Here is a 72,089-nt window from a genome sequence, read left to right on the forward strand (position 1 = left end):
CCGGTGGATTGAAAACCCGAAAAGGGGGCGATCCAGGCAAAAGTTAGGGAATAAGCGAATGACTGTGATCTGAGTTCTTTAGTGTTATATCACCGTTTCATTCAATCCGGCAATCTTCGAAGGTTAAAGATCGACTAATCATCCATTTCATAAAGCAAGATGAGAAGAGCGTCTTGAGGACATACGAGCCATAGCAGAGTCGAAACTCGGTGGGACCCCGTATCCCCATTGCCATTAGGATAGTTCTCTTTTTATAGCGATCACCTCTTTTCAGGGATCAGCTTCCTGATACCCTCGCCTATTCCTGGCACAAATTTTCTCCCCAGTAAGAGTCGAATAATTTAGTTAAAGAGCCTCTTTATTTTTCATTTATCAGTTTGTTTGCAAAAATGTCCGAATTTTTTATAAAACATATTGCATATGAACATAATGGTGGCTTTTGCAGATGATTTGCACAGGAAAACATTTAAAATTGCTTTGAATGTGCTTAATCCCGGACGGTGAATTCAAACCAAGTAATTCCCCCGAGGCATACGTGTATTTTTGGTTGCAGGTCACAGGAACCGGATGCCAAGTCATGAATCCTCATCCCCAAGCGGTTGACAAAGTCTCTCCTCAGCAGAGCATGTTCCCCAGCAGAGTTGACAGTATCCAGACTATATATCCCCAGCGGAGTTGACAGTGTCAGACTGTATCTTCCTAGCAACAGCGGAGTGGTTGCATAACCAACAGATGAGAGGGTGGTGTTCCCAGTGTTCATCTCATTCCCCAGCAAATTATTTTTAACAGATTTGTTAATCCCCAGCTTGAGGGCGATTAGCAAGTTCATATCCCCAACAAAGGTCGTTTCCTACGACATTTCCCCAGGAAGTGTTTTCCCCACAGACTCTCCTCACAGAGCCTCGCCGAACAAAGTTTCCATAGTTGATACTCCCCCCGCAAGGTCAACTTTTCAAGCAGCCAATTTATTTTTGGTGGCTCATTGGTCCCGGCAGACGGATCATTCCCCACAGAGCATTCAAGGATTGATACAGCGATCTGTTCCCTACCGGAGTTTGCTTCCCCAAGCAGATTTCTTTTTACACCATGCATAACATTTGCATTTGCATGCATATCATATCAAGCATACACATAAGCTGATAAACAGGTTCTTCCAAGCAGACTGAAGAATTACTTTACAACCAAGGTCATGAGATCCAGCCAGAGGATCAAGCGTGAGTGATCCAGCCTGAGGGTCGTTTCGAAGATTCAACCTGAGAATCGTTTTCCAGTGATCCGGCCTGAGGTTCATTTTGAAGATTCAGCCTGAGAATCGTGTTCCAGTGATCCAGCCTGAGGGTCATTTCGAAGATTCAGCCTGAGAATCGTGTTCCAGTGTTCCAGCCTGAGGGTCATTTCGAAGATTCAGCCTGAGAATCGTGTTCCATTAAGCCAGCCTAAGGCTCAATTTGAAGATTCCCCAGTGAAGTCGCCTACACAAGCTTTATTTCCCCGGCAAGCCCAAGTCTAATTGAGGAGTCGTTACAACATGTTCTAGCCCGAAGAATATGTACGAAGCCCAAAAGTGGAATATTCTCGAAGCTGCATATCTAATATGAAGGTTGGGTGTAGATTTCAAAAGAGGGTCAACCAGCGCATGCCTCAGATGCGGGATCCTAATGATGGGAATTTATCATCAAAACAATCCAGATCTAGCCAGAAGATCGAAGTAGATTCAGCCAGAGAATCGAAACAAAGAAGATCTAGCCAGAAGATCGAAAATCGCAACAATTCAGATCTAGCCAGAAGATCGAAGTAGATTCAGCCAGAGAATCAAAGGAAATAGATTCAGCCAGAGAATCGAAACGAAGGAGATCTAGCCAGAAGATCGAAGAAGATCTAGCCAGAAGATCAAAATCATATCCAGCCCGAGGATCAAAATTAATATCCAACCAGAGGACTAAATTGAGTATAGGTTCAGCCAGAGGATCGAAACTCCAGATTAAGCCAGAAGACTGATTCAGATCCAGCCAGAGGATCGGAAGAAAAATAAACAGCGCGGTGTATTTCCGCGTTTTTGTGGTGTTCTCGGAGCGCAAATTTTCGGTTTGTCTTTGGTATTCAATCACAGCTCACCCCGTTTGTCTGATAAGCTGTTCGCTTTCATCCTACTCGGGTTAGCTGATGATTGAATAGGGGCAGCTGTAACACCCCAAAATTTGTCCTCCTCATTCATGCATTCATTTAGCATTTCATATTGCATTTCATCATGTCAATCAGAATTAGATCCAAGAAACTTTTTAAAATAAAAATAAAAATAAATAATTAAATAAATAAATAAAATAAAATAAAAATAATAATAAAAAAATAAATAAAATATAATAGAAAAAACTTGGACTTGGACCTCTCTCATTTGAGCCCACAAAGCCATGAAAATCAGGTTATAAAAGAGGGAGATCAGACAGAAAAAGGAAGAGAAGCAAAATACTTTGAGGTTTCCTTGGAACAAAACCCTGGACAAAACCTGAAGAGAAACCTGACAGAGAACTCAAAGCAACCCCCAGGCAGCTCTGAAAAATTCAATCTGACTCACACACTTTCATCTCACGCAAACCCTAACATTGCCTTGCAAACCCAGCCGTGCCATTTGATTTCAACCGGTCTCTCCCATCAGACTCTTGCAGAGATGGTTTGCGTGGTTTTCCCACTTTATTTGTGGGATACCCCCTGGAGGTTCATTCCGATTACCTGTACTGACTCACCTTTCTTTGATGGCATTAGCTTGGGAGATCCCTGGGTTTCTTACTCCTTTAATTGTTGTGACTTCGGATCTTTATCCGTGTGGTACTTTTACCTCTTTTCCGCATTTTATCGCTTTCTTAGCTGGAAGACCTCGATAGGAGGCATTTGTTTTCTTTTGTTTATTTACTTCTGAGCCCCTTGTTGGCACATTTACTTTATACATGTTTATTTTGTATGTGTTCGTATCCCTGCAGGTAGCGCGGTTCCTTCATCAAGGACTGCCTTTTTGCCCTTGAGCATCCCAAACACTAAAACCCAAAGCAACACGTTAACTCCTTCTACTACAGGCGAGTAAGTCTCCAAAGGTCGAGCATCCGGTAGATTGCGTAGTGACGTCATTCGTCCAAAACCCAATCCATAACCCCATAGTTAGCCGAACTACGTTTTGCTCTAATTCTCAGGCCATATGAGATACGTAGGCATAAGACGCGATGTCTTAGCGAGCACACATCCCCCCAACCCATAGGTCAGCCGAGCTACGAAGACTCTGATTCTCATATTCAGATAAGATACGTATGCAGTGGATGCGACATCCGCGCGAGTCATTTTCATTTAACCCTTTTTTTTTGGTAAACAGCACAAGATAAACTCACACCCTTTAGACAAGAACTACAAAAGTGGATCCCGTAGAGTACTATGGATGCGTAGGGGTGCTAATACCTTCCCTTCGCATAACCGACTCCCGAACCCAAGATTTGGTTGCAAGACCCCGTCTTGTCCTTTCCTTTTTCAGGTTTACTTCGAGCGTTTCCTTTCCCTCCTTTGGGATGAATAACGCACGGTGGCGACTCTTCTGTCATTTTCTTTCGCCGGTTGTTTTTTCGCGCACTGTATTTTTCAGGTTGCGACAGCATGTCCGGCTAAGTATTTTAGATATCGGTATGTAAAGTAAGCGGAATGAAGGAATCAAAACTAAGTTGGTTTAATTTTATTTAAAAATAAAGTCACTCTTTTTATGGCCTCAATTTACAGCATTAATCCCAAATTTTTGTACGAGAGTAAAAGACATAAAGAAGTTAAAATCAATAGAACGAAAGTTTGAGTTTTTAACTGGACAGTGTAAATTGGACATTAATTCTAAATCAGGGCGAAAGCAATTTTTAGAGTTAATTAAATTCTAATCTTTTTCAAAAAGTATTTTTAAAGGTTGAATGTGAGGACGAGAGTTAAGCATTTAAGTTTAATTATATAATCTAAGTCAATAGAGCGAGAGTTTGAGACGAGGGTGTTTAAACGGTTAGTATTTTCTTAAAAAAGAGTTTCTATAAATTCTGTTGTTTTCAAAAAGTGATTTTGGACTTAACTAATAAGTGACAGCTACGTTAATATAAAGTCATGGTCTATTCAACAGAGCGAGAGTTTGAGAAAAGGCTTTTAATCAATAGTGTCTACTGAAAAGATTTATTTTAAAACCAAGAAACCAACAAAGATTTGATTCCCTAATTACGACGAACTACATACCGATATCCGCTTAATTGATATTTAATCTAGATCTTATTTTAGTTTTACTTTTCCCCCGAACAATCAAAGTATCATCTGCCTTAGCTTTACGAAGTAACCTTAGAAAACGGTATATCGATTCATAAGTCCCTGTGGGATCGATATCTTTTAAAACTACGCGATAGAGCTGTGCACTTGCAGTTAGTACCCCATTCGACTCATAAAGTCGCGATCACATTCTCGCTGCTCAATCCGAGGACCCCGAGACTGGGAACTTGCTTTAGGATGTCCTGTTGAGGGGAGTCACTGGAGGTCTTTTATCCCGTAATAATGCCAAACCTTCAGTGGTAAACATATTATTCTCGACTGAAGGGCTGAAGCTGACGAACTTCTGTTCTTAGAACCTACCAGTGAGGGGCGGGCTAAATTCAGGAAACCTTAACCTTCAACCAACCCGGTTTTATGGAGCAGAGCTTTGATCTTGTATTATATTCTTCAGTGGGTTTCTCTTCAGACAGTGCAACCCGACAGATGTTCAAGCAGATGCAGCAATCTTGATTCCCATGTCACTGCATTACATCACATCATTTTGCATTCGTTCTGCATTGCATCACATCATGTTGCATTCATATCATTTTTCAGGTTCATCCATGATAAAACATAGCATACGCATCATACACATATCATTCTTGCATCATTATAGGTTTATTCAGGAGTACTTTCACTAGTGCTGGATTGATGAATCACGGGGATGTCTTTGCAACAGACAATGAAGATGGTGACAGTGATTGTGATATGGATAATTGGGTGCGCCCGTGTGCTCCGAGGGAGATGATCAACAACTGGACTACTGAAGAAATAGTCCAAGTTACTCTTCAGACAGAGTAATTTTCTTATGTTTTTCATTTTGCATGAAATCCCTACGCTCTGCCCAGGGCGTAGTGGTTCATTGTAGGGCCACATCATGTTTTAAATTTTCAATGATTATCATCAATAAAGGACGTTTTGCAATCAAATTTATGCTCACTGTTTTTATTACTTTCATTTTCAAAACAATAAAAATGGCAATGTTTTTTCTCTTTTGTGACTTCCTTGAACTCTTTTCTAAAATAAAGCATGAAACATCGTTCGTGCAGAATTGATCTTGCGGATTCCATTAAAAACAGTTCTGTTATGGCTTAGTATGACTTCGATAATCCCATTTACCAAGCCGAAGAGGAGAGTGAAGAAGATTGTGAACTCCCCAAAGAATTGGCCAGACTATTGAAACAGGAGGAAAGGGTCATTCAACCTCATCAGGAAGAGTTGGAAGTCATTAACCTTGGTACTGAGGACGCAAAGAAAGAGATCAAGATAGGGGCTGCTTTAGAGGAAAAGGTCAAGAGAGGGATGATTGAAATGCTACAAGAATATGTGGACGTATTCGCATGGTCGTATCAAGATATTCCTGGTTTGGATACAGATATTGTGGTGCACATGCTACCTCTCATAGAAGATTGTCCTTCGGTAAAGTAGAAGCTTCGCAGAACTAGTCCTGATATGGCTGTCAAGATCAAAGAGGAGGTTCAGAAACAGTTGGATGCAGGTTTTCTAGCGGTTACCAACTGTCCCCCTTGGGTGGCCAACATCGTACCCGTGCCGAAGAAGGATGGTAAAGTCAGGATGTGTGTCGATTACCGAGATTTAAACAAAGCCAGTCTGAAAGATGACTTCCCATTAGCTCACATTGATGTATTGGTCGATAACACTGCTCAGTCCTCGGTTTTCTCTTTCATGGACGGATTTTCTGGCTATAATCAGATCAAGATGGCGCCAGAAGACATGGAGAAGACGACGTTCATTACACCTTGGGGCATGTTCTGTTATACGGTAATTCCATTTGGGTTGAAGAACGCCGGTGCTACCTACCAAAGAGCTATGACGACTCTCTTTCATGACATGATGCACAAAGAAATTGAAGTGTACGTGGATGATATGATTGTGAAGTCTTAGACAGAAGAGGAGCACTTGGTAAACTTGCAAAAGTTGTTTGAAAGATTGAGAAAGTTCAAACTGAGGCTGAATCCAAACAAGTGTACATTTGGAGTGAGATCCGGAAAGCTGTTAGGTTTCAATGTCAGTGAGAAAGGGATTGAGGTTGATCCAGCGAAAGTAAAAGCTATTCAAGAAATGCCTGAACCAAGAACGGAAAAGCAGGTTCGTGGGTTTTTAGGGAGGCTGAACTACATTGCGCGGTTCATATCCCACCTAACAGCTACGTGCGAACCGATATTTAAATTGCTAAGAAAAGATCAAGCAATCAGGTGGAACAATGATTGTCAAAAAGCTTTTGATAAGATAAAAGAATATTTGCAGAAACCTCCAGTTCCTGGGAGGCCTCTGATAATGTACCTTTCAGTAACAGAGAATTCGATGGGGTGTGTATTGGGACATCATGACGAGTCTAGTCGAAAAGGGCATGCAATATACTACCTTAGCAAAAAGTTTACCGACTGTGAAACAAGATATTCGCTGCTCGAGAAAACTTGCTGCGCTTTGGCATGGGCTACTCGCCGACTAAGACAGTATATGTTGAATCATACTACCTTGTTGATTTCCAAGATGGACCCAGTAAAGTATATCTTTGAAAAGCCGACTCTTACCGGACGAGTGGCTCGTTGGCAGATGATTTTGACAGAGTATGATATCCAGTACACGTCGCAAAAGGCCATCAAGGGTAGTATTCTGTCTGATTACCTTACCGAGCAACCAATTGATGACTATCAGCCGATGATGTTTGAATTCCCCGATGAAGATGTCATGTACTTAAAGATGAAAGATTGTGAAGAGCCTCTTGTCGAGGAAGGATCGGATCCCGATGACAAGTGGACACTGATGTTTGATGGGGCGGTAAATGTGAATGGAAATGGTGTTGGGGCAGTACTCATTAATCCTAAAGGTGCACACATACCTTTTTCCGCCAGATTGACTTTTGAAGTAACCAACAACGAAGCCGAGTACGAGGCCTGTATCATGGGGATTGAGGAAGCCATCGATCTAAGGATCAAAACTATGGACATTTATGGAGATTCTGCTCTAGTGATTAACCAAGTCAATGGAGACTGGAATACTCATCAGCCGCATTTGATTCCTAATAGAGATTACACCAGAAGGATCTTGACTTTCTTCAAGACAGTAAAGTTGTATCATGTACCCCGAGATGAGAATCAAATGGCTGATGCCTTAGCCACATTGTCTTCCATGATTAAAGTTCATTGGCAGAATCATGTGCCACACGTTGCTGTGAATCGACTCGAGAGGCCTGCGTATGTGTTTGCAGCCGAGTTTTTTATTGATGAGAAGCCGTGGTTTTATGATATTAAGAATTTCCTCAAAAGCCAAGAGTATCCTGAAGGAGCGTCAAAGAATGACAAGAAGACACTGAGAAGGCTAGCTGGAAGCTTTTACTTGAACAAGGATGATGTGTTGTACAAGAGGAACCTTGACATGGTTCTGCTCAGATGCGTGGTTAGACACGAAGCAGACATGTTAATGCAGGAAGTACACGAGGGATCTTTCGGTACCCATGCTGGTGGTCATGTAATGGCCAAGAAGTTGTTAAGAGCCGGTTATTACTGGATAACCATGGAATCTGATTGTTTCAAATATGCTCGGAAGTGCCACAAATGTCAGATCTATGCAGATAAAGTGCATGTACCACCAAACCCTCTGAATATTATGAATTCTCCTTGGCCATTCGTGATGTGGGGCATCAATATGATTGGCAAGATTGAACCTACTGCTTCTAATGGACACCGCTTCATCCTAGTCGCAATTGATTACTTTACCAAGTGGGTGGAAGCAGCTTCCTATGCCAATGTTACCAGACAAGTGGTTACTCGATTCATTAAGAAAGAAATCATCTGTCGTTATGGGGTTCCTGAGAGAATCATCACTAATAATGGTTCGAATCTCAATAACAAGATGATGAAAGAGCTTTGCAAAGACTTTAAGATCGAACACCATAATTCTTCTCCTTACAGACCAAAGATGAATGGTGCTGTAGAGGATGCAAACAAGAACATTAAGAAGATTGTGCAAAAGATGGTTGTGACGTACAAGGATTGGCATGAGATGTTGCCTTTCGCTTTGCATGGGTATCGTACCTCAGTGCGTACGTCAACCGGGGCAACTCCGTTTTCACTTGTGTATGGCATGGAGGCAGTCTTGCCAGTAGAAGTTGAAATCCCTTCTTTGAGGGTGATGATGGATATAAAACTCGACGAGGCTGAGTGGGCTCAAGCCAGGTTTGATGAGTTAAGTTTAATTGAGGAAAAACGATTAGCAGCTGTGTGCCATGGACAACTATATCAGAGAAGGATGAAGAAGGCCTTTGATCAGAAAGTGCGTCTGCGAATCTATCAAATAGGTGACTTAGTTTTGAAGAGGATCCTTCCTCCCGGTACAGATAACAAGGGCAAGTGGACTCCGAATTATGAAGGTCCATATGTTGTTAGAAAGGTCTTTTCTGGTGGAGCCTTGATGCTTACAACTATGGATGGTGAAGATTTTCCGTCTCCTGTGAACTCAGATGTAGTCAAAAAATACTTCGCATAAACTGACCCGCTGGACAAAGAAAGAAAGTCCAGGCAAAAAAGGGCATCCCGGCGAACCAAGAGAAAAAGGAAAGAAAAAGGTTCGGGCAAAAGTTAGGGATAAAGAATAAAAAAAATGTACACCCGGTAAGTCGAAAACCTGAAAAGGCGGCTTAGGCAAAAATGGGTATCCCGGTGGATTGAAAACCCGAAAAGGGCGATCCAGGCAAAAGTTAGGGATTAAAGCGAAGACTACAGTCTGAGTTATCTGTACTTCATCGCGTTTCAGTGTCTACCATCTTGAAGGATATGATCAGTCCAACCATTCTGCTCAGAAAGCAAAGAATTTGGGGGAAATTGAAGATCTATGAGTCCTAACAGAATTGGAAAATAGTGGAATGCCGTGTTCACATTGCCAATAGGATAGTTTATTCTCTCTTTTGGCGCAATTACCTCTTCCTAGGAATTGCTTCCTGATGTATTTGCCTTTATAGGCCATTTTCAAACAATAAAAGTCGTTATTCAGTCAAATTTCTCTCTTGTTTTTTATTTTTACTGTTTTGTTTGCAAAAAAAAAACGTCCGAATTTTTTATAAACATTGCATCTAAAAACATGAAGGCTAGACAATGATGTGCGGAAAGATAAAACATCTGAAAATCATTTTGAATGTTGAGTACACTTGAGTATATCTTGTCCATACGATCCCCTGGGGCATGTATGTCCTGCCGTTTTGCAGGTTACTATCTTTGATTGATGGCTAAAGCAGATAAGCCAAAGTTTATTCGAAGGAAGACCCTGTTGTTTCAACACTGTCCAGTCGTGTAAGAAGTTGGGTCGTCTAAGTCAGGTTCAGAATTTGTTTCCCCGGCATGGTCGAGAGGTTGGTGTTTTCCCAACAGGTGACTCCCCAGTTGGGTTGGTTTCTCTACCGTTCCGAGAATGGTATCCTCAGCAGAATTGTTGTATATCCCCACAGAGTTGGAGGATCGAATCAGAAATTGTGTGCTCAGTAAAGTGATCATTTGCTTTCCCAGCAGGAGTTTTCCTCCCTTTGCATCTTGCATGTAGTAATCATCATTTGCGTTTGCATTCTCAAATCGCGTGTGGAGCATTACGCCATAGAAAACTCAAACATATGCATACATGTATTAAACCAGATTGGATCATATCTCCGGAAGAGACATATCATTTTTCAACATCAATGTAGCATATTTGCAGCAGTTGCTCTTAGCAACATTCAGAATCGATAATCCCAGTGAGATTTATTTTCTCATCAGTCCATGAAAGGAAAGCTTGATTCTCTTCCGATTTAGTCACCAGTAAGTGTCTGCCTTATTTTTGACATATGTAGATGTCATCCTTGCGATACAGGTAAGTGTCGTGTTAATCCCCGTAAATGTCTGTGCCTTTCTTTGATGTCGGTAAACATCATCTTTCGATGTCGATAAACATCGAATTCCAATCATTAGCCATCAGTAAATGGCATGTCTCTCATGATGTCTACAAAAAATCGTTCTGTCAACACCCGTATGTGTCCTTTCCCTTTTAGGTGTCGGTAAACATCATTGTTCGATGTCGGTAAACATCAGCCGCTTGTTAACCATCGGTAAATGGTCTTGTTGTTCAAGATTCCCCAACATCTTCGCTATCCGTAAATATCAAATACTTCATGTTTACCATCGGTAAATGGTTTCGTTTCATAAATATATTCTTTCCTTGGTGTCAGTAAACATCATTGTTCGATGTCGGTAAACATCGAGTTCCTTCCCAGTCATCGGTAAATGTCTGGTCTTGTAAACATCATTGTTCGATGTCGGTAAACATCGAGTTCCTTCCCAGTCATCGGTAAATGTCTAGTCTTGTAAACATCTTGTTCGATGTCGGTAAACATCGAGTTCCTTCCCAGTCATCGGTAAATGCCTGGTCTTATCAGTAATCATCGAGCTTCTCCCCAGTCACCGGTAAATGTCTGGTCTCGTTTCACTTGTAAACATCTTTTTTCTCCCCAGCGAAGCCGCCATCGGTAAATGGCCTCGCTCTCTTTGATATCGGTAAATATCAATTTTGTTTTGAAGCCGCCATCGGTAAATGGCCTCGCTTTCTTTGATATCGGTAAATATCAATTTTGTTTTGAAGCCGCCATCGGTAAATGACCCCGCTTTCTTTAATTCGTCACCTACATAGTGCAAATTCTCCGGTTCTTTTGGTATTCAATCCCTATTTACCTTGAAAGTCTGATAGCCGCTGCTTTCATCCGTTCAGGTTCACAGTTGATTGAATAGGGGCAGCTGTAGCACCTCAAAATTTGCCCTCCTCATTCATGCATTCATTTTTAGGTCATTTTTCATTTTCATATTGCATTTCATCATGTCAATCAGAATTAGATCCAAGAAGCCTGAATATCATCCAAGACACTTTGTGGGTCCTATCTGGGTGATCAGTCAACACAAGGGAATGACTTAGGTTACTTCCAACATGTTCAAATGAGGTCTATTCATCATTCAAAGCATTAATCTTAAAGGAACAAAGGTCCAGGACACAGGTTACCAAGTTTGGAAAAGCAGAGCCTGAGCTGTCATGCTCGCTAGGCGAGCAACATGGTTCGCTAAGCGAACTGAACTTTCATGCTCGCTAAGCGAGCAGATCCTTCGCTAGGCGAAGCTCACGCGTTTGAGAAAAATAACAGAAAGTCTTGGGTTTGAGTTGCTCTCATTTGAGCCCACAAAGCCACGGAAATTAGGCTATATATACTAGACTCCCATCTCCCAAAAAGAGCTGACCTGAAAAGACCTGAGCTAACCTGATCTGAAACCTAAACCTAACAAAGCCAGAGAGGAAGCTAACAGAGTTCAGAGCAACCTCCGGACACTGAAGGGAACCCATCGGCAAAGAACCAGCTCTGCCTCATACAAACCCTGAGATTGTTCTGCAAACCCCGGTGCAATCCAATTTCATTCGATCTCTCCAATCATGTTTGCCTTATTCCCGTTACTCTATGCTTAATTTGAATACTCTGAATGTGTGAGGTATTATCGTGAGGTTTTGCCCACGGATTTAGATGTATATGAATATGTAAATCAATGCCTTGAATGTTAATCGTTTAATTTCTGAAATGTGTACCATAGGGTTTGGGGTTACCGAGATCGACCTGTTATCAATGAAGAACCCAAAACCCGCAGGCGTTCGCTAGCACCTTCGCTAGGCGAGCCTGCAGCAAAGCTTCGCTAAGCTTTCGCTAGGCGATGCAGCAACGATCGCGACAGTAGTTGTTTTTCTGTTTGCTCTAATCTGTTTTGTGTTCTGTAGTGACATGTTTTTCTATTGCATCCATGCATTGCTTCCTAACCTGTTTGTTGAGTTTTTGTGAGGGCTCACCTGACTCTTGTAGAGATGGCTTGGTATTCCACTTTATTTGTGGGATACCACCTGGAGGTTTATTCCGATTACCTGTACTGATTCACTTTCTTTGATAGTGCTAGCTTGGGAGATCTCGGGGTTTCTGATTTCTTTAGTTGCTGTTGCTTCGGATCTTTATCCGTGTGGTACTTTTACCCCCTTTCCCGCATTTTACGCTTTCTTAGCTGGAAGACCTCAATAGGAGGCAATGTTTTTTTTTGTGTGTTTGAGCCCCCTTGTCGGTAGATTTACTTTATGATACATGTTTTGTGTGGTGTGGTCGTCTCCCCATAGGATTGCTAGGCTTCGTATAGTCTCTCGTTTGCATGTCAATTAAGGTAGCACTGTTCCTTCGTCTAGGACTTCCTTTTTGCATGAGCATTCCTAAAACCCAGCAACTCATTGATTTTTCTTCTCCTAAGAACACGTTACTCCTTCTACTACAGGCGAGTAAGTCTCCAAAGGTCGAGCATCCGGTAGATTGCATAGTAACGTCGTTCAACCCTTACCCCGTAGTTAGCCGAACTACGGCTTGCTCTGATTCTCATTCCAGATGAGATACGTAGGCATAAGACGCGATGTCTTAACGAGCACACTCCTCTTTAACCCCTAGGTAGCCGAGCTACGAAGACTCTGATTCTCATATTCGAATGAGATACGTATGTAGTGGATACGACATCCGTGCGAGTCATTTTCTTTTGACCCCCCTTTTAGTAAATAGTACGTTAGATAAACCTACACCCTTTAGACAAGAACAACAAAAGTGGATCCCGTAGAGTACTACAGATGCGTAGGGGTGCTAATACCTTCCCTTCGCATAATTGGCTCCCGAACCCAAGATTTGGTTGCGAGACCTTGTCTTTTCCTTTCCTTTTTTCAGGTTTACCTTGGGCGTTTCCTTTCCCTCCTTTGGGATAAATAACGCACGGTGGCGACTCTTCTGTCATTTCTTTCTCGCCGGTTGTTTTTTTCGCACTATTTTTTAGGTTGCGACAGACGCCCTTTCGGGTTTTCAATCCACCGAGACGCTCATTTTTGCCTAAGCCGCCCTTTCGGGTTTTCAATTTAGCGAGCTATTCTATTTTTATTTTTAGGCGAAGTATTTCTTGACTGCATCTGAATTCACAGGACGAGTGAAATCCTCCCCATCCATAGTTGTGAGCAACAGAGCACTGCCTGAAAAGGCTCTCTTGACAATGTATGGACCTTCGTAGTTTGGATTCCACTTGCCCCTGGAATCGGGCGCGAAAAACAAGACTTTCTTGAGTACGTGGTCACCTTCTCGGAACACACGAGGCTTGGCCTTCTTATCAAAGGCTTTCTTCACCCTTTGCTGATATAACTGACCATGGTACATGGCAGTTAATCTCTTCTCTTCAATCAAATTCAGTTGGTCATAACGACTCTGAACCCATTCAGCCTCAGTCAACTTGGCTTCCATCAATACTCTCATTGATGAGATCTCGACCTCTACAGGGAGCACAACCTCCATGCCATATACAAGAGAGAAAAGGGGTTGCCCTTGTTGAAGTGCGGACAGATGATCGCGACTTTATGAGTCTATCGGGGTACTAACTGCAAGTGCACAGTCTAATCGCGTAGTTTTAAAAGATATCGATCCCACAGGGACTTAATGAATCGACCTACCGTTTTTCTAGGGTTACTGCGTAAAGCTAAGGCGGATGATACTTTAATGATTAGGGGGGAAAATAAAACTAAATTTGGGTCTAGATAAAATATCAAATAATATGGATATCCGTATGTAGTTCGTCGTAATTAGGGAATCAAATCTTCGTTGGTCTTTTTCTTAATTTTAAAATAAGTCTTTTCAGTAGACACTATTAATTAAAAGTCTTTTCCTCAAACTCTCGCTCTGTTGAATTAGACTATGACTTTATATTTTAACGTACGCTCTCACTATTTCGTCAAATCTAAAGTCACTTTTGAAAATAATAGAATCTATAGAAACTCTTTTTGAGAAAATACTAACCGTTTAAACGCCCTCGTCTCAAACTCTCGCTCTATTGACTTAGATTATATGATTAAACTTAAATGCTTAACTCTCGTCCTCACATTTAACTTTTAAAAATAATTTTTGAAAATGATTAGAATTTAATTAACCTTAAAAATTGATTTCGCCCTGATTTAAAGTTAATGTTCAATTTACACTGTCCAGTTAAAAACTCAAACCGTCGTTCTATTGATTTTAACTTCTGTATGTCTTTTACTCTCGTACAAAAACCTTGGTATTAACTTTGTAAATTGAGACCAGAAAAAGAGTGACTATATTTTGAAATAAATTTAAACCAACTCCATTTTGATTCCTTTATTCCGCTTACTTTACATACCGATATCTAAATTAATTAGCCAGACATGCTAAACATGCATAAACAATAATCATGCTTAAATACGGCCATATCAAACAAACAATATATATAAACAGCGGAACAAAGCATATGTAAATCAAAACAATAAATCAATTAATTAATGAACCTGGAAAGATACTAGAAATCTGGATTTTATCTCCTAGCTTCGATGCTCGAACACTCCACCACAAGTCGGTTGGATTTGTTCTTCACAATTCTCGATCAGATAGGAAAGTAAAAACAAGGAAATAAAATACTATGATCTAACGTAAGGTTAGATCCAGTAAAATTACACAATAATTTCCGGTGTAGAAACTATCGTGAGAAAATAAATTGAATGCTTCGGAAATTAAACTAGAAAAGAAAAGAAAAGAAAAATTGCTTGAAGACTTAGAGTGCTGGAAAATTATAAGGCTGGAAAAAAATATTGCACGGCGAAGGGAGAGAGATTCATTTTCTTTTTGTGAGGTCTATTTATATTCACCCTTCAAAATAACCGTTTTCTCAAAAGTATCTTCCGTAGGGTTCCAAAGCGTCAACGAGTGCAGGAGGAAATTTAGGGGAAACTGTCCACTCTGTTACGCACGTCAAGCCTAAAATATAGGATGAAATGTGTGACGTCTGTCACACTATGTGTTACGGTCGTAACACAAGGTTTTGGGGCGTGACGCTCGGCATATGAGTGTGGCGGTCATGAGATCCATTTCCTTTGTTCCCAACGTGGGCTGGGCTTTGGTGCTTTAGCTTGCTGCTTTTCCTAGAAAATCTTCTTTTTGCACCCCTTTTCTTTCTTTTTCACACGTGCTTTAAATAATGATATCTGAAGTAAATAATAAGAAAATACCGAGTAATATCGAATAATATAAAATAAATTGAATCAAATAACGATATAATTTAATTAAATCAAGTCTAAAAATGTGATATAGTTTCATGTTATCAAACTCCCCCACACTTAGATTTTTGCTTGTCCTCAAGCAAGAAACAATGTAAAAATCGATTTAAAATATTAGCCAGATGAAATTTCCAAACACACATCAATTCGTACTAGGTTGCAAGTAAATCTCGTTTAGAAATAACCTGAGTTTAATCTTAACATCAAAAACTACCGTAACAACACTAGACAACCTCACCTTATGCAAACCAGTTCGAGTCATGCTATTATAGCTCAGCCTAGTTCTTTTACTCTTATTTCACCCGTTTTCATTCGAGCGAAATCACATTAAGCCCTTTATCTTTTTGCGCACATAGTGGAGTAACCGGTTAGCGATTCTGATTCCCTTTTAGTTAGAAGTTCTGGTACATAAGTTGGATAACTTCTTTGTTTAGTCTATTGCAAATTGCGGGGGATCGGACCGTAGTTCGCCCTACCAAGTTCAGCACCAGAAACCGCTGAACCAACTCACAATGGATCGTTCATAGTATGTTTTTGTAGGGTCCGCAACCTTTGGATTAAATGATCGGGTAAGGATCACCTAACTTAATTAGTGCATTTCCTGATTTTTAATATGTTGTTTTGGGAATCATTCACTTGTATTCATCGGCTCTCCACGTAGTTTGGTATTAGGATGGTGCCGACTTCTCGTATAAACTACTCGGGGTTACTATAGAACTAAAAGTTCAAGGAATTGGTATAATAGGTACTTAGCCTAGTCTAACATGCTGAGGTTTTTAGAGTGTTGGGGCGGTAATAATTTTGTCTTAATTTAACTCAAGTTTTATAAAATAAGCAACCTTTATACTTATTGAGTGTGTTGAATTTTGTTATGGCTCAAGAAAATTGAGGAGAATAGATAATAAAAATTTTCACACTAGGGACTTGACTTAAATTTTTTTTTTATTAATGAAAGGGAAATATCATACTTGAAAGGGAAATATTGAAAGGGAAATAAACATAACTGAAACAAAGTTTTCCCCCTACACTTAAATGAAACATTGTCCCCAATGTTTCAAAAAATGAAAGAAAAGGATAAAATGGAACCCAAACTCAATTCTGCCTGCGTTCTCTTGTTCTTGGACCCGGTGATCGTTCACGTACTGCCAAGTCATCAAACCGGTTAAGCAAGTCAGTGAACCTCTGGTCGGTTATTGCATTCCTCTCTTGTTGTTGTTGTTGCATCTGGCGCATCAGTTGCATTACTTCGTTATTCTGCGCATGCATGGCATCAAGCCGTTGGGCTTGATGTTCAATAGCATCCATGATGTCATCATTTGTTGCAGGCCTTCTTCTTCGACGACGTCGGGAGGATGGACCAGGCACATTATCGGAAGGATTATGTGGGATCGAATGTTGTGTAGGACCTTGATCACCTTGATCACCTTGCTCCATTTCATCAAACTCGTCTGGGGGCGGGTTTGCTTGTGTAGGCATGGTAGGTTCGGGAGCATTCAGATCGTAGATGAATCTGTTGGGGTTAGTAACATCGGTGAGCACAATGTTGGGCATAACGACGCTTGGGACTTCTTGGTTATTCAGCATAAGATAATACTTCCCGCCTACCCTATTTTTGATTAAGCGGCAGGAGCGACAATAGCTGATATCCATAAACAGGGGTGGCAAAGATTGCAAATTCTGAAGTCGGTCCCCTAGATTTAAACCGAGTGCGATGGTGGTTATTAATCCTCCAATCACAAAAGGTTGACTGCCTCGAGCATAAAGGGTACGGATATGGTGAAGTAAGAAAGAGGCAGCGTTTACCTTTGTATCTATTGAAAAGATGCAATGTAGGAAGAATAATTCTTTCGCGTTGACTTTGCTGTTGTTGGCTCTTCCAAAAATGGTGTTTTGCAAAATACGGATAAAATACCGGGTAGTGGGGTTGTGTATGTGCGAGGCAAGTAATGCATCCCAGTTGGTGGTTTCCACACCGGATATTTTTCCAAAAAGGTCGAATGCGTTCGTGTTCCATTCTGAGTTTGGAGGGATTCTTGGGTGGACGTGGTCTCCTTCAGGAAAATGTAGCATGACACTCAACTGTTCTTGAGATAATGCGTACTCAGTGTTGAACATACGGAATTTTGCGACACCGGTTAAGTACTCGTCCTCACCGGTTGGAGTGGTGTATAAATAAGAGCTTAAAAACTCCAAGGTGAGTGATGGGTATGTTGAGTGATTTTGTGTGCACAGAAAAGTTAAATCGGATAATCTAAGCAGCCATTGCACACCTTGAAGTAATCCTAATTCTTGTAAGCAATTGAAATCTGGGTACCTGGTAGAGATGACACCGCGTTGCTGGAACCGAACGAATTGCTCCCGTTGATAGTTACTATCTTCAAATCGGAAAATAATATTTCCGAATTGCGCTTCTTGATGTTGGTTCTCCACCATTTTGATTGGTAGGTAGAAAGAAGGAAAAGAGGATGAAATATATTATTTTTTGTGTATAGAATGGAATGATATGGTGTAGGAAGAGATGTAGAGAAGGTATTTATAGGAAGAGTTTTGAAATTGGGAAGAGGAGTGGGTGAGAAAAAATTAATGGGGATGAAGGTGAGTGGAATGGGGATAAAGAGGTGAGATGAATGGGAGTAAAGAGGTGAGATGAAGGGAGTAACGGTCATGTCGTAACGGTCAACAACATTTTACGAGGAAACAAGTTGTCACGCTCGTGACAGCATGTGTTACGGGCGTCATGGGGTGCGTGGCGACCGTGACAGCCTGTGTGACGCTCGTCACACTTCTGAGTTTGCAACGGTCGTGACAACGTTCGTGACAGGTTTTGTTTTATTATTATTATTATTATTATTTTAAATTGCCATGAATGCTACTTTACTACACCATAGAATATATATTTTTTCTCTAATAAGCCATGTAAGTAGCATACAATCATCATTGGTAATTTTAGACAGTGCATAAATCAAAATAAAATTTAATTTAACCAATAATTCCAGTAACTTCATAAAAATAAACATAATGTAGTATTCGACTGAAGATAAAATAAAGCATGCGAAAAAATAAATCCTAAGATTAAAAATATTGTCAAACGAAACTATAAATTTCCTAAAACTAAAACTAGTTAACTCCAATTCTTCTAGCCACTTGTAGAATCTCTCGTCGGAGGAGCAAAGGAATTGACACGGTGTAGCAACTCGTGAAATTGATTTGTCATTCGACTCATGTATTCCATAAATTCATGTCCCATCATAGTTAACTCTTCTCTAATGGCATCTTGTTCGGACATCAAGGCTTGAATAGCGGTATTATAATCAGTTCCGGGCATATGATGTCTAAGATCAGGTACTGCCGATTCTGTGGACGGGATAGGATGAGGTGGAGAGGCAGCATCATGGTAACCAGTTGGTGTCTGCGGATCAGACTCAGCATTAGGAATCTGGCTGTCAAGAATCTCATAATCTTGATGGTTTCAACAGATCTAACAGGAGAAGGTATTCCATCCAGGTTGTAGAGCCAACTATTTCGGTTATGGACACTAGTCATCGGGCTAGGCATGGTGAATAGGTAAAAAGCTTGGTTGTTAATTAACAGTTCAAACTCTTCAGGTCCAAGGTTTCCTATAAACATAGTGTTGAAAAGGAAAAGTATATTCATAGGCTGAATACCATAAAATGGGTTCAAATCAAGCATGGGTTGGTGCAATCCAATAGCATTAGCAATCATAGTTATCAATCCTCCTATTTGAATCGGTGCACGGTCATCTTGAATAAGGAGGTCAAAACTCACCAACATATAAGTGGCACCATTCACTGGACGATTCTGGGAAGCACAAAATATTATGAAAAGTTCATCACGTGATACTGTGGTAATGTTTGATCTTTTCCCAAAAAGAGTGTGTGCTAGGATCTTGTGGAAATAACGAAAAGTTGGGTTATGTATGTTTCCAGAAAGAAACTCATGTTCCTCAGGGTCGTCATTTCCCGTCAAACTTCCCCAGAAATGCTCAAGCTCTCGATATTCAAAGAGGTCTTCTTGGCTCGTGGTGAATGTGTCAAAAGAAGTAGGGAACCCTAAGAGGTTGGTAAATTCTCTAATGTTATACTGATACTCCATGTTGAACATCCTGAATTGAATGAAACCTCGGTTTATTCCTTTTCCATGGCTCGGTAAATAAATCAGGGAGCTAAGGAATTCTAGAGTTAGCCTCCGTTAAGTAACAAATTGTCTCCGAATAGGAGTGGTTTCCCACCCTATTTGACTCAGCAGATATAGGACACTATCTCTTAGCCCAAGAACGGTCATTGCACAATCATCAGCATAAAAATTTGGGTGCATCTCTCTCTCTCAGCAAGTTCTTCAAATTTTTGTCTCTGAGCTCTCCCTCGGAATTTGATACCCATGTGATCAATATGTCCCATCAGGTTAGTGTTAACTAAAGAAAAGAAAAACAAGAGTTTTAGTCAGGATTTGGCCAGATGCCGAAAGAAGAGAAGAAGAAGAATTCAATAATATAAAGAAAATGAACAATGAAAACTGAATAAAATCAAAAGAATAATCAAAGAAAAATAAAAAAATTGTGGGTTGTCTCCCACGAAGCGCTTTGTTTAAGGTCGCAAGCTCGACATAAAACTATTAAATGTTAATCTATTAATTTTGGGGACAATACGTCTAAGTGCAGGACTTGCGAGTCTTCATTGTTTTCAGCATAATGATAATGTTTTAGACGCTGCCCGTTTACGATAAATGATTCAATAGATTTTCCTTTAATTTCTACAGCCCCACTAGGAAAGACATTAGTGACTTGGAAAGGGCCAGACCACCTAGAGCATAGTTTTCCTGGGAAGAACTTAAGTCTAGAGTTAAACAATAGGACTACATCGCCTTGTTTGAAAGCTTTCCTTGATATAAGTTTATCATGCCATTTTTTCGTTCTTTCCTTGTAAATTTTGGCATTTTCATATGCATCTTGCCTAAGTTCCTCTAATTCGTTTATATCTAGAATTCGCTTTTCACTGGCGGCCTTATAGTTTAAATTTAAATTTTTAATAGCCCAATAGGCCTTATGTTCTAACTCCACTGGGAGGTGGCAAGATTTACCATAAATAAGCTTAAATGGGGTTGTTCCTATGGGAGTTTTGTAAGCGGTTCGATATGCCCATAAAGCTTCGGGTAATTTTGATGACCAGTCTTTCCTCGATGTAGCGACTATTTTTTCCAATATCTGTTTAATTTCTCTATTAGACACTTCCACTTGTCCACTAGTTTGAGGATGGTAAGGTGTTGCTACTCGATGTTTTACACCATACTTAAACAATAATTTTTCGAGTATCTTAGATATGAAATGAGATCCACCGTCACTGACGACTATTCTTGGGACACCAAATCTTGGAAAGATTATATTCTTAAAGAGTTTAATTACTACTCGTGTGTCGTTTGTTGGAGATGTTATAGCCTCAATCCATTTTGATACGTAGTCAACTGCTACGAGATGTACTTGTTACCAAAAGAAGGTGGAAAAGGTCCCATGAAATCTATTCCCCACACATCGAAAATTTCTACTTCCCAAATGCCTTTTTATGGCATTTCGTCACGTCTAGATATGTTTCCTGTGCGTTGACACCTATCGCATTTCTTGACAGCGGTATGTACATCCTTCCATATGTTTGGCCAATAAAGACCGGCTTGTAGGATTTTAGAGCAGGTTTTGGATGTACTTGCATGTCCACCATAAGGAGCGGAATGACAATGTTGGATTATACTTTCTACCTCTTCTTCAGGTATACAGCGACGGAAAATACCATCGGGGCCTCTTTTGAAAAGTAAAGGGTCATCCCAGTAATAATGTTTTATGTCATGGAAGAATCGTTTCTTTTGTTGGTAGGATAAATCAAGTGGAACCACTCCGACGGCTAAATAATTGACAAAGTCAGCGTACCATGGTGTAACGCATACAGCCAAGGTGGTCTCTACCTGTTCGTCAGCTCTATTTTCTTCCAAATTAGCTATAAGTTTATCGTACGAGAAATCATCGTTGATCGATGTTCTTTCCGGTTCCAGGTTTTCAAGTCTAGAGAGGTGATTTGCTACTATGTTTTCAGTTCCTTTTTTATCTTTGATTTCCAAATTAAATTCTTGTAGCAACAAGATCCATCTTAGGAGTCTAGGTTTAGCGTCCTTTTTTGTTAAGAGGTACTTAATGGCAGCGTGATTAGTGTAAACGATTATTTTAGCTCCGACCAAGTAGGAACGAAATTTATCTAGTGCAAATACTACTGCTAAAAGTTCTTTCTCGGTCGTGGCGTAATTCATTTGCGCTTCATCTAGAGTTCTACTCGCATAATATATGACGTGAAGTTTTTTATCCTTTCGTTGTCCTAAAACAGCGCCTACGGCGTAGTCACTTGCGTCACACATTATTTCGAAAGGTTCATTCCAATCCGGGGTCTGCATTATGGGCGCGGAGATCAATGCTTGTTTAAGTGTTTGAAATGCTTCTAAACATTTATTGTCGAAGATGAATTCAGCGTCTTTCATTAATAATCCGGTTAAAGGTTTAGTTATTTTAGAGAAATCTTTAATGAATCGTCGGTAAAAGCCGACATGTCCTAAGAAGCTTCGTATTTCCCTCACAGTTTTCGGAGGTTGAAGGTTTTCGATTACTTCTATTTTGGCTTTGTCTACTTCAATTCCTCTATTTGATATGATGTGTCCTAAAACAATTCCTTCTTGTACCATAAAGTGGCATTTTTCCCAATTAAGTACTAGGTTTACTTTTACACATCGTTCCAGAACTCTTTCTAGGTTTTCAAGACATTCTTCGAAACGTTGCCCGCATACGGAAAAGTCATCCATAAAAACTTCCATGATGTTTTCGAGAAAATCGGCGAATATCGCCATCATGCACCTTTGGAAAGTTGCAGGAGCATTGCACAAGCCAAACGACATTCGTCGATAAGCGAAGGTACCAAAAGGACATGTGAACGTTGTCTTTTCTTGGTCATCAGGATGGATCGGTATTTGAAAGAAACCTGAGTAATCGTCCAGATAGCAGAAATGAGAATGCTTGGCTAGTCGTTCTAACATCTGGTCTATGAATGGTAAAGGAAAATGATCTTTTCGGGTCGCTTTGTTTAGCTTTCTGTAGTCAATGCACATTCCCCATCCCGATTCAATTCGTTTGGTTATAGTTTCTCCTTTTTCATTTTTGATCACTGTTATACCTCCTTTCTTTGGTACTACGTGTACAGGACTAACCCATTTGCTATCGGATATAGGATATATGATACCTGCCTCTAATAACTTCGTTACTTCCTTCTTCACTACCTCACTCATGACCGGGTTTAGTCTCCTCTGATGTTCCCTAGAAGTCTTACAGTCTTCTTCTAGCATGATGCGGTGCATACAAATAGAAGGACTTATCCCTTTAAGATCGGTGATGTTGTATCCTAATGCGGTTGGATATTTTTTGCAGAGATGGAAGGAGGGAGAAGATGCTAGAGTTAGAAAACTCCGAAGGTTTAAAGTTTTGCTGCCGAATGAAACGGTCTGGTACAGAGATTAGGAGGTTGAGGGGCATACCCCCTCCATACCTGTAAACAGAAATAATAAATAAAAGATATAAAAAAATTGAAAAATTAATAAATAAAAATCAATTCTTACCCTGCAAGTGGAGCGAAATCTTGTATGATCAGGTTCATTCCCTGGATTTCAAGTAGAGCCGAATGTAACATAGGCCCTCCAACCATGAAGCCCATCTGAGATACCATGTCTTGAGTTGCTATTATTTGAGCATCAAAATAATCTCTATAAAACACTGCAGCTTCTGCAGCTTGTGGATATACCACTGATAACACAACATTATATTAATGGGATGATTAGGCTCATTATTTGGAGGGGGAAAGGGGGTAGTTGAATCGGATAAAATCCATCAAATCCAATTCCGATTCCCATGCCTTGATTGGATTGGCCACGACCTCGACCTCCGTTGCGACCTCCAATTCCTTGAGGAATACCGCGTCCGCGTCCGCGAGGAACACGCACTCGTGGACCATAATCCCCGTAATTCATTACTTAATCTAGAAAAAATTATAATGAGCTAATTAGAGTCAAAATCACAGATATTAACTATCAATGAAAACACTACCTAAAACCATTACATTAATCAGATTTGAAATACCAACAAAAAATCATGTGATATAACATCATTTAGAAGAATAAAAAGGACAAGAAAGAAAGTTAAATTATTCAACAGTAGTCAACAGTGTAACAGAATTGACTTACCAATAAAAGTTCAAGAAATATTCAGTTCAATTTTTTAGAATAAAAACACACCATAAGAACATAATATTTAGAATTAGTGAACCTACATTGCAAGGACAAGAAAAAAAGTTAAATTATTCAATAGTTTATTCTAATTATGAGTTAAAGACAAGAAAATTAAATTAAACTAGTCAACAGTGTAACAGAATCTACTTACCAATAAAAGTTCAAAGAAATATTCAGTTCAATTTTTTAGAATAAAAGCACACCATAAGAACATATATTTAGAATTAGTGAACATACATTGCAAGGACAAGAAAAAAAGTTAAATTATTCAACAGTTTATTCTAATTATGAGTAAAAGACAAGAAAATTAAATAAAACCAGTCAACAGTGTAACAGAATCCACTTACCAATAAAAGTTCAAAGAAATATTCAATTCAATTGGATCCAAGAACACACTGAGACCTATAGTGCAAGAAAAAGTAAAAAAAAAAAAAATTTAAAACAAGAACCTTAATAAGATTAATAAGGTTAAAAAACGATAGATATAAATTAATCTTAATTAGAACAAGAATATGAAATTACCAAATAGTTCTGTCGTCAAGGTCCCAATCCCCAACCAGAACAGCGAGAGCGAAGAAATCTACACAAAATTTCAAGTCAAATTCAGAATCCATAAAACGAACCTTGATTATAACATTAAAAACAATGTTCATTCCAAGAATAGAGAAACGAAGGTAACTTTGGAAGACCAAACGATTTTCTGAACATAGAACAAACACTCTGAGCTAAAGCGTTTATTTCATATAAGCCCACAAAGATAAAAAGAAAAAGAACCCAAGGGTTTTCATTACAATTAACTTAGTCTAGTTAATTAATTTAATGTTGTTAGGGTTTTCTTTATTTAATTTGTTCGTTAATTACTATTAATATAAAAATCAATATTTTATATTTTATGACTAATTAGGAAAATGATAGGATTATTTAAGGATTATTAGGATAATTAGGAACTATAATTTTATTAGGATAATTAAAAATTAATTAGTTAAGGTAAATAATTAAGTCTTAAACAAAAAATAAAAAATAAAATATTAATTGATAACTTTCTTTTTCTTTTTTTATGTCTTATTCAAATATATATATATATATATATATATATATATATATATATATATATATATATATATATATATATATATATATATATATATATATATATATATATATATATATATATATATATATATATATATATATATATATATATATATATATATATATATATATATATATAGAAAATTTATTTTATTTTTTAAATCAAATTTATTAGATTATTTTTTGAATATATTGGTTGATATCACATCTTATCGATTAACATACTCAATTTAAAATCAATTTAAACCCACTAAAACATCATGTTCTATACCCTTGTGTGTTGAGACATTTTTTCAAACAATTTTTCTTTGTCCCCGATGCATTGAGACCCTTTTCAAAAAGAGCTAAAAATAGCATACACATAAACATTATCTAGATAAACTACGATTCTCTGACCCTTCAACACATTTAAAGGTACATAGACATAAAGTTGTAACACTCTAGCGAGTACAATAACAAAAAAACTTTTTCTTTGTCATTGTTTTTAATCAAGTATTTTTCCTTAATAATAACTCAATCCCTTATAAATAAGTAATTAATAAATTGATTAACAATATGAGCAAACATCCCATAAAAACATAGAAACCCTAGAAGTATAGGAGGATCCCATTGAGTACAATAGAAGTAAGGGGTGTCTAACACCTTCCCCTTATTTAACCGACTCCCGAACCCTAATGTCTCACCCAATATCTTTAGGTTTTATCATTATTTCCTTGTTCTTTAGGAACGAATAAAGGATGATGGCGACTCTGTAATTCTCCAGTCGCGACACTACGATTTGCGTAGTTTAACCTGACGTGCTGATTTTATTTTTCGACTCCTTTTCCGATCACATTTTGATCAGCCTAAGTCTTTTAATCGATCATTTTTTATTTCAAAAATTGATCAAAACATGTATGTTTCTGAGAAGTTTATTTTGCGCTGATCATTTTAGTGCATTCAGTTTAATTTTTCGAGCATTTTTCATTCATCTTGAATCCTTTTATTTTTATTCTTTTGTCAACTGGATCAAAAAATTTAACTCACTATTTACACATAATTAATAGGTGTTTTGGATACTCGTTTGTAAAACATCCGAGACTTAACTTTAATTAGTGGGTGTTGGTAGTTTGGTCAAAGGACACCCATTATTTAAATATAATCAATAGGTGTTCGGATAATCGTTTTGTAAAACACCTAGGACTTAACTTTAATTAGCGAGTGTTCTTTGTCTGGTCTGAGCACATCCAATATTTACACATAATTAATAAGTGTTCTAGATACTCGTTTGTAAAACACCTAAAACTTAACTTTAAATAGTGGGTGTTGGTAGTCTGGTCAGAGAACACCCACTATTTACACACAATGGGTATTTTACAAACGAGTATCCAAGACACTTATTAATTATGTTTAAATAATGGGTGTCCTCTGAATCAGACTACCTACACCCACTAATTAAGTCGTGGATGTTTAAAAACGAGTATCCATAACACCTATTAATTATGAACACCCATTAATTAAAGTTAAGTTTTAGGTGTTTAAAAACGAGTATCCGTATCATCTATTAACTATTGTATTTTACAATCGAATATCTATAACACCTATTAATTATGTGTAAATAATGGGTATTATTTGACCAGACAACCAACATCCACTAATTAAAGTTAAATATTGGGTGTTTTACAAACAGTTATCCAAAACACCTATTAATCATGTTTAAATAGTGTGTATCCTCTGATCTAGACTACCTACACCCACTAATTATAATTAAGTTCTGGGTGTTTAAAAATGAGTATCCCGAACACCTATTAATTATGGTAAATAGTGAATGTTCTCTGACCAGACAACGAACACCCATTAATTAAAATTAAATCCTGGATATTTTACAAACAAGTATCCAAAACACCTATTTCTCCTCACCCTTTATTTATTGTAATTTTCTATCTATTTTGTTTTTCAATTTTTAATTATTTGGTTGCACTAATTTATTACGAGATCATATCGGTAGCCTCTACTCGTATCCTAGCTCGTCGGAAAGCTAGATTTGCCTCAATTGTTTGTTTGTTTGTCTTTAACCTTATTCAAGTTAGTTTCAGCTATTTTAAGAGTTATTTTTTATGTTTATTATGAATCAATGACGCTATGCCTTTCTGCATCATTTGCTAAAATAGTGATCTCCTATATTGTTTTTCTCTTGTCTTTAGCCTTATTCAAATTAACTTCGGTTATTTTAAGAGTTTGTTGTGTTTTTGGTAGATCAATGTCACTACCCCTTTCTACATCATTTGTTAAAATAATGATCTCATATATTGTTTATCTCTTGCGTTTAGCCTTAAGAGTTTGTTATGCTTCTTTGAGATCAATGTCACTACCCCCTTTCCACATCATTCGCTAAAATAGTGATTTCATTACTGTCTATTTTAACAAAACGATTCTCTAACGAGACTACCAACACCCACTAATTATAGTTAAGTTCGGGGTGTTTTACAAACGAGTATCCAAAATACCTATTAATTATGTTTAAATAGTGGATGTCCTCTGTCTAAGACTATTTACACCCACTAACTATAATTAAGTCGCGTGTGTTTAAAAATGACCTCTGAGTTAGACTACTTACATCCACTAACTATAATTAAGTTTAAAAATGAGTATTCAGGACATTAATTAATTATGTATAAATAGTGGGAGTGTTCAGACTAGACAACGAATACCCACGGATTAAAGTTAAATCTGAGATGTTTTACGAAAGAGTATCCAGAATACCTATTAAATATGTGTAAATAGTGGGTGTTTCGTGACCAGACAACCAACATTCACTAATTATAATTAAATCTTAGATATTTACAAAATATACAGAACACCTATTTGTGTAGATAATGAGTATGTTTTGACCGGACAATGAACACCCACTAATTCTTCTTTATTATAGGATGATATTGATATATTTCATTTTGAAATCAATTTTTTTTTTAGATATTTAATATATTTTTGTTTGGTGATTTGCTTAGTTTCAAGAAAAAATATAGTATTGAAATTGAAATTGTGGTGTTGTTTGATTTTTTTTTTGCAGAGATGGAAAGAGGGAGAAGATGCTAGAGTTAGAAAACTCCGAAGGTTTAAAGTTTTGCTGCCGAATGAAACGGTCCGGTAGAGAGACTAGGAGGTTGAGGGGCATACCCCCTCCATACCTGTAAACAGAAATAATAAATAAAAGATATAAAAAATTGAAAAATTAATAAATAAAAATCAATTCTTACCCTGCAAGTGGAGCGAAATCTTGTATGATCAGGTTCATTCCCTGGATTTCAAGTAGAGCCGAATGTAACATAGGCCCTCCAACCATGAAGCCCATCTGAGATACCATGTCTTGAGTTGCTATTATTTGAGCACCAAAATAATCTCTATAAAACAATGCAGCTTCTGCAGCTTGTGGATATACCACTGATAACACAACATTATATTAATGGGATGATTAGGCTCATTATTTGGAGGGGGAAAGGGGGTAGTTGAATCGGATAAAATCCATCAAATCCAATTCCGATTCCCATGCCTTGATTGGATTGGCCACGACCTCGTCCTCCGTTGCGACCTCCAATTCCTTGAGGAATACCACGTCCGCGTCTGCGAGGAACACGCACTCGTGGACCATAATCCCTGTAATTCATTGCTTAATCTAGAAAAAATTATAATGAGCTAATTAGAATCAAAATCACAGATATTAACTATCAATGAAAACACTACCTAAAACCATTACATTAATCAGATTCGAAATTCCAACAAAAAATCATGTGATATAAAATCATTTAGAAGAATAAAAAAGGACAAGAAAAAAAGTTAAATTATTCAACAGTAGTCAACAGTGTAACAGAATTGACTTACCAATAAAAGTTTAAGAAATATTCAGTTCAATTTTTTAGAATAAAAACACACCATAAGAACGTAATATTTAGAATTAGTGAACATACATTGCAAGGACAAGAAAAAAAAGTTAAATTATTCAATAGTTTATTCTAATTATGAGTAAAAGACAAGAAAATTAAATTAAACCAGTCAACAGTGTAACAGAGTCTACTTACCAATAAAAGTTCAAAGAAATATTCAATTCAATTTTTTAGAATAAAAGCACACCAGAAGAACATATATTTAGAATTAGTGAACATACATTGCAAGGACAAGAAAAAAAGTTAAATTATTCAACAGTTTATTCTAATTATGAGTAAAAGACAAGAAAATTAAATAAAACCAGTCAACAGTGTAACAGAATCCACTTACCAATAAAAGTTCAAAGAAATATTCAATTCAATTGGATCCAAGAACACACTGAGACCTATAGTGCAAGAAAAAGTAAAAAAAAAAAAAATTTAAAACAAGAACCTTAATAAGATTAATAAGGTTAAAAAACGATAGATATAAATTAATCTTAATTAGAACAAGAATATGAAATTACCAAATAGTTCTGTCGTCAAGGTCCCAATCCCCAACCAGAACAGCGAGAGCGAAGAAATCTACACAAAATTTCAAGTCAAATTCAGAATCCATAAAACGAACCTTGATTATAACATTAAAAAAAACAATGTTCATTCCAAGAATAGAGAAACGAACGTAACTTTGGTAGACCAAACGATTTTCTGAACATAGAACAAACACTCTGAGCTAAAGCGTTTATTTCATACGTCGGTGTATATATAAGCCACAAAGATAAAAAGAAAGAGAACCCAAGGGTTTTCATTACAATTAACTTAGTCTAGTTAATTAATTTAATGTTGTTAGGGTTTTCTTTATTTAATTTGTTCGTTAATTACTATTAATATAAAAATCAATATTTTATATTTTATGACTAATTAGGAAAATGATAGGATAATTTAAGGATTATTAGGATAATTAGGAACTTTAATTTTATTAGGATAATTAAAAATTAATTAGTTAAGGTAAATAATTAAGTCTTAAATAAAAAATTAATTGATAACTTTATTTTTCTTTTTTATGTCTTATTCAAATAAATAAATATAAATAAATAAATAAATAAATAAATAAATAATATATATATATATATATATATATATATATATATATATATATATATATATATATATATATATATATATATATATATATATATATATATATATATATATATATATATATATATATATATATATATATATATATATATATATATATATATAAAGAGAGAGAGAGAGATTAATTGTTATGCAATATCAGTGTAAAAAGTTTTACACTATCAATGCATCACAATCATCCGTCTGTATTACTTTTTTAATGTTTAAAATAAAAGTCAAACATTTTAAATAAATTAGTGGTTGAGATTAACTGACGGTGTAAAAAATCTTTACACTGTCAGTATATATCAATTAAATATATACATATATATATATATATATATATATATATATATATATATATATATATATATATATATACATATATATATATATATATATATATATATATATATATATATATATATATATATATATACATATATATATATATATATATATATATATATATATATATATATATATATTATATATATATATATATATATATATTTATATATATATATATATATATATATATATATATATATATATATATATATATAATTTATCCTATTTTTTAAATCAAATTAATTATATTTTTTTTAATATATTGGTTGATATCACATCTTATCGATTAACCTACTCAATTTAAAATCAATTTAAACCCACTAAAACATCATGTTCTATACCCTTGTGTATTGAGACATTTTTTCAAACAATTTTTCTCTGTCCCCGATGCATTGAGACCCTTTTCAAAAAAAAGCTAAAAATAGCATACACATAAACATTATTTAGATAAACTATGATGCTCTGATCCTTCAATACATTTAAAGGTAGATAGACATAGAGTTGTAACACTCTAGCGAGTACAATAACACAAAAACTTTTTCTTTGTCATGCTTTTTACTCAAGTATTTTTCCTTAATAATAACTCAATCCCTTATAAATAAGTAATTAATAAATTGATAAACAATATGAGCAAACATCTCATAGAAAACGTAGAAACCCTAGAAGTATAGGAGGATCTCATTGAGTACAATAGAAGTAAGGGGTGCCTAACACCTTCCCCTTATTTAACCGACTCCCGAATCCTAATGTCTCACCCAATATCTTTAGGTTTTATCATTATTTCCTTGTTCTTTAGGAACGAATCAAGGATGATGGCGACTCTGTAATTCTCCAGTCGCGAAACTACGATTTGCGTAGTTTAACCTGATGTGCTCATTTTATTTTTCGACTCCTTTTCCGATCATATTTTGATCAACCTAAGTCTTTTAATCGATCATTTTGTATTTCAAAAATTGATCAAAACATGTATGTTTCCGAGAAGTTTATTTTGCGCTGATCATTTTAGTGCATTCAGTTTAATTTTTTGAGCATTTTTCATTCATCTTGAATCCTTTTATTTTTATTCTTTTGTCAACTGGATCAAAAAATTTAACTCACTATTTACACATAATTAATAGGTGTTTTGGATACTCGTTTGTAAAACACCCGAGACTTAACTTTAATTAGTGGGTATTGGTAGTTTGGTAAAAGGACACCCATTATTTAAATATAATCAATAGGTGTTCGGATAATCGTTTTGTAAAACACCTAGGACTTAACTTTAATTAGCGAGTGTTCTTTGTCTGGTCTGAGACAATCCAATATTTACACATAATTAATAAGTGTTCTAGATACTCGTTTGTAAAACACCTAAAACTTAACTTTAATTAGTGGGTGTTGGTAGTCTAGTCAGAGAACACCCACTATTTACACATAGTGGGTATTTTACAAACGAGTATCCAAGACACTTATTAATTATGTTTAAATAATGGGTGTCCTCTGAATCAGACTACCTACACCCACTAATTAAGTCTTGAATGTTTAAAAACGAGTATCCAGACACCTATTAATTATGAACACCCATTAATTAAAGTTAAGTTTTAGGTGTTTAAAAACGAGTATCGGTATCATCTATTAACTATTGTGTTTTACAAACGAATATCCATAACACCTATTAATTATGTGTAAATAATGGGTATTATTTGACCAGACAACCAACATCCACTAATTAAAGTTAAATATTGGGTGTTTTACAAACGGTTATCCAAAACAACTATTAATCATGTTTAAATATTGGGTATCCTCTGATCTAGACTACCTACACCCACTAATTATAATTAAGTTCTGGGTGTTTAAAAATAAGTATCCCGAACACCTATTAATTATGTTAAATAGTGAATGTTCTCTGACCAGACAACGAACACCCATTAATTAAAATTAAATCCTGGATATTTTACAAACAAGTATCCAAAACACCTATTTCTCCTCACCCTTTATTTATTGTAATTTTCTATCTATTTTGTTTTTCAATTTGTAATTATTTGGTTGCACTAATTTATTACGAGAACATATTGGTAGCCTCTACTCGTATCCTAGCTCGTCGGAAAGCTAGATTTGCCTCAATTGTTTGTTTCTTTGTCTTTAACCTTATTCAAGTTAGTTTCAGCTATTTTAAGAGTTTTTTTTATGTTTATTGTGAATCAATGACACTATGCCTTTCTGCATCATTTGCTAAAATAGTGATCTCCTATATTGTTTGTCTCTTGTTTTTAGCCTTATTCAAATTAACTTCGGTTATTTTAAGAGTTTGTTGTGTTTTTGGTAGATCAATGTCACTACCCCTTTCTGCATCATTTGTTAAAATAATGATCTCATATATTGTTTATCTCTTGCGTTTAGCCTTAAGAGTTTGTTATGCTTCTTTGAGATCAATGTCACTACCCCCTTTCCACATCATTTGCTAAAATAGTGATTTCATTACTGTCTATTTTAACAAAACGATTCTGAGACTACCAACACCCACTAATTATAGTTAAGTTCGGGGTGTTTTACAAACGACTATCCAAAATACCTATTAATTATGTTTAAAGAGTGTATGTCCTCTGTCTAAGACTATTTACACCCACTAACTATAATTAAGTCGCGTGTGTTTAAAAATGACCTTTGACTTAGACTACTTACCTCCACTAACTATAATTAAGTCGCGTGTGTTTAAAAATGACCTCTGACTTAGACTACTTACATCCACTAACTATAATTAAGTTTAAAAATGAGTATTCAGGACATTAATTAATTATGTATAAATAGTGGGAGTGTTCAAACTAGACAACGAATACCCACGGATTAAAAGTTAAATCTGGAATGTTTTACAAAAGAGTATCCAGAATACCTATTAAATATGTGTAAATAGTGGGTGTTTTGTAACCAGACAACCAACATTCACTAATTATAATTATGTCATTAGTGTTTTACACCATGGATGTTCTTTCACCAGAATCCCAATACCTACTAATTATAATTAAGTCATTAGTGTTTTACAAGACAATCCAAAACACCTATTAATTATATTTAAATAATGGGTATTTTTCGACTCAGACTACCTACATCTATTAATTATAATTAAGTTCTAGATGTTTAAAAACAAGTCTTTAATAATTTTTTAAAACTCTAAATGATTAGATTGTCGTTTTGTCTATAAAATAAAAATATTTGTTTTTAAAATATGTATTAAAAATAAGAATCCTTGGTACTTGGTTCTTGCTCCTCATGATCCCCTACAATCAAGTCTTCTGAATTCAACCTTAGAGGACAGGACGCAAATGTTCAATTCCTTCTTTTCTTGAATCATCATTTTCTGAAGACAACGTTATCATACCATACACATTTGCTGCTTTGTGACCACTTTGAGCAACAGTCATTAATCTTTGAAGACCACCACCACCATCATCTCCATTTGGATTGTAAAAGTAGGGACGTAACCCTTCGCTAAACAAACTTTCAGTGTTTCCACATTCCTCACAGCTTTTCAAAAGTTCATATTATGTCTCATAAGGATGCCATTGGATCCTTGAAAAATTGTCGAAATAAACTTTTTGTAGCGCATGTTTTTCTTTCGTGGGTTCAACAAAATCTTTGGAACACATTTTCAAGTTGTGAAGGTTAACAACAGATTGAGAGGCTACGATTCCAACCACTTCACATAATCTCTCTCTTGGAAGTGATTCAATGGAAACTTCCCTTGTGTTGTTGCTTTCACTCTTGCATGTTATTTTTGATGTCATGATATTGGAAAAACTCGAATATTTAGAGACTTGAAGAGAAGAGAGGTATGTGATTTCTTTTATAGAGAAAAGAGTTATGAGTTATTGGGCATCATCGAAACCAGGGCCGACCCAATCAATTCAGAGGTCCTGTTCTAATTTTAAAAATGAGCATATATATATATATATATATATATATATATATATATATATATATATATATATATATATATATATATATATATTTTAATGATTAAAAATGAAAAACAAAAGATAAAATTATATATTAATCAAATGAAGTATCAAAAAGTTCAAAGGTATTGTTTAAACTACTAACACCATTTCTTACAACTTAAATTATCTAACTACATAAAAAGAGTCTTCCTACGAACATTTTTGAAGCAAAATAGTCAACTAAGTCTTCATATTTTATTGTCTCCAAAATATCATTTTCAATAGCTATTAATACCAATCCATTAAGCCTTTCTTGTGACATGGTAGACCGCAAGTAAGTCTTTAACAATTTAAATTTTGAAAAACTTCTTTCTGCTGAAGCAACTGTCACAGGAATAGTCAATAAGATTCTATATGCAATAACTGTATTAGGAAAACAATCCAAGCCTTTTAAAAATAATAATAATATATCAGTAGGTCTTATGGTTCCTTCAGGCAACATTTCTCTTAGTAACTTCAACTCTGCAAAAAATTCATTCCCATCAATATCAGATTGCTCATTATGTCTCAATGCCTGCTCAAAGTTAGTACAACAAGACTTCAAAGTTGCATCATCTAATGATTGTAACTTGTGAGAAGTAAACAAGAAACCAAAAATACTTTCATACTCTTGGTATTGCTCAAACCTCTTATTAAGAGAAACAACAGCTTGATCAACAAGGTAAAGTAAATAATTAACCCTGAATGATTCTTCTTCTGATAGCTCGACAGATAGGATATTCAAATTCTCATCAAATTGCCTTTTTCTTTTAATTATACGCCTTTGAGGAAATATTTGGGCAATATTCAATTCCACCTCAATTTCCTTAGCGTTAATGAATAACTTATAAAAACATGTTTCTCTATATCCCTCAAAATACGAAATTAACTCCTTAATTTTTTGCATAGCAACATCAATAAGCATATCCTTTTCCTGTAAAAGCTTGCTAACAGAATTAATTGCAGATAATATTTCAAACCAAATAATTATAGCCATTAAAAACTCAAAATCACCAAGCTCATTTGTTGCTAAGGATTTAGCTTCATTTTGTATTTTAGGATCAAGATCATTTTCTGACACTTCAAGTAAAGCTTCTGTAAATTCTAACATTTGAGTTCTTATAGCTTTGACACTTTCTACACGACTCTCCCAACGATTGGATGACAATGATTTTGGAGTCAACCCTTTTACATTATCTTTCAAAATTTTCCATCTCTTAGTAGAATTGGCAAAAATTGTATAAATGCGTTGAACAACTCCAAAAAAATTCATAGCTTTAATACAAGAGTTAGCCATATCACACAATGTCAAATTAAGACTATGACAACCACAAGTAGTATAAAAGGCTCTCGGATTTATGTCTAAAAATCTCTTTTGCACACCTTGGTGTTTTCCTTTCATATTGGACCCATTATCATAACCTTGCCCTCTCACGTCAAATAGATCGAGACCAAGTTCTTTCAATTCATTTTGTAAAACATCAAAAAGCCCCTGACCACTTGTATCATTCACATTCAAAAATCCTAAAAATGATTCCTCAATACTAACAGAAGCTGAAGAAATATCCACATATCTTATTATCAAAGACATCTGCTCTTGGTGACTAACATCAGGAGTACAATCAAGTATCACTGAAAAATACTTTGCCTGTTTGATTTTTCTAATGATTTCAATTTTAATTGCAGAACCAAGCAATCAAATCAACTCATTTTGTATGTTATGCCCAAGATAATGAATATGAACTTTTTGAGTTGTAACACGTCTAACATGTTCTTGGATGATTGGGTCAAATTCAGCTAACATTTCAATCAAACCCAAAAAGTTTCCATTGCTATCTTCGTACAATTTCTCCTTAGAACCACAAAAGGCTAAATTATGCTTAGCAAGAAATTTCACTATTGAAATAACTCTTTTTAAAACATTTTTTCAGTGATCCTTTTCTTTCTCAATTAATCTTTGAGTTGTTTTATCAATAGTTTGAAATTTTTGCAGCCTTTTGCGATACTCATACCAAGTAGTCATATTTTTAACATGTTCCATGCCTAACTCGTGCTCTTTAATTCTTTCACCAACATGTACCCAATCACTATAATCCTCATTTGCTAATTGTCCCCTAACAATCCCATTTTTAAAAACTTTACAACAAAAACAAAATACTCTATCAAGCTCTTTCGAATAAACAAGCCAATCTCTATCACACACCTCTCCATTTGCTAAAGCTCTAGTATACAAATTAGCCGTAAAACGTCTATTCAAACTATCTCTAGGACCCTTCACAATAGAATTATCTCTTTTAGGACCTTTCACAACTAATAAATCAATCAGTTTAGGTTGAAGACGATCCTAATTTCTTGGATCAAATATATCATAATCAACATTATCATCATCATCATCATCATCGGCATCATCATCATTATTAACTTCATCAACAATTGGCACACTATCAAGATTATCATTTTCAATGGGCACACTATTAAGATTATCATTTTCAGTGGGCATACTATCAAGATTATCATTTTCAATGGGCACACTATCAAGATTATCATTTTCAATAGGCACACTATCAAGATTATCATTTTCAATAGGCAAACTATCAATATTATCAACATAACGACTTTCATTTGAAACTTGTGGTTCTTTGATTAAAAATTTATCAAGAGCTCCTACTTGAGATTGAATTAACTCTTCATTTTTTTTCTTTTTCTTACGTTTATCATTTCCACATTCAAATTTTCTACTCTTAGGAGGCATCTTAGGAGACATAATAAGAAAAACTTGAAATTTCTCACAATGTCTTTTGTGTTCGTCGATGATCTACTAATTATCCTGTTGTGAAATTGTGTTCCTACATCAATAACAAAAAAAATCAATTACATTAAATAAAAGAAATTATAAATTAATCATCAAAGAATATTAATAATTAAATCATGGAGAAAAGACTTTAATTAATATTCAATTATATTTTATTATGTTGTGTTCTTCTCTAATATAGTACCATAAAAAATTAATAATTATAAATTAAAAGCAAATTATAAATTAATAGTAAGAAAATAAATTACATTTAATTAAATAAATTATAAATTAATCATAAAAAATATCAATACTAATACATACTAATTTTGTTTTGAAAGATTCCAAATTGCAATTTGGTCTTATGAGAAAAAGTAGGTATAAAAATCGTCACCAACACCAACAGTATTCTTGTTTTGAATTTTGATACTACTGAGTAGTATATACAGTATACTAGTATCCCATTTCACCCTAAAATTTTATTTATTTATATATTATAATTTTATAAAGAACAAAAGTTACCCTCATTTCCACCCTAAAATCTAAAATCTAAAATCTAAAATCAATATTGATACAGGAACTAAAATAGGATTTCACCATAAAATTTAAAATAAATCTAAAATTACTATTTTTTTCTACCTTCAAAATCAAATAATCACAATAAAAATAAATGGAAAGTAACTAATTGAATAAACTAACCTGATAAAAGAGAGGATTGAAAAGGAAAAATAAGATTTTTTTTCTGGTTTCAAACAGCTCTAACAGAGAAAGAGAGAAGAGAATAACGTTTGAGAGGAGAGAGAAGTGAGAACGTGTGAGAAAGGAGAAAAAAACGTTTGGTTTCCAAATATCTTATTTTTCAGCATTTAATATTTTATTTATTATATGTGATACAAAAATATTTTTATTTATTAATTTTTTTATATTCACTAATAATAGTTAATTTGAGGCCCCACAAAAAGTGAGGTCATGTGCTACTACTGCACAACTTGCACAGGAAAAGAACCGGCCCTGATCGAAACGACGCTAATGAAAAGAGGAAGGGCAGTAATAGAACCGTAGAGATTTTCAGATTTTTTAACTTTTCTATTAAAAAAGACACGTGGGGTGCTTTGGTTCATTCAATTGATCATACAGACAGAATTTGCCCAAAGTCAAGCATGACTTTCTGCCGCTAAAGTCATGCAATCGTGATCCTTTCCTTAACTGAGTTGGCTATGGATTGATTTGAGCTCCTAGGGCAACAGGCCTGCTCCTACATAAAGCACTCGGAAGAAAAATACATATTCCGTTCCTTTTTAAGTGTCGTTTTTTTATATATATCAAGATAACTAATGATTATTGTTACTTTTTAATAATGATTATATTTTTTTTCTATAATATCCTTAACTTTTTAGTAATTTATTTAATTTTTTTCTCTATATATAATAAATGATTAAGGATAATTTTGACAATACTATATTGAACTTTGAAATGACATTTAAAAATAAACAAATTTCTTTCTAAAAAATGACATTTAAAAAGGAATGGAGGGAGTATTTATTTAGGCAGATGGATGCTAATCAGACCTATCATTTATGTCTCTTTATCCCTTTAACCACCACCGTCGATCAGTGTTCATCTTCTCCATTTCAATTGCAGAAGAAAAAAAAAAAGAGACGGTGGTGACCAAACGAGCTATGTTTGCATTTCAAATTTCAACTCACGTTTATTCAAGTTGTTTGATTTACTCTCTTACTCTTACTCATTCCATCACAGGTACATGAAAACAATTTCTTTTACGAGGGTTTATTTAATTTTTCATGCAAAATTTGAAGTGTTGTTTGATCTCAGAATGACTCTGAATGATTGTTTAAGTTTGACATCACTATTGAGTAAATTCAGATATTTTTGAAAAAGTTAGTGTTATGTTATGGCAAAACATTGACAATTTATAGAGCAAGGTTGATGGCTTTTAGGCTTTATTATTTCAATTACTTGGTTTTATTTTGCCAACAAAACATAGAACATGCACATTTTATTAGATAAATTGGTCGCATTGATCTTTAACTTTTGTTTAAAATTCTTCTTTAATTTTTTTCACTTTTTTGTCTGCAGTTCAAATAAGAAAGTGTGACTGTGAGAGAACGAGGCGTACTTTGGTAATTTTAGGCTTGTATACTAATTTTAATATTGCATGTAAATTAGTAGTTTTTGTTAGAAATCCACCATAACCAATGTAGAATTTCTATCAATATTGATGAACAAGATTGTTATCAATCATACAATGACAATGAAAATAAAAGAACGATTGAGAAAGAAAAAATGAATGTTGGAGAATAAGAAGAATATTTTCCGCTGAATTTTCTCTCTGCCCTTAACCTGTGGAAAACTTCTTTATTCATTTTGCAACTGCAAAATTCTGTAAATACAATGTTATGTGTCTTTTTTAGAATAAGGGTTACTCCCTCTATTTATAAATTTAGGTTAGCTTACTCCCTAAGCCAAAGCCCAAAACTATAAAAGCTCAAAATAGTTTACATTACTAAAAATAGGCCTAAGTCGAAATCCTGCGTGAAGCAACATACTTCGACACACTAATACAACTCGACACACTAGGTTATTTGACACATCCTTGTTCTGTCGAGCAACTTTCTTCGACACAAGGAATTACAATTCAACACACCACATAATTCATTGTGTCTAAGCTATCTACATTCGTCATAACTCTTAGTCTTCTGAGCACTTCGATATGCACTCCCTTTGCCATGATGTATGCAATCTAATTCTCAGTTCTGCAGTGTTCGAAATTCATTTTCCCATCTGCTACCTGCTCTCGAAGATAATGTAACCTCATTTCGATGTGCTTGCTTCGACCATGTGCTATCGGATTCTTTGCTAGATTGATAGCTGACATGTTGTCGACCTTCATGATAATTGTTCCATGACTCTTTGTTGTTATCTCTTCGACCTGATTCACCATCCATGTTGCTTGACATTCATAAAAGGAATCAATTATGTATTCTGCTTCGCACGATAATAATGCCACTACTGGCTCCTTTATCGAACTCCAAGCAACTGGTGCACCACCTAGCATAAACACATAGCCAATTATGGATTTTCGATCCTTAGCATCACTACACCAACTTGAGCCGGTGTATTCCACTAGTTTGCATTCTTTCCCTTCATCAACTGCAGGAAACAAAATGTCATGGTCGAGAGTTCCTTTCTGATACCTTAGTATCCTCTTCGTCGCTGCTAGATGTGTTACCTTTGACTTCTGCATGAATCTATACTACTAATATTTTCAAAATTATTTGGATCAACACATTGATGGATTATAAAGAGATTTAAATCTTCCTTTTTCAATTCTTTATGTGCATCCCTTTCCTGATCCGTCGCGTTTTCTACAAGCGTTGTTACTCATTCCTTTACAAGATCCCAAAGATCTTGATAACAGAATACAACATTCATCTTCTTGCACCAATTCTCATAATTATTGTTCTTGAGAATCGGAAGACTCGCTGGAAAATACCCGTTTGGATGATTCATTGCCATCGTGATTTTCTTCCCATAAATCGCTTAAATCGGGGCTCTGATACCAGATGTTGGAAATCCACCACAACCTATTGATAATTTCTATCAATCTTGATGAACAAGATTATTATCAACCATGTAATAACAGTGAAAAGAAAACAACGTTTGAGAAAGAAAGAAAAGAACGTTGGAGAAAAAGAAGAATATTTTCTGCAGAGGTTTCTCTCAGCCAATAACATGTGGAAAACTTCTTTATTCACTTTTTTGCAATTGAAAAATTCTGTGAATACAATGTTATGATTTTTTTTAGAATAGGTTATAGATTTAGGTTAGCTTTCTCCCTAAGTCAAAGCCCAAAATAGTAAACATTACTAAAAATATGCCTAAGTCGAAATCCTGTGTGAAATAACATGCTTCAACACTTCGACATACTAATACAACTCAACACACTAGGTTGTTCGACACATCATTGTTCTATCGAGCAATCTGCTTCGACATAAGGAATTACAATTCAACAATTTTAATATGATAATTTGTAGTTTTAGGATTGTTTGTATCAGATTTGTAGTTGATAATTTTGATTCTAGCTCTATGAAATTTCATTGTACTAATATTATTTATTGTTTTGCTTTGCTTAGTTGAAATTTGGTAATTTTAATCCTAGTAGTAATTCTGAAAGTTTCTTTGTTGAGTTGTATTCTTTGGCATTCAAGTTAGTTAGGGTTATGGATGTTTTCTTCTTTGTAGGCCCTTCCATTTAAAATGGTTGTCATAGATACTCATGAGATTTTTAAACAACTGGCATTTGCAAGATATGGACAAGGACCGCTTGCTAAATTTGGAGATTGGAAGGATGGAGAATTATGGGTGAGATTGTTAGACGTTTTGCAGGAACGACGTTTTTTCAAGCAAGATCTGAATTCAATGATTTCAGTTATCTTAAAGTACCCTAAGAATTATGTTGATGACCCAGGTGTGAATTGGATTGTAGATGATACTTTAAAGAACAATATTGTTGCAGTGTTCAGCTTCGAGCCCTTGATGGACAAAAAAGGTCACCTATCTATTGACAGGCTCGAAGTAATACAACATATGAATGGCACTAGATGTATTGACATTTATGAACAAGTCAGTGAAAACAGTTTCAGCCCTGGGGGAAGGAATTTAGTCGAGAGATTCAGAGGTGCGGGATCATCATCAGGTAACAACTTACAACTTAAATTACTATTGAACCGTTTAAACCAGATACTAAATAAATAACATATTTAGTGCTACATTCTATAAGTAATTAATTAAAAGATTAATAAAAATCATCAAACTGTTTTTAACAAGATTAATAACTTTTAAAATATATATTTAAATATTTTGTGCTAATAAAAGAACAAAATTATTTAGTTTTACTATCTTAAGTTTTAATAGAACTTTCTTAATACAAGATGTGATTGGCGTTGTCGCGGCTGGAAAAATGACAGAGTCACCACCATCATTTATTTGTTCCTAAGGAACAGTAAAATAATAATAAAATGTAATAGTTAAAGGTGAGAGACTAGGTTCAAGAGTCAATTAAGTAAGGGGAAGGTGTTAGACACCCTTTACCTCCATTGTACTCAATGGGATCCTCCTACAATTCTAGGGTTAATGTATGTTTACAAGGTGTTTGCTTGATTACTAATTAATTATTAATTATTTATTTATAGAAGATATCTTACTTAAATGGTTGAGAGATCAAAAAAGGTTCTTCATAACTATACTCGCTAGAGTTTACAACTTTATACCTACGTACTTCCGCATTAGGCGAAAGATCAGAGTACCGTAGTTATTTTTGAAAATGGTGATTGATTGATTGTTTTTATCCCTTGAAAATTCTCACGCATCGAGGGTGGAGAAGTGATTTTAGAAACTACCTCAATACACTGGGGTATATGTCTTATGGTTTAAAGTGAATTTGAATTGATTTTATCCTTTTATCCCTTGCAAAAATAGTGTTTTAATTTATTTAAGAAAATAGATTGGGAATCATAATTATGTGTTAGACATAATACCTTTATCCCGACTTTAATCCCGATTTAACCTTTGAGAATCCCTTAGTTTTATCCCCAATTGCATCCCGTGTCTTTATCCCGTTCTAACTTGAAAACATCATTTAATTAAATTAATAATAATATGTTAAATACGATATAATAATATAAATTAAATTAAAGGAATACAAATGAATTAAATTTGGATGTCACAAGATATATTCCTTATCCCTATTTTGTCCCATTTTTGATTCCCTTAAAACCCTAATAATTATCCCTGATTCTATTCTCTAATTCCTGATTTAATTAACCCTAATATAAATAATATAAATCCCTAATTAATTAAAATATTACTATCGTAATTAATTAATTAGATAAACATGTCATAAATAAATAACAAAAATTTATTTTTTTTTAATTTGAATTAATCCTAAATATTAAATGGATATATCTTAATTAATAGTTAATTAAGTAATTAATTAACTAAAAATTAAAAAATAAACGAATGGGGTGTATTATACCCTGGGTTAGCAAATGAGCTTGAAAATGGGGGGGGGGGGGGGGGGTAATTATCAAGGGCTGGAAAGCCCATTGCATTTTGAAGCCCACGATTGAGGACAATCCATGGAGAGAGTCAACGATTGACTCTCGTCCTGGAACGTTGGACCGATCTAACGCAATGCACACACATTTTTCCAAGAACGTTGGATCCTCATACCTGGTCAAAGTAATTAAAACAGAGGGATCAAATGGGAAGTCAATGGGTGTACATGGTATTCGCGCACGCAGAGAAGCATCCGTTGATTGAGATAGTCAACTGATCTGAAGGGCTCCGAGAGTGCCACTTGGCTGGCATCAGAGAGGTCACCATGGGGGTATATGACTCTCGTCCCCTTCAGCGCCCTCTCACTCTTCAATCTTCTTTCTCTCTCTCTTCTCTCAATTCTCTCTACTCTTCAATCTGCTCTCTGACCTCTCTCTAAACCCTTTCCCGAGATGCCCTTCACCACCACTCCAACCCCCCACCGGACCACTACATTCATCATGTTCATTATGAACATGATGGACATCAACCCAAAAATGCAACCCCCAACCCAGAGACCATTGTTCCCCGCCCTGAACCACCTTGCACCTGAGGTCTCCGGTTGAAGTTCAACCGGTGTTCGTCCGGGTGATAAACATCAACCCAGAAACCTCTTGAACCTAGAACCCTAAACCTAAACCTAAGAACCCTAACCCCAAAACGCTTTACACAAATGAACCCTAACCCTAAAGAAGATGAATCTTCATTTTCTTCCTTCGTCCCGAACCTCAACCTAACCCATATCGAACCCTAACTTACCCAGAATCATCCCAAACCCCTGTCAAACAAAAATTCCCAATTCCATGACCTTTTATCATGCATCAAACAACATATTCAACCAAACAAATCCCCAATTATAATCAATTTACCTGAACCCTAATCATCATACAATCAACAACATCAAACACTCAACAATATAATTTAGGAATCGAAGTTATACCAACCTACGGAGAAGAGACTTTCTCCGGCGAAAAGGTAATAATTTTACTTTACTCCGTTCTTTTTGTCTTTCCTTTCGTCCTTTTCTATCTCTTCCTTTTCTTTGATGCGAGGTACTGCGGGAATTGATCTGAAGGTTAAGCTCAAGTTATTAGGGTTTCAAAGTGAAGAACCCTAAGTCTTCGGAGGCAGAGCTCTGGTGTGTTTGGCTTGATTGGTAGCAATAGTCCCTTAGAGTTTTCTTTTTCGTACTCAATTCTGATTTCAACTTAGGTTTTTGTAGAGTTTTTAGATTTTAGTTTTTTTATTTTGATTGTTATGTAATTAGAAAGTTTCAATTTGATTCTAATTGAGATTTCATTAGATTAGGGTTTGTGAATTTGTAATGTATTAAGACTGATTTCCTTGTAAATTCAATTGTTCAGTGCCTCTGTAGTAAAATTAGAAAGTTTTAATTCCAACTTTTGATATGCTTTTGTTTTACCGCGCGCAAGATTTAGGGTTTTGGATTAGGGAAGAAGATGATGAATCTGTGTCACACTTGACCCAGTTCAGGGGGTGGGTCCTGGGTTTGACCTAGTTGACCCTCAGGTTATCCAAATGACCTAGTAAAGAAAAAAAATAGTATGGGCCAGGCCCAACTCTAATTCCAAACAAAAATTCAAACAAACCGAAAATAATGATAAGAAACTCATTAATTATAATCCTCTAATATTTCAATAATAATAAACTTAATTACTTCTAAAGACTTGAAGTATTTTACTAATTTAATTAACCCAACACTCATCAACATTAGTTTAATAGACCAATTTAATCCAACACTTAGTTAAAACCAATTGGTTTACTAGTGTGTTTTAATCAACATTTTTATAAATTAATAAAAGTAAATTTGCCTTAGGTAAGAACAAATTTAGTTCTACAATGTATCTCTAAGATTTTGATGATAACAAAGGATGAAACAAAAATGGTACCCTAACGAAATTTTTCTAAGTGTGTAGGACTCTGATCAAAACAATCAGATAGACAATCATCAGATACAGAATCAAGCTCTAAGATGGTACTCAAAAGATACGCGACCAAAAGCTCTGATTCTGATAAAATGCAGACGTTAGCTAAACTAAAGAGGTCAGACACTCTGAAGGAGAAGAATGACTCTAGACTCTGAAGACGTACGCTCAGAAGAAGTCAAATAAAGAGAAACTCTAAAGACAGTCAACAACAAGCATCCTCTGAAGTTGCAATCGTTAAATGAAGACTCTGACTATAAGATCCTCTGATTCAAGAAAGCTTAACATTGAAGAAACTCGCTTATGGTGTAGCGGGGTTTTCGTTACCTTTAGGTTTATTGACTAAACCAAAAGTCAACATACAATTCGAGTCGCCACCGCACTTTTATTTGTCCAAAGGAAAGGCTAAAAAGCGAACAAAAGCCAAGAAGTTTTTCAAATCAAAAACTAATAAAAATGTCAGAGATCTAGGTAAGGGGGTTGGTTATGAAATGAGAAGGTTTTACGCACCCAAAACATCCTTAGTACTCTAAGGGAACCCTTTTTGCAAATATGTATTGTAGGTTGGTAGATTTGTGCAAATGATTGGAGGGATGAGAAGAGAATAGATTATATTTACAAATTTTGTTGTTTGAGTGGATGAACCCATTGCCTACGTACCATCACAAAGGAGGATCAAAACCTCGTAGTTCGGGGTAAAAATTTCAAAGGTTGGTGAATTGATTTTAATCAAAAGCCTTAAGGTCTTTTGTTATCAAAGGGAGAAAACTCCACCTAAACCAACAATCCACCATGTGAGGAAGGCTTCAACATGGTAGTGAGGGGTTAACCCTATAACAAGCATGGAAGGCTTATAATCCAACACTAAGGATGAGGTAAGATTTACATCAACCACTATGATAACTCAAACCTATAACTAATGTTTTTGAAAAGGTTTTAACAAAATGGCCATTGGAACCACAAAATAACTTGAAATGGGTTATATTTACAAGTTAGATTTATTTAAAAAATGAAGTCAAAGTTGGATTAAAATTTATTTACAATGATTATTTATGAAAATGGTTTTGAAAAGTCAAAGGCTTAAGGCCTAGGTTTCTAATTTGAAATAAAGTCAAAGTTTTGAAAAATGATTTTTGGCTTGGTTAGAGTGGGGAGAAGAAGAGAAGGGCTAGTCCTAAAGCATACAAAGATAAGAGGGGAAAGAAAAACCCTTGGAGTTCCTTTTCTTGAAGTTATATAGAGATGACTCAAGATGCTCCTTTCCTTTGGATTTAGCACACAAACAAGCAATCAATAATTTGAATTCAAGCTCCTAGGATCTCCATTTGGCTTGAATCTTAACTTGGCTACTCATGACAATGGTCCTCTTTTCACAATCTTAGGATGGGATCTATATCACACAAAAGCAAACATCAAAAAGCTCACAACACAATAAAGGTAATGGACCAAGAATGAGTTTAAGGAGAAGTCCTTTGAGATCAACTTTGAATTTTAGCATTCTAAAGGCATGAGGCCTAGTTGTTCTTCAACAAATTTTGCATTCTAAAGGCATGAGGCCTAGTTGCTCTTGAACTCCTTTAAGCATGGGTAAGTCCTAATTCTAAGTCCTTTTTCTTTTGCATTTTTGGTTCACATTAAGACAAACACAAAACAACACAAAATAACAATATATTTATGTACAATAATAGGCTCAAATGAACAAAAGAAAAATGACATAAACATAAAATATGTGCTCAAGTGAGCAAAGATGAAAATCAAGATGAATAATGAGAAATAAATAAATGACATTAAAAGTAAATGACAAGAATTTAAAAGCTCAAATTAAGGTTAGTGATTAGTAAGGTTATGTTAGCTTGTCATAAGAAAATATAGCGCTATGTTAAGCAATCGTAAGTGGACTAATGTAGTAGTCACACCTATCTGAGGCCGGTCAATAAAAATATAAGCAAAGAACACAAGTTAGAGGTCATAACTAGTAAGCCAAGCTCCATAAACTTGCCATGCCAAACACAAGGGGAAGGGCCTTGTATTAACTTTTGGTTATTTGCTTGACCAAGAAGCAACCTATCTTGGACACAAAATAACTCACTTGATCATGGATCAAGTTGAGTTTGGTTTGGATCAAAGAAGGTTAAACCTCTCATTTGTCAAGACCAACCTCAAGACTTTAACTCACTGGCCATTGATGGAAAGAAAGGGATGAAGATGAAAGGGAGGGAGAAAGAAGTCAACAACCAATCCCAATTGATCAAAGTTGGATTAAATCAAACTCAATCAACACCAAACAAAAGAGAAATGAATATAATAAGTCAAGAAGTCAATGATATTTTTTTGGTATTTTTTGAATTAAAAGAAAATACAAATGAAAAATAAACAAACCAAAAGGAACCTCAAATTCAATTCAAAGCAACTTCAAAAAGTCTAGTTAAATTCTCATAGGTTCAACATAGTCAAACAAACTTTGACTAATTTTCTTACAAATTTTTGGAATCAGAAAGTAATTAAAAACAATTAAAAACAACCAAAAATAGCATAATATGAATTAAAATCTCAAATAATCTCAAAACAAATAAGAAATTGTTGAGACTATTTTTCATTGCATATCATGATCCATAGATGCTATGAAAATATTTTTGTATTTTTTAAAAGTCAGAAAGTATTTTAAAATGAATTAAAATCAATACAAACCAAGTAATTCATAAAAAAATATCAAATGAAGTCACACAAATAATTAAAAATCATAATATGAAACTAGTTTTTTCAAGAATTTTTTTGGAATTGGTCTCATATTTTTCTGACTTCAAATGAATTTTTAATGAATTTTTGAAAATAGAATGAATTAATAGAAAATAAAAGAAAATAAAAATAAGCGAAAAAGGCACAACCACATGATCTCGTTCATTAATTGACGTGGCACAAGGCAATGGTTCAGATCTGATGATGCACGCTACAATTGAGTCAAACGCGAAGCATGGTGCATTAAATGAAGTATTTAAAATGAATGAACAAGATTAGATCATATCAACTAGATCCAAGGGCCAGGGAGTGACACACATGGTGGTGGTGGTGGAAACCACCATCTTCTCCGGCGAAGCAACAAATTCCGACCACCAGTTGCAGAAAATAATTCTAAATGAAAATTAAAAACAAGGCCATGGAAATGAAGCTCGTGTGATGGAGATCATTACTGTACCAATGGATTTCTCTCATTCTTCCTATATTGATAGAAATGTGAAGGAGAAAATCATGGTTTCCACACAGATTGCTCATGAAATGGTAAATTAAATGCATCAACATCTTGCCTCAAGTGTGAGGACTTCAGAAAACCACAGAAACGCAAGCAAACTACATTGAATTAGGAGTTTCAGATCCAAAAAGTTTGAATGGATACCTTTGAATTGATGAACTTCTGGCCACGAATTCTCCAAGATCCTTGCTCCTTCTTGATCTATGAATGTAATGAAAGTGATTGGCTAAGGAATCAGGCTTTAAAACTCAGCTAATGATACTGAATTTCAAGCTTGAAAGTATGAAAGTTTTTGAGTGATTCCTTTGGTGAGGGCTATGGTTTCACTTCTGCAGCACTTGGGATCTCCAAAAAGGTTCACAAATGAAGCTCATGAAGGTGTTATTTATAGCTGAATGTGGCTGATCACACGCTTCTCTCATGTGCATGAGAATTTGAAAATTGGATGCATGGGCCTGTGTGGATGTGTGGGAGGCCCATGGATGAATGTAGAAGCTAGCTGAGTTCACATGAAAAGTATTTGGACATGCACATTGGACTGAAGCATGCTTGCAATTCAAGTTTCACCATAAAATACCAAAATGCACATAAATGAAAAGAATTTTGAAACTCCGAAATGGTAAATCCCATGTACTATTGTGAGTAATGGTTGGAAAGCCCTTGAAATAAGGAAAAAAATTCATGTTGGGAAAAAATCATTTGGCATGTGCAAATTGATCAAAAATGGCTTGGAAAATTCAAGTACAAAACATATTCAAATCACTTTGAAAAATTTCACCAAAAGCAAGCTTAATCAAACCCCTCTGTTTTCATGATGCAAGCTTCAAATGAAAATATCTCCAACATCAAAGTTGTATATATTTTCAATATGGTCAATCTAGATTCATTTGGAGTTTCTATGACAAAGCTAGGGGCATTTAAAGATGGGTACTTTTTCAAATTCAATGAATTAGGTCCAAGATGACCTATAATGTTTTGCATTATCACATGTATTTATTTTAGGATTATGAAATTTTGTCCAACATAACATTTGAATTAGACATATCAATATTTCCAATGCATTTTGTATCACCTCAAAATCATAAAAATTAAAGAAGTTATGCCCTTGGTAAGTTGACCCAAAATTAGGGTTTCAGTCAAAATGACCTATAATGTTTTGAAATTAATGATGACCTTCCAAGATTCAAATGGATTTTTGATGAACATGAAAGTTGTTCATATGGATCTTAGGAACATGTTTTATCTTGGGGTCATCTTCATTTGACAAACACATCCAAAATTGTATCTCATTGATCCTCAGCTTAGTCAGATGACTTGACTGGTCAACTTTTCAAGGCCAAACTTCCAATCTTGATGAATGAATGATTGAGGGGCCTCAAATAGTCTCATATATGAATAAAGTGATGAATTAAATAACTTCCCTTGTTTAAATTTGATCAGAGGTTGAGATTGCTTCATGGGCAAGGCACAGTCAAAGTATAGTGAAATTAGGGTTTCCTTGGGAAACAATCTTCAAGCCCTTTGGGTTATCTTGATAAAATTGGCAAATTTAGATACTTGTGAGACATATATGATGATTAAGAACTTTGTGGACCATTGCCATGCTTTTTCTCATCTTCATCTAGCCATTGCATTGGGCTTAGGAGCCTCCTAGGAGCATTGTGGAGCACATGATCACTTGAGCTTAAAAAAAAAGAGTTAGTGACATATTTTTGTGATTTTGGTTAGTAATAAAATAAGAAAAGAAATAACATATAATACAAGCATGCTTGGTGGTCTCAAAACAGTAAAACAAGTCCCAACCCTAGGGTTAAGGAGCCAAACATGCTATAATCCTAGAGGCAATGCACTTGTGCAATAACATGATGCCATGAGGGATCTTAGGGTCAAAATTAAGGTCTTATAGATGCCCCTATTTAAGGTCATTCTAGCCGGAGATATAAGGTTAAAATCTTCGTCTCGAAGAGATAGAATGAGCTAAAATAATATCAAAGAGACGAATTTTGGTCCCTAAGAGACCTCATGATGCAAATGTATGCATGCAAAATAAAATCTTCATGGTGAATAATTACCACAAAGAAAAAGAAATCGGGAGGAACTGAAGATCCATAGGAGTAACACACTCCCTAGGGAGACAGAGACTCTGGGGGGAATAAGGTAAAAAAGTGTGAGCAGGTCACGACTTGAAAACTTGTTGGGAGACACGAAGGGATTCAATGAAAATAAATCTATGGAAAGACTCGAACTGACGCGAAGATGCATGTACTGGGGAATATGCCAATACAACAAAACTATCCATAAAGGACACATCGGATAAAACATCCGGACTCAGACCGGGACGTCCTCAAAGGACTCAGCTCAGGAAGAAACAACGAGGTATTACCGGTTACTGGGTAATAAACTCAAAGAGAGACATGTTATCAAAACACCGGTTACTGGGTGAGAGAACAACACGCTCAGGGAGAAAGAATATCTCAGACCGGTATAAGGGTGAAAGATATCAATCATTCGAAACATTTGAGGAGGACCCAAAAGGCACATCTCAACTCAGGCAAATCTGACTCCACAGGGGACAAAAGGTCGTAATAGGGAGCAGAAGGAAGGAACACCAGGGATACTGGTTACTGGGCATATAATAGGTGACCAACCAGGCGTGAATTGGGAACATATCCAAGACACTCATCATCCGAAAGGAGGGCTGAAAAAGCAAACTCGACTTACAGGATGGACATTCGATTCCACAAGGAAATACGAATCTTACTCGACCGAGGAAGAAAAAGACTTCGCCTGAAGAGCGCATACGAAATATTATCTACTACCGTTATATGGGTAAAAACGTAGATAACATACTCGCATGGAAGATTATCCACAACCGGTTACTGGGTTAATAAAGGATAAATCGACCAAAAAGAAAGGACACCGGGATACCGATTACTGGGTATAAAATGATGACCAATCAGAAGGAGAAACAATCCTTACCAAACAAGGGTAAATGAAAGATGACTCGCTAGGGATAAATTGCATGACAAAAACAATTATCCAAGAGATATATCACCGGTTACTGGGTGATATACTCAAAACGAAGGAATATCAATACCGGATACTGAGTAAAGATAACCAACAAAGAGGGGATTACATCTACCGGTTACTGGGCAGAAAACCACAGAAATAGGACTTACAACTACCGGTTACTAAGTAGAAGGCCACAAAATCCGTTGGGGAAAGAATGAACAATTACTGGTTACTGAGCAATTGAACAACTGGACCACAGGGAACTGTAGGGGATAACAAGAAAGGAAGATCAATCTAGGAACGAACTAGAAAGACATAATCAAACAAGACTCAACCCAATGAGGATATAACTCAGGGGAGTAATTCCACCCCGATACACAACTGGGGAGGAAACTGAAACAATAATCATCCATGAGGACATAACTCATTGGGGAAGAAAGAAGAAAAAATAGTCACTTTCTGCCTATGGGGCTGACTCTATATGGAGAGATCAGACTCAAACATCTGCTTGGGGAAGAACATTTCACCAATAGCAGGAGAGAACAAACAAAGATATATGGTAAAGAATGCATCATGAATATCCGAATGCTATGATTATGCACGTATATGCATGATTTGTGTATGATTAATGCTGACAAACAGAGATATCTAACACAAACAGGTCCAAGAATCACGAGCAGACACTCGGCACAATGTCTCAACAAGAAAGGTGAAGCCTACTGGAGAATTTAGCTAGGGAACAACCCGAGAAGGATGAAAGTAAATCATCAGGGATATCAAACCCTATCCCAAAGCTAAACTCGCTGAGGATACAAAGAAGATGTATTCAGGAGCAGCGAAAGAAGAGAATCAGACAGAGAACTCAACTTTGATGGGGATAGGCAAAGTCAAAGCTTCCAACTGCAGGAAATAACACTCTGCACAGGAGAAATCTTCTAGGAGCAAACAATCCTGACATAAGGAGGATGCAGAAGATCTATCAGGAAGTTTCCATCAACTCTCGGGGACAGGTGGTTAAATAACAATAAGATCCGCCGGAGAAGAAACTCTACTGGGGAAGCTTACCAAGGAATGATGTGAAACTCCGTGGGGAACAAACACCAATCAGATGTACATCAATCAAAACATTCCCTTCTATCTGCCGGAGAGGAAACTCTGCAAAAGGGAATAATAGCATTTTTCTCCACTAGGGAAGGAAATAAACATCTTCACCATCAGCTCTGAATGCTAGAAGAAGTCTTCAGACCCGGAGGAGATACAAACATCAAACTCTAATCTGGCAACCCTAATGGGGACAAGCTGTAAATGCTCTTGAGGGACTTACCCTGGCTGAAGAAATTGGAAATGAATCCTTCATCAACAAGCGACATACTGGGGTTACCTCCTTTCAAAATAAATGAAAAGGGAAACAAACCCTTTACCAACAACACTAGGCAACTTCCTGCTGAGGAGACAAATATCTGGAAAGACAGCTCTGCAGGGAACACACGCTTACTCCGCTGGAGATTCTTACTTAGGCTGGGGAAAGACAACCTTCCTTATGAGCAGTCAGTCGGGATAATGAGGCAAGGAAATATTCTCAGCTTAAAGCATATCAACTTTTATCAATTTATAAGGGATTTTAGGTCAGTCCACACAAGGGATGACAACCATACAAATGATAAAACACATATGCTAGTGCCTAATATAGAGGGATACACATCTCTAAAAGATCGAGGCAAAACTGGAAAAGAAGGGATCATCCACATATCAACATATATCAATCATGGATTGCTAAAATTCCGCGGGAGAAGCAAGTATGTATACAAAAACAAACTACTGAGAATGCATTAGATGAACATCCAAAATAGGGGAGAGCAATCCATAAGACAGATCAATCCACTGCCATCAAGAAGAACTTCTCATACCAGACTCTCTAGGAAGTTGATGATGTATCGTTCTTTCTGCGCTCGTTGGGGAGACAACTTGAATACTGATGAAGAGGATATAACAATGCCAAAATATTGAACAAATGTCTTACCCTTTGATGATCATACTATCCTTGGGAAAGCACTGAGGACATTCCACTTATCCTTTCAGTCATTGTGGATGTTCACTTTATTTAAAACAGTTTATTTATGAAAACTTTATTTGTTTAAACAATGATATTTATCAATTAAAACACGCAAACATTTGTTAAACAGAAACAAATGAGAGTGCAAAGAATTGGATAAAAGGATCAAATTTATTTATGAGAATGGTAGTCCGAAAATGGCGAGACTCCATGGATCTTTACAAATTTGAAATTGGTGATATAAATGGAAAAGGGCTACATTGAACATAATGACCGTTTCTCCACAAACTCGAATTCACTGTATTTGAAACTTCAGTTGATGATGACTGAGTGAGAATCTTTGACAGACGATGGTTGTTGAACAAAGTCTTGTCAGGATCCAGTTACTTGCCAAATCCCTAATTTTTTCCTAGATTTCCCCAGGGTGAGGTACTCAATCTAGCGGGATATATATTCATTTCTTTCCTCTAACTTTTGCCTGGACGCTGTAGCACCTCAAAATTTGCCCTCCTCATTCATGCATTCATTTTTAGGTAATTTTGCATTTTCATATTGCATTTCATCATGTCAATCAGAATTAGATCCAAGAAGCCTGAATATCATCCAAGACACTTTGTGGGTCCTATCTGGGTGATCAGTCAACACAAGGGAATGAATTAGGTTACTTCCAACATGTTCAAATGAGGTCTATTCATCATTCAAAGCATTAATCTTAAAGGAACAAAGGTCTAGGACACAGGTTACCAAGTTTGGAAAAGCAGAGCCTGAGCTGTCACGCTCGCTAGGCGAGCAACATGGTTCGCTAAGCGAACTGAACTGTCATGCTCGCTAAGCGAGCAGATCCTTCGCTAGGCGAAGCTCACGCGTTTGAGAAAAATAACAGAAAGTCTTGGGTTTGAGTTGCTCTCATTTGAGCCCACAAAGCCACGAAAATTAGGCTATATATACTAGACTCCCATTTCCCAAAAAGAGCTGACCTGAAAAGACCTGAGCTAACCTGATCTAAAACCTAAACCTAACAAAGCCAGAGAGGAAGCTAACAGAGTTCAGAGCAACCTCCGGACACTGAAGGGAACCCATCGGCAAAGAACCAGCTCTGCCTCATACAAACCTTGAGATTATTCTGCAAACCCCGGTGCAATCCAATTTCATTCAATCTCTCCAATCAGGTTTGCCTTATTCCCGTTACTCTATGCTTAATTTGAATACTCTGAATGTGTGAGGTATTATCGTGAGGTTTTGCCCACGGAATTAGATGTATAGGAATATGTAAATCAATGCCTTGAATGTTAATCATTTAATTTCTGAAATGTGTACCATAGGGTTTGGGGTTACCGAGATCGGCCTGTTATCAATGAAGAACCCAAAACCCGCAGGCGTTCGCTAGCACCTTCGCTAGGCGAGCCTGCAGCGAAGCTTCGCTAAGCTTTCGCTAGGCGATGCAGCAACGATCGCGACAGTAGTTGTTTTTCTGTTTGCTCTAATCTGTTTTGTGTTTTGTAGTGACATGTTTTTCTATTGCATCCATGCATTTCTTCCTAACCTATTTGTTGAGTTTTTGTGAGGGCTCACCTGACTCTTGCAGAGATGGCTTGGTATTCCACTTTATTTGTGGGATACCACTTGGAGGTTTATTCCGATTACCTGTACTGATTCACTTTCTTTGATGGTGCGAGCTTGGGAGATCTCGGGGTTTCTGATTTCTTTAGTTGCTGTTGCTTCAGATCTTTATCCGTGTGGTACTTTTACCCCCTTTCCCGCATTTTACCGCTTTCTTAGCTGGAAGACCTCAATAGGAGGCAATGTTTTTTTTTTTGTGTTTGAGTCCCCTTGTCGGCAGATTTACTTTATGATACATGTTTTGTGTGGTGTGGTCGTCTCCCCATAGGATTGCTAGGCTTCGTATAGTCTCTCGTTTGCATGTCAATTAAGGTAGCAATGTTCCTTCGTCTAGGACTTCCTTTTTGCATGAGCATTCCTAAAACCCAGCAACTCATTGATTTTTCTTCTCCTAAGAACACGTTTACTCCTTCTACTACAGGCAAGTAAGTCTCCAAAGGTCGAGCATCCGGTAGATTGCGTAGTAATGTCGTTCAACCCCTACCCCGTAGTTAGCCGAACTACGGCTTTCTCTGATTCTCATTCCAGATGAGATACGTAGGCATAAGACGCGATGTCTTAATGAGCACACTCCTCTTTAACCCCTAGGTAGCCGAGCTACGAAGACTCTGCTTCTCATATTCGGATGAGATACGTATGCAGTGGATGCGACATCCGTGCGAGTCATTTTCTTTTGACCCCCCTTTTAGTAAATAGTACGTTAGATAAACCTACACCCTTTAGACAAGAACAACAAAAGTGGATCCCGTAGAGTACTACGGATGCGTAGAGGTGCTAATACCTTTCCTTCGCATAATCGGCTCCCGAACCCAAGATTTGGTTGCGAGACCTTGTCTTTTCCTTTCCTTTTTTCAGGTTTACCTCGAGCGTTTCCTTTCCCTCCTTTGGGATAAATAACGCACGGTGGCGACTCTTCTGTCATTTCTTTCTCACCGGTTGTTTTTTTCACACTATTTTTTAGGTTACGACAACTGGCGACTCTGCTGGGGATCCGGTTTCCCTAAGCGAGTCCCTCCTAGCTTTTGTAGTTTTCTTGTTTGTTGGGTGTTTATTCTTCTGTACAGTTATTTATTTACCTGCTTTACCTTATTGCATTCATGTACATATGTCTGCTGTATCTGTGGGTTCTGTTGGGGTGGGATGTTCTATGAGATAAGCCCACTACCCAGGCTTGAGCGTACACATAGGTTTTAGAGTGGATAGTCATGAGGCTTGCGTGGCATGTTGCTACGTTAAGTCGTTCATGAGACCCACATTCCAGACGAGGTTTCTTTTGGATATATTCTGTCCTACGGGTGTTCCGTAACGACATGATGTTCCTTTAGAAATCGTCGACTCTGGTGACCATTCCCCGAGAACTCAGTTGAGGCCTCTCCTTCGAGACGCGTTTATGTTAGCTCTGGTGGGCGCATTCTCGCTGCTCAATCCGAGGACCCCGAGACTGGGAACTTGCTTTAGGATGTCCTGTTGAGGGGAGTCAGTGGAGGTCTTTTATCCCGTAATAATGCCAAACCTTCAGTGGTAAACATATTATTCTCGACTGAAGGGCTGAAGCTGACGAACTTTTGTTCTTAGAACCTACCAGTGAGGGGCGGGCTAAATTCAGGAAACCTTAACCTTCAACCAACCCGGTTTTATGGAGCAGAGCTTTGATCTTATATTATATTCTTCAGTGGGTTTCTCTTCAGACAGTGCAACCCGACAGATGTTCAAGCAGATGCAGCAATCTTGATTCCCATGTCACTGCATTGCATCACATCATTTTGCATTCCTTCTGCATTGCATCACATCATGTTGCATTCATATCATTTTTCAGGTTCATCCATGATAAAACATAGCATACGCATCATACACATATCATTCTTGCATCATTATAGGTTTATTCAGGAGTACTTTCACTAGTGCTGGATTGATGAATCACGGGGATGTCTTTGCAACAGACAATGAAGATGGTGACAGTGATTGTGATATGGATAATTGGGTGCGCCCGTGTGCTCCGAGGGAGATGATCAACAACTGAACTGCTGAAGAAATAGTCCAAGTTACTCTTCAGACAGAGTAATTTTCTTCTGTTTTTCATTTTGCATGAAAGCCCTACGCTCTGCCCAGGGCGTAGTGGTTCATTGTAGGGCCAAATCATGTTTTAAATTTTCAATGATTATCATCAATAAAGGACGTTTTGCAATCAAATTCGTGCTCACTGTTGTTATTACTTTCATTTTCAAAACAATAAAAATGGCAATGTTTTTTCTCTTTTATGACTTCCTTGAACTCTTTTCTAAAATAAAGCATGAAACATCGTTCGTGCAGAATTGATCTTGCGGATTCCATTAAAAACAGTTCTGTTATGGCTCAGTATGACTTCGATAATCCCATTTACCAAGGCGAAGAGGAGAGTGAAGAAGATTGTGAACTCCCCAAAGAATTGGCCAGACTATTGAAACAGGAGGAAAGGGTCATTCAACCTCATCAGGAAGAGTTGGAAGTCATTAACCTTGGTACTGAGGACGCAAAGAAAGAGATCAAGATAAGGGCTGCTTTAGAGGAAAAGGTCAAGAGAGGGCTGATTGAAATGCTACAAGAATATGTGGACGTATTCGCATGGTCGTATCAAGATATGCCTGGTTTGGATACAGATATTGTGGTGCACATGCTACCTCTGAGAGAAGATTGTCCTTCGGTAAAGCAGAAGCTTCGCAGAACTAGTCCTGATATGGCTGTCAAGATCAAAGAGGAGGTTCAGAAACAGTTGGATGCAGGTTTTCTAGCGGTTACCAACTGTCCCCCTTGGGTGGCCAACATCGTACCCGTGCCGAAGAAGGATGGTAAAGTCAGGATGTGTGTCGATTACCGAGATTTAAACAGAGCCAGTCCGAAAGATGACTTCCCATTACCTCACATTGATGTATTGGTCGATAACACTGCTCCGTCCTCGGTTTTCTCTTTCATGGACGGATTTTCTGGCTATAATCAGATCAAGATGGCGCCAGAAGACATGGAGAAGACGACGTTCATTACACCTTGGGGCACGTTCTGTTATAAGGTAATGCCATTTGGGTTGAAGAACGCCGGTGCTACCTACCAAAGAGCTATGACGACTCTCTTTCATGACATGATGCACAAAGAAATTGAAGTGTACGTGGATGATATGATTGCGAAGTCTTAGATAGAAGAGGAGCACTTGGTAAACTTGCAAAAGTTGTTTGAAAGATTGAGAAAGTTCAAACTGAGGCTGAATCCAAACAAGTGTACATTTGGAGTGAGATCTGGAAAGCTGTTAGGTTTCATTGTCAGTGAGAAAGGGATTGAGGTTGATCCAGCGAAAGTAAAAGCTATTCAAGAAATGCCTGAACCAAGAACGGAAAAGCAGGTTCGTGGGTTTTTAGGGAGGCTGAACTACATTGCGCGGTTCATATCTCACCTAACAGCTACGTGCGAACCGATATTTAAATTGCTAAGAAAAGATCAAGAAATCAGGTGGAACAATGATTGTCAAAAAGCTTTTGAAAAGATAAAAGAATATTTGCAGAAACCTCCAGTTCCTGGGAGGCCTCTGATAATGTACCTTTCAGTAACAGAGAATTCGATGGGGGTGTGTATTGGGACATCATGACGAGTCTTGTCGAAAAGAGCATGTAATATACTACCTTAGCAAAAAGTTTACCGACTGTGAAACAAGATATTTGCTGCTCGAGAAAACTTGCTGTGCTTTGGCATGGGCTGCTCGCCGACTAAGACAGTATATGTTGAATCATACTACCTTGTTGATTTCGAAGATGGACCCAGTAAAGTATATCTTTGAAAAGTCGGCTCTTACCGGACGAGTGGCTCGTTGGCAGATGATTTTGACAGAGTATGATATCCAATACACGTCGCAAAAGGCCATCAAGGGTAGTATTCTGTCTGATTACCTTGCCAAGCAACCAATTGATGACTATCAGCCGATGATGTTTGAATTCCCCGATGAAGATGTCATGTACTTAAAGATGAAAGATTGTGAAGAGCCTCTTGTCGAGGAAGGACCGGATCCCGATGACAAGTGGACACTGATGTTTGATGGGGCGGTAAATGTGAATGGAAATGGTGTTGGGGTAGTACTCATTAATCCTAAAGATGCACACATACCTTTTTCCGCCAGATTGACTTTTGAAGTAACCAACAACGAAGCCGAGTATGAGGCCTGTATCATGGGGATTGAGGAAGCCATCGATCTAAGGATCAAAACTATGGACATTTATGGAGATTCTGCTCTAGTGATTAACCAAGTCAATGGAGACTGGAATACTCATCAGCCGCATTTGATTCCTAATAGAGATTACACCAGAAGGATCATGACTTTCTTCAAGACAGTAAAGTTGTATCATGTACCCCGAGATGAGAATCAAATGGCTGATGCCTTAGCCACATTGTCTTCCATGATTAAAGTTCATTGGCAGAATCATGTGTCACACGTTGCTGTGAATCGACTCGAGAGGCCTGCGTATGTGTTTGCAGCCGAGTTTGTTATTGATGAGAAGCCATGGTTTTATGATATTAAGAATTTCCTCAAAAGCCAAGAGTATCCTGAAGGAGCGTCAAAGAATGACAAGAAGACACTGAGAAGGCTAGCTGGAAGCTTTTACTTGAACAAGGATGATGTGTTGTACAAGAGGAACTTTGACATGGTTATGCTCAGATGCGTGGTTAGACACGAAGCAGACATGTTAATGCAGGAAGTACACGAGGGATCTTTCGGTACCCATGCTGGTGGTCATGTAATGGCCAAGAAGTTGTTAAGAGCCGGTTATTACTAGATAACCATGGAATCTGATTGTTTCAAATACGCTCTGAAGTGCCACAAATGTCAGATCTATGCAGATAAAATGCATGTACCACCAAATCCTCTGAATATTATGAATTCTCCTTGGCCATTCGCGATGTGGGGCATCAATATGATTGGCAAGATTGAACCTACTGCTTCTAATGGACACCGCTTCATCCTAGTCGCGATTGATTACTTTACCAAGTGGGTGGAAGCAGCTTCCTATGCCAATGTTACCAGACAAGTGGTTACTCGATTCATTAAGAAAGAAATTATCTGTCGTTATGGGGTTCCTGAGAGAATCATCACTAATAATGGTTCGAATCTCAATAACAAGATGATGAAAGAGCTTTGCAAAGACTTTAAGATCGAACACCACAATTCTTCTCCTTACAGACCAAAGATGAATGGTGTTGTAGAGGAGGCAAACAAGAACATTAAGAAGATTGTGCAAAAGATGGTTGTGACGTACAAGGATTGGCATGAGATGTTGCCTTTCGCTTTGCATGGGTATCGTACCTCAGTGCGTACGTCAACCGGGGCAACTCCGTTTTCACTTGTGTATGGCATGGAGGCAGTCTTGCCAGTAGAAGTTGAAATCCCTTCTTTGAGGGTGATGATGGATGTAAAACTCGACGATGCTGAGTGGGTTCAAGCCAGGTTTGATGAGTTAAATTTAATTGAGGAAAAGCGATTAGCAGCTGTGTGCCATGGACAACTATATCAGAGAAGGATGAAGAAGGCCTTTGATCAGAAAGTGCGTCCGCGAAGCTATCAGATAGGTGACTTAGTTTTGAAGAGGATCCTTCCTCCCGGTACAGATAACAAGGGCAAGTGGACTCCGAATTATGAAGGTCCATATGTTGTTAGAAAGGTCTTTTCTGGTGGAGCCTTGATGCTTACAACTATGGATGGTGAAGATTTTCCGTCTCTTGTGAACTCAGATGTAGTCAAAAAATACTTCGCATAAACTGACCAGTTGGACAAAGAAAGAAAGTCCAGGCAAAAAAGGGCATCCCGGCGAACCAAGAGAAAAAGGAAAGAAAAAGGTTCAGGCAAAAGTTAGGGATAAAGAATAAAAAAAATGTACACCCGGTAAGTCGAAAACATGAAAAGGCGGCTTAGGCAAAAATGGGTATCCCGGTGGATTGAAAACCCAAAAAGGGCGATCCAGGCAAAAGTTAGGGATTAAAGCGAAGACTACAATCTGAGTTATCTGTACTTCATCGCGTTTCAGTGTCTACCATCTTGAAGGATATGATCAGTCCAACCATTCTGCTCAGAAAGCAAAGAATTTGGGGGAAATTGAAGATCTATGAGTCCTAACAGAATTGGAAAATAGTGGAATGCCGTGTTCACATTGCCAATAGGATAGTTTATTTTCTCTTTTGGCGCAATTACCTCTTCCTAGGAATTGCTTCCTGATGTATTTGCCTTTATAGGCCATTTTCAATCAATAAAAGTCGTTATTCAGTCAAATTGCTCTCTTGTTTTTTATTTTTACTGTTTTGTTTGCAAAAAAAAAACGTCCGAATTTTTTATAAACATTGCATCTAAAAACATGAAGGCTAGACAATGACGTGCGGAAAGATAAAACATCTGAAAATCATTTTGATTGTTGAGTACACTTGAGTATATCTTGTCCATACGATCCCCTAGGGCATGTATGTCCTGCCGTTTTGCAGGTTACTATCTTTGATTGATGGCTAAAGCAGATAAGCCAAAGTTTATTCGAAGGAAGACCCTGTTGTTTCAACACTGTCCAGTCGTGTAAGAAGTTGCGTCGTCTAAGTCAGGTTCAGAATTTGTTTCCCCGGCATGGTCGAGAGGTTGGTGTTTTCCCAACAGGTGACTCCCCAGTTGGGTTGGTTTCTCTACCGTTCCGAGAATGGTATCCTCAGCAGAATTGTTGTATATCCCCACAGAGTTGGAGGATCGAATCAGAAATTGTGTGCTCAGTAAAGTGATCATTTGCTTTCCCAGCAGGAGTTTTCCTCCCTTTGCATCTTGCATGTAGTAATCATCATTTGCATTTGCATTCTCAAATCGCGTGTGGAGCATTACGCCATAGAAAACTCAAACATATGCATACATGTATTAAACCAGATTGGATCATATCTCCGGAAGAGACAGATCATTTTTCAACATCAATGTAGCACATTTGCAGCAGTTGCTCTTGGCAAAATTCAGAATCGATAATCCCAGTGAGATTTATTTTCTCATCAGTCCATGAAAGGAAAGCTTGATTCTCTTCCGATTTAGTCACCAATAAGTGTCTGCCTTATTTTTGACATATGTAGATGTCATCCTTGCGATACCGGTAAGTGTCGTGTTGATCCCCGTAAATGTCTGTGCCTTTCTTTGATGTCGGTAAACATCATCTTTCGATGTCGGTAAACGTCGAATTCCAATTGTTGGCCATCAGTAAATGGCATGTCTCTCATGATGTCTACAAAAAATCATTCTGTCAACACCCGTATGTGTCCTTTCCCTTTTAGGTGTCGGTAAACATCATTGTTCGATGTCGGTAAACATCAGCCGCTTGTTAACCATCAGTAAATGGTCTTGTCGTTCAAGATTCCCCAGCATCTTCGCTATCCGTAAATATCAAATACTTCATGTTTACCATCGGTAAATGGTTTCATTTCATAAATATATTCTTTCCTTGGTGTCAATAAACATCATTGTTCGATGTCGGTAAACATCGAGTTCCTTCCCAGTCATCGGTAAATGTCTGGTCTTGTAAACATCATTGTTCGATGTCGGTAAACATCGAGTTCCTTCCCAGTCATCGGTAAATGTCTAGTCTTGTAAACATCTTGTTCGATGTCGGTAAACATCGAGTTCCTTCCTAGTCATCGGTAAATGTCTGGTCTTATCAGTAAACATCGAGTTTCTCCCTAGTCACCGGTAAATGTCTAGTCTCGTTTCACTTGTAAACATCTTTTTTCTCCCCAGTGAAGCCGCCATCGGTAAATGGCCTCGCTTTCTTTGATATCGGTAAATATCAATTTTCTTTTGAAGCCGCCATCGGTAAATGGCCTCGCTTTCTTTGATATCGGTAAATATCAATTTTGTTTTGAAGCCGCCATCGGTAAATGGCCCCACTTTCCTTAATTCGTCACCTACAGAGTGCAAATTCTCCGGTTCTTTTGGTATTCAATCCCTATTTACCTTGAAAGTCTGATAGCCGCTGCTTTCATCCGTTCAGGTTCACCGTTGATTGAATAGGGGCAGCTGTAGCACCTCAAAATTTGCCCTCCTCATTCATGCATTCATTTTTAGGTCATTTTGCATTTTCTTATTGCATTTCATCATGTCAATCAGAATTAGATCCAAGAAGCCTGAATATCATCCAAGACACTTTGTGGGTCCTATCTGGGTGATCAGTCAACACAAGGGAATGACTTAGGTTACTTCCAACATGTTCAAATGAGGTCTATTCATCATTCAAAGCATTAATCTTAAAGGAACAAAGGTCCAGGACACAGGTTACCAAGTTTGGAAAAGCAGAGCCTGAGCTGTCATGCTCGCTAGGCGAGCAACATGGTTCGCTAAGCGAACTGAACTGTCATGCTCGCTAAGCGAGCAGATCCTTCACTAGGCGAAGCTCACGCGTTTGAGAAAAATAACAGAAAGTCTTGGGTTTGAGTTGCTCTCATTTGAGCCCACAAAGCCACGAAAATTAGGCTATATATACTAGACTCCCATCTCCCAAAAAGAGCTGACCTGAAAAGACTTGAGCTAACCTGATCTGAAACCTAAACCTAACAAAGCCAGAGAGGAAGCTAACAGAGTTCAGAGCAACCTCCGGACACTGAAGGGAACCCATCAGCAAAGAACCAGCTCTGCCTCATACAAACCCTGAGATTGTTCTGCAAACCCCGGTGCAATCCAATTTCATTCGATCTCTCCAATCAGGTTTGCCTTATTCCCGTTACTCTATGTTTAATTTGAATACTCTGAATGTGTGAGGTATTATCGTGAGGTTTTGCCCATGGATTTAGATGTATATGAATAGGTAAATCAATGCCTTGAATGTTAATCGTTTAATTTCTGAAATGTGTACCATAGGGTTTGGGGTTATCGAGATCGGCCTGTTATCAATGAAGAACCCACAACCCGCAGGCGTTCGCTAGCACCTTCGCTAGGCGAGCCTGCAGCGAAGCTTCGCTAAGCTTTCGCTAGGCGATGCAGCAGCGATCGCGACAGTAGTTGTTTTTCTGTTTGCTCTAATCTGTTTTGTGTTCTGTAGTGACATGTTTTTCTATTGCATCCATGCATTGCTTCCTAACCTGTTTGTTGAGTTTTTGTGAGGGCTCACCTGACTATTGCAGAGATGGCTTGGTATTCCATTTTATTTGTGGGATACCACCTGGAGGTTTATTCCGATTACCTGTACTCATTCACTTTCTTTGATGGTGCTAGCTTGAGAGATCTCGGGGTTTCTGATTTCTTTAGTTGCTGTTGCTTCGGATCTTTATCCGTGTGGTACTTTTACCCCCTTTCCCGCATTTTACCGCTTTCTTAGCTGGAAGACCTCAATAGCAGGCAATGTTTTTTTTGTGTGTTTGAGCCCCCTTGTCGGCAGATTTACTTTATGATACATGATTTGTGTGGTGTGGTCGTCTCCCCATAGGATTGCTAGGCTTCGTATAGTCTCTCGTTTGCATGTCAATTAAGGTAGCACTGTTCCTTCGTCTAGGACTTCCTTTTTGCATGAGCATTCCTAAAACCCAGCAACTCATTGATTTTTCTTCTCCTAAGAACACGTTTACTCCTTCTACTACAGGCGAGTAAGTCTCCAAAGATCGAGCATCCGGTAGATTGCGTAGTAACGTCGTTCAACCCTTACCCCGTAGTTAGCCGAACTACGGCTTGCTCTGATTCTCATTCCAGATGAGATACGTAGGCATAAGACGCGATGTCTTAACGAGCACACTCCTCTTTAACCCCTAGGTAGCCGAGCTACGAAGACTCTGATTCTCATATTCGGATGAGATACGTATGTATTGGATACGACATCCGTGCGAGTCATTTTCTTTTGACCCCCCTTATAGTAAATAGTACGTTAGATAAACCTACACCCTTTAGACAAGAACAACAAAAGTGGATCCTGTAGAGTACTACGGATGCGTAGGGGTGCTAATACCTTCCCTTCGCATAATCGGCTCCCGAACCCAAGATTTGGTTGCGAGACCTTGTCTGTTCCTTTCCTTTTTTCAGGTTTACCTCGAGCGTTTCCTTTCCCTCCTTTGGGATAAATAACGCACGATGGCGACTCTTCTGTCATTTCTTTCTCACCGGTTGTTTTTTTCGCACTATTTTTTAGGTTGCGACAGACGCCCTTTCGGGTTTTCAATCCCCCGAGACGCTCATTTTTGCCTAAGCCGCCCTTTTGGGTTTTCAATTTAGCGAGCTATTCTGTTTTTATTTTTAGGCGAAGTATTTCTTGACTGCATCTGAATTCACAGGACGAGTGAAATCCTCCCCATCCATAGTTGTGAGCAACAGAGCACTGCCTGAAAAGGCTCTCTTGACAATGTATGGACTTCGTAGTTTGGATTCCACTTGCCCCTGGAATCGGGCGCGAAAGACAAGACTTTCTTGAGTACGTGGTCACCTTCTCGGAACACACGAGGCTTGGCCTTCTTATCAAAGGCTTTCTTCACCCTTTGCTGATATAACTGACCATGGTACATGGCAGTTAATCTCTTCTCTTCAATCAAATTCAGTTGGTCATAACGACTCTGAACCCATTCAGCCTCAGTCAACTTGGCTTCCATCAAGACTCTCATTGATGGGATCTCGACCTCTACAGGGAGCACAAACTCCATGCCATATGTTGGTGTAAGCCCTAGAGGCCAATACTTTTGGTACTTGTATCGAATTATTTAAAGGCATTTTCTTTATTATGGTTGATTAATAAAGTCCCTGGAATAGATAGTCCGTTTAATGTATTAAGTGTGACTTAATCATGAGAACACATTAAACATAAGGACACTATTCTTAAAGTATCCGTAGTCGAGCTTTAGTGTGAAGTGGGATAACATTAAAGCATTAAGACTATTATATTTGTAGACTGATGATCACATCTCATGGATCATGGATAAAGAGTTATCAAGTCTTAAACATAGGTATGAATATTAGGAGTAATATTTATACCGGATTGACCCGCTATGAGAATACTATATAGAAAGTTATGCAAAGTGTCATAAGTTATTCTCATGGTGATAATAGTGTATACCACTCTTCGACCTGAAACCACTATGGATCCTAGATGTAGAGTCGAGTGCTTTATTGCTGTCCAACGTTGTCCGTAACTGGATAACCATAAAGACAGTTGATGGGTACTCCACAAAGCATGCTGAGGGACATGAGTGTCCTAGATGGAATTTGCCCATCCTGCGTAACAGGATAAATGTCTATGGGCCCAATATTGAAATGGACAAGGATGACACGGTCTATACCTTGTGTTCAATATAGACATAAGGGAAAAGGGGTAATTATACACATAATAATTATCACAGGAGGTTTTGTCAGATCACATGACATTTTCGTGACTTGGGTAGCAATGATGTGTTGCTAGATACCGCTCACTGTTTATTATGTTAAATGCGTGATTTAATATAATTGCCAACGTCGCGAAAACCTATAGGGTCATACACAAAGGACGGATTGATGAGAGATAGAGTAACTAAGGAACACCGTAAGGTACGGTGCACTTAAGTGGGAGACGAAATATGGTAAGGTACCAAATACTTAAGTGATTTTGGGCATATTATAAGATATGGGCCAAAATACACTTAAGTGGGCTTTTTAGCTTGAAGCCCACACAAGTGGTTCTATAAATAGAACCCCTTGGGTAGAAGCATTGTCACTCCAATCCACTCAGACAGAAATTCAAGTAGAGACTTGGAATTTTGTTTCCCTCTTTCTCTCACTCAAAGCCTTCATTCATAACAGCTAGCACTGCGATTGAAGGAATCCGTTTGTGTGGACTGAGTAGAGACGTTGTCATCGTTCAACGTTCGTGATCGCCCCGTGGATCTGTATCAAAGGTTTTGATCATTATCAGAGATCTGCACCAAAGGTTTGAATCGCCACAAGAGGTAACGATTCTATCACTGATCATGCCCATTCGTAAGGATCACTAAATGGAGAAATTTTTAAATTCCGCTGCACCTTGGATGGCTATTCTCCTACACCATATACAAGAGAGAAAAAGGGTTGCCCTTGTTGAAGTGCGGACAGATGATCGTGACTTTATGAGTCTATCGGGGGTACTAACTGCAAGTGCACAGTCTAATCGCGTAGTTTTAAAAGATATCGATCCCACAGGGGCTTAATGAATCGACCTACCGTTTTTCTAGGGTTACTGCATAAAGCTAAGGCGGATGATACTTTAATGATTAGGGGGAAAAATAAAACTAAATTTGGGTCTAGATAAAATATCAAATAATATGGATATCCGTATGTAGTTCGTCGTAATTAGGGAATCAAATCTTCGTTGGTCTTTTTCTTAATTTTAAAATAAGTCTTTTCAGTAGACACTATTAATTAAAAGTCTTTTCCTCAAACTCTCGCTCTGTTGAATTAGACTATGACTTTATATTTTAACGCACGCTCTCACTATTTCGTCAAATCTAAAGTCACTTTTGAAAATAATAGAATCTATAGAAACTCTTTTTGAGAAAATACTAACCGTTTAAACGCCCTCGTCTCAAACTCTCGCTCTGTTGACTTAGACTATATGATTAAACTTAAATGCTTAACTCTCGTCCTCACATTTAACTTTTAAAAATAATTTTTGAAAATGATTAGAATTTAATTAACCTTAAAAATTGCTTTCGCCCTGATTTAAAGTTAATGTTCAATTTACACTGTCCAGTTAAAAACTCAAACCGTCGTTCTATTGATTTTAACTTCTGTATGTCTTTTACTCTCGTACAAAAACCTTGGTATTAACTTTGTAAATTGAGACCAGAAAAAGAGTGACTATATTTTGAAATAAATTTAAACCAACTCCATTTTGATTCCTTTATTCCGCTTACTTTACATACCGATATCTAAATTAATTAGCCATACATGCTAAACATGCATAAACAATAATCATGCTTAAATACGGCCATATCAAACAAACAATATATATAAACAGCGGAACAAAGCATATGTAAATCAAAATAATAAATCAATTAATTAATGAACCTGGAAAGATACTAGAAATCTGGATTTTATCTCCTAGCTTCGATGCTCGAACACTCCACCACAAGTCGGCTGGATTTGTTCTTCACAATTCTCGATCAGATAGGAAAGTAAAAACAAGGAAATAAAATACTATGATCTAATGTAAGGTTAGATCCAGTAAATTGAATGCTTCGGAAATTAAACTAGAAAAGAAAAGAAAATAAAAATTGCTTGAAGACTTAGAGTGCTGGAAAATTATAAGGCTGGAAAAAAGTATTGCACGGTGAAGGGAGAGAGGTTCATTTACTTTTTGTGAGGTCTATTTATATTCACCCTTCAAAATAACCGTTTTCTCAAAAGTATCTTCCGTAGGGTTCCAAAGCGTCAACGAGTGCAGGAGGTAATTTAGGGGAAACTGTCCACTCTGTTACGCACTTCAAGCCTAAAATATAGGATGAAATGTGTGACGTCCGTCACACCATGTGTTACGGTCGTAACACAAGGTTTTGGGGCGTGACGCTCGGCACGGGAGTGTGGCGGTCGTGACAGCCATTTCCTTTGTTCCAAACGTGGGCTGGGCTTTGGTGCTTCAGCTTGCTGCTTTTCCTAGAAAATCTTCTTTTTGCACCCCTTTTCTTTCTTTTTCACACGTGCTTTAAATAATGATATCTGAAATAAATAATAAGAAAATACCGAGTAATATCGAATAATATAAAATAAATTGAATCAAATAACGATATAATTTAATTAAATCAAGTCTAAAAATATGATATAGTTTCATGTTATCAAACTCCCCCACACTTAGATTTTTGCTTGTCCTCAAGCAAGAAACAATGTAGAAATCGATTTAAAATATTAGCCAGATGAAATTTCCAAACACACATCAATTCGTACTAGGTTGCAAGTAAATCTCGTTTAGAAATAACCTGAGTTTAATCTTAACATCAAAAACTACCGTAACAACACTAGACAACCTCACCTTATGCAAACCAGTTCGAGTCATGCTATTATAGCTCAACCTAGTTCTTTTACTCTTATTTCACCCGTTTTCATTCAAGCGAAATCACATTAAGCCCTTTATCTTTTTGCGCACATAGTGGAGTAACCGGTTAGCGATTCTGATTCCCTTTTAGTTAGAAGTTCTGGTACATAAGTTGGATAACTTCTTTGTTTAGTCTATTGCAAATTCCGGGGGATCGGACCGTAGTTCGCCCTACCAAGTTCAGCACCAGAAACCGCTGAACCAACTCACAATGGATCGTTCATAGTATGTTTTTGTAGGGTCCGCAACCTTTGGATTAAATGATCGGGTAAGGATCACCTAACTTAATTAGTGCATTTCCTGATTTTTAATATGTTGTTTTGGGAATCATTCACTTGTATTCATCGGCTCTCCACGTAGTTTGGTATTAGGATGGTGCCGACTTCTCGTATAAACTACTTGGGGTTACTATAGAACTAAAAGTTCAAGGAATTGGTATAATAGGTACTTAGCCTGGTCTAACATGCTGAGGTTTTTAGAGTGTTGGGGCGGTAATAATTTTGTCTTAATTTCACTCAAGTTTTATAAAATAAGCAACCTTTATACTTATTGAGTGTGTTGAATTTTGTTATGGCTCAAGAAAATTGAGGAGAATAGATAATAAAAATTTTCACACTAGGGAATTGACTTAAATTTTTTTTTTTTATTAATGAAAGGGAAATATCATACTTGAAAGGGAAATATTGAAAGGGAAATAAACATAAATGAAACAAAGTTTTCCCCCCTACACTTAAATGAAACATTGTCCCCAATGTTTCAAAAATTGAAAGAAAAGGATAAAATGGAACCCAAACTCAATTCTGCCTGCGTCCTCTTGTTCTTGGACCCGGTGATCGTTCACATACTGCCAAGTCATCAAACCGGTTAAGCAAGTCAGTGAACCTCTGGTCGGTTATTGCATTTCTCTCTTGTTGTTGTTGTTGCATCTGGCGCATCAGTTGCATTACTTTGTTATTCTGCGCATGCATGGCATCAAGCCGTTGGGCTTGATGTTCAATAGCATCCATGATGTCATCATTTGTTGTAGGCCTTCTTCTTCGACGACGTCGGGAGGATGGACCAGGCACATTATCGAAAGGATTATGTGGGACCGAATGTTGTGCAGGACCTTGATCACCTTGATCACCTTGCTCCATTTCATCAAACTCGTCTGGGGGCGGGTTTGCTTGTGTAGGCATGGTAGGTTCGGGAGCATTCAGATCGTAGATGAATCTGTTGGAGTTAGTAACATCGGTGAGCGCAATGTTGGGCATAACGACACTTGGGACTTCTTGGTTATTCACCATAAGATAATACTTCCCGCCTACCCTATTTTTGATTAAGCGGCAGGAGCGACAATAGCTGATATCCATAAACAGGGGTGGCAAAGATTGCAAATTCTGAAGTCGGTCCCCTAGATTTAAACCGAGTGCGATGGTGGTTATTAATCCTCCAATCACAAAAGGTTGACTGCCTCGAGCACAAAGGGTACGGATATGGTGAAGTAAGAAAGAGGCGGCGTTTACCTTTGTATCTGTTGAAAAGATGCAGTGTAGGAAGAATAATTCTTTCGCGTTGACTTTGCTGTTGTTGGCTCTTCCAAAGATGGTGTTTTGCAAAATACGGATAAAATAACGGGTAGTGGGGTTGTGTATGTGCGAGGCAAGTAATGCATCCCAGTTGGTGGATTCCACACCGGATATTTTTCCAAAAAGGTCGAATGTGTTCGTGTTCCATTCTGAGTTTGGAGGGATTCTTGGGTGGACGTGGTCTCCTTCAGGAAAATGTAGCATGGCACTCAACTGTTCTTGAGATAATGCGTACTCAGTGTTGAACATACGGAATTTTGCGACACCGGTTAAGTACTCGTCCTCACCGGTTGGAGTGGTGTATGAATAAGAGCTTAAAAACTCCAAGGTGAGTGATGGGTATGTTGGGTGATTTTGTGTGCACAGAAAAGTTAAATCGGATAATCTAATAGCCATTGCACACCTTGAAGTAATCCTAATTCTTGTAAGCAATTGAAATCTGGGTACCTGGTAGAGATGACACCGCGTTGCTGGAACCGAACGAATTGCTCCCGTTGATAGTTACTATCTTCAGATCGGAAAATAATATTTCCAAATTGCGCTTCTTGATGTTGGCTCTCCGCCATTTTGATTGGTAGGTAGAAAGAAGGAAAAGAGGATGAACTATATTTTTTTTGTGTATAGAATGGAATGATGTGGTGTAGGAAGAGATGTAGAGAAGGTATTTATAGGAAGAGTTTTGAAATTGGGAAGAGGAGTGGGTGAGAAAAAATTAATGGGGATGAAGGTGAGTGGAATGGGGATAAAGAGGTGAGATGAATGGGAGTAAAGAGGTGAGATGAAGGGAGTAACGGTCATGTCGTAACGGTCAACAACATTTTACGAGGAAACAAGCTGTCACGCTCGTGACAGCATGTGTTACGGGCGTCATGGGGTGCGTGGCGACCGTGACAGCCTGTGTGACGCTCGTCACACTTCTGAGTTTGCAACGGTCGTGACAACGTTCGTGACAGGTTTTGTTTTATTATTATTATTATTATTATTTTAAATTGCCATGAATGCTACTTTACTACACCATAGAATATATATTTTTTCTCTAATAAGCCATGTAAGTAGCATACAATCATCATTGGTAATTTTAGACAGTGCATAAATCAAAATAAAATTTAATTTAACCAATAATTCCAGTAACTTCATAAAAATAAACATAATGTAATATTCGATTGAAGATAAAATAAAGCATGCGAAAAATAAATCCTAAGATTAAAAATATTGTCAAACGAAACTATAAATTTCCTAAAACTAAAACTAGTTAACTCCAATTCTTCTAGCCACTTGTAGAATCTCTCGTCGGAGGAGCAAAGGAATTGACATGGTGTAGCAACTCGTGAAATTGATTTGTCATTCGACTCATGTATTCCATAAATTCATGTCCCATCATAGTTAACTCTTCTCTAATGGCATCTTGTTCGGACATCAAGGCTTGAATAGCGGTATTATAATCAGTTCCAGGCATATGATGTCTAAGATCAGGTACTGCCGATTCTGCGGACGG

General features: G+C 37.0%; 1 pseudogene; it reads right to left on the minus strand.

Annotated features, from left to right (window-relative positions):
- Nucleotides 1-23,545: 23,545 nt before the first annotated feature.
- LOC127086062 (uncharacterized) lies at nucleotides 23,546-36,962 on the minus strand (annotated as a pseudogene).
- Between the last annotated feature and the right edge of the window lie 35,127 nt (nucleotides 36,963-72,089).

Source organism: Lathyrus oleraceus, chromosome 5, assembly GCF_024323335.1.
Source record: "Lathyrus oleraceus cultivar Zhongwan6 chromosome 5, CAAS_Psat_ZW6_1.0, whole genome shotgun sequence".
Lineage (NCBI taxonomy): Eukaryota > Viridiplantae > Streptophyta > Magnoliopsida > Fabales > Fabaceae > Lathyrus > Lathyrus oleraceus.